Below are 72,089 nucleotides of genomic sequence, written 5' to 3'. Positions count from 1 at the left end.
AATTGTACTAGCTCTTCATTTGTGTACGTTGTCCCCGTTTGATAATTAATTATTATGATATATTATTTTATGATACTATTCTATTAAATACATTATACCTATATTATTATCATATTCGATTACATATATATATATAGGATTGTGGTTTTCTTGTTTTTCGTTCACTCAGTATTTTTGAGTAATAGTTTGTCTTTTTTGTATTGCGTGTTCATTTTTTAGTTGTCGTTGTGTTTAAATATATAAATTAATATGTATTTTAAAGTACAAATTATATTTTGGACTTTTATCGTTGGTAGTTTAACAATTAAATCGACAGATTCTAATTATTTTTCCATCGACTATTTACAAGATAATCCGGGGTTGCAGTACGAAGTGTTGGGCGACACAAAAATTATTCAAAGTTTCTGGCATTTTAACGCTTATATTAATTTAACAACGTTCGAGATTCAGGCCCATGAAATCGAATGCATGCTACGTGATTTCATCAAAATCAACAGCTCTTACGTTGATTACGACTCGCATAAACGTCTTAAAATCGCATTCGACACATTGTCTTCAGATATGTGGGATTTAAGACGTTTGGGTGGTCACAGAAGACTGAAAAAATCAGTCGATACGATTGGACGGGTTTGGAAGTAGACAATTGGAGTGGCCGATGCCGACGATGTTCGTAGGTCTGATAGTTTTATCGACCATTTCGAAAACAACGAAGAAGAAGATATTGCTAAAATAACGCAGAACCAAGTGTCCATCGTAAGAAGCTTAATATCAAATTTTAATAATTCTATTAACTCGTTTAACTCTAATAAGGATATTGTAAATAATAATATGTGAATATTTTGCAAAGTAATATAAATGACCTGCAAAATAAAATGTCGGGTCTTAAAAATGTGGACAAATTAGTTGAAATTATAGAGAGTAGCATATTTATACTACAAAATAGTATAAACAAGCTAACAAATGCTATTCTTTTGTCTCACAACAACCAGTTGCATCCAATAGTTATAAGACCCGATCAATTATTAATTGGAATTAACAACATTTTACAGTATATCCCTAAAGATTTGGAAATTCCTGTAAATATAAAGAATAAAAAAACTATTGTAGATAAGAGGAAATATGTAATATTATTATCTGCCGCCTAAAACCGGTTTTGGTCGTGGTCGGCGGCCGCCGCCTTCGTGTTCACGTGAATTGCAACCCGCTAGGAGCTGCCCCCACCACCACTGCCGCCGCTGCGTCACACCGCATGTGTTTTAAAGTCGCCGCTAGGATCGCCACAAACTGGCACTAAAAAACTACTAAAATTTGACTAAAACATGTCTCAGGATATGCAATTTTCTGAGAAACTGAGTGGTTTTAGCGCATACTTGCTTATTAAAAAAATTAAATATGAAGAAATTATCTACATATTAACAGAGGTTTTTTTCGATAAAATGTTTTAAAACGAAGATATACGCTATTGAAAAATGAAAACTTCAAAGATCTATAACTCGGTTCCTAGTAACATAATCGAAAAAAAACTATGTTAATATGTAGATAAACTTCTAATCTTTAATTTTGTTCATAAGCAAATATACGCTAAACCCACTCGGTTTCCCAGAAAATTGCATATCCTGAGACATGTTTTACGCGCCGAAAAAAAGTGGTGTGACGCCCTCTTAATAATATCAGCTTTGAACCAATTAAGTTTTTAAAAATATTATTTACGGGTTCAAACATAAGTGGTTGATAGTTAATAGTTGATAACTGCTTACTTTACTGAACCACAACACAAAAAGAAAATGTATCTATATATTTTGATTTATGGTACTCAAAAATTGTCGTTATAGAATAATTCAGATTCGTTCTATGACGAAGTAGCTGCTGGTTTTCATCGGATATGTCCCAAAAATTTAATAACGTCATATTAGTAATGCCGTATGCACTTTTATGGCATTGTTCTTCAACAGCTAAACCGATAGAGCACTTCATTATTAAAAAAAGACAATACTTGTTGCAGCTTTTAAAGAAATACGATTTTTAGAATAAAATATGTACCTACAACTACAATATATTTAACTAAAGGTACTAGTCTTACAATTGTATTGCTACACTTTGACGATGTGTTTCTATCTTCTAAGGGGTCACAATAATTTATTGCATTTTAAAGTTTCTTTTAGGTAGGTAATAGCTAATGAATGATGACCGAGTGTAATCAGTTAATGAGAGTAAAAATATATAACCAATTTTATCGCTGTCAATATGTATGCTTTCATATTTACCTTTAAAGTAAAAACTAATATTAAACCAAATACTGCTGTGAACGCAGTAAGATAGTGAATATCGTTAGCACAAAATATGATCACAATTAATTTAGATGCGCCTTATCTATAATATTGCATTTTGATACCGTTATACTAAGGAATAAATTGAATAGTTTTTAATTTACTAATTTTTATTTTTTTGTCATTAAGGGCCTATAAATAAAGTGTGATAAAAATTTCAAACATTTTTGAAGTACTGACGCCGCCACACCCATTTAGGTGGTTTCGCTTAGAATGACCCGTAGGTAAGTTTTGTCTAATGTCACACTTATGTATGTTGGTGTGTCACAGTGTTCGAGAAATTCTCCTTGCCATTTTACTTTTACCTTTCTATTCGCCTGCTTGTAGGTGGAATGCGCACACTTGTGTTTTGGATGGATTTAGTTTCAGATGATTCCTATGATAGTATTGTCCTAGTGTTTGTCCAACATTTTTCCTATCTTATTTTCAACCATCTCAAAGTTGTAATATATAAAGTTAGGAGTATATACACTATATCGCGCCTATGTATATACCGTATAATAAACGAAATACATAATTATTATCTATTGGTAGGTCCCTTGAAATGGCCGCATCCCAGTGTTAGGCGTATTCATAGAATTTTTAAGGTATGATTACGATTACAATTATAATCACTGGCCCGGAGATATGATTACGATTACGATTACACTTATGGTTATGATTACGATTACACTCATAATATCAGTTTCGGTTATGATTACATTCGTAATCACAACTTTTATCTATGATTACGGCGGATAACTAGAAGCTCTTGAGATGTAGTGCTGGAGGCGTATGGAATAGATAAGTTGGGTAGAGCGAAAATCAAACGAAGAAATACTTAGAACTGTGGGAGAAAACGTACACTGATAGATGCGATTAGAGTAAGGCGTTGGAAAATGGTTGGACATGCCCTGAGAGACCCAGAAGAGTTGCATAATATGATATTAGAAGGTATGATAGAAGGAAAGAAAACTGCAGGACGTCCTCGAAACTCTTATATCGGACAAATTAAATGTGACGCAGGAATTAAAACTTTTAAAGAACTTAAAAAAAAGGCGAGCAGACGGTCAGAATGGAGAATTGGAATTGTAAACCAACCTTCGGGTTCGAAAAAAAAAATTATTACTGTACTGTTTTTACAAGGTCTATGCGTTCGCCCTCAAGATTACTCTTTTTTCAAATTGTTCAACGCTTAGCCGGTTACTCTTGGGCGTAGTGGTCATAGTTGCATATGAAAATCTTTCGACCTGAGCACTCGATGGCATCGGAGTATTTTACTTTTTAAAAATGTGTAGGATGGCAGGATAGTCTTTTAACATATTTTTAATTCACATCTTTGGTCTTTGAAGAATTTATACATTATTGGCTGAGCCATCGTGGCAACATCATTTTGGGGTGGCTGGGGTTCATTTCTTTCGCCTGTGACCTCCCCGTCTTCACTATGCACAGGCCCTATAGGACTGGCCTAGAGAGGCAACATTTGGAGGGCGGCAAATTTTAACAATTTTTTTTTTTTTACAAAATTACAAAACGTATTTTTTATTTGATGAAATTAAATTTTACAAATTATATCGAAATCAAAAATCGATTTTGACCAGTTTTGAAATTCTGAAACTGTTATCATAAAATGACATGCTCAATCAATTTTTTTTTTATCTAAGAACGGGAATGGGCCGAGATTTATTTTTTTTTTCACTTCTACAATAGGCAAAAATCAAATTTTCCCATGACATGTTTTATTTTTTTAATTAAAAAAAACTAAAATTAAACATTTCATCAGATTTTGAAGAAAAAAATGCATTACTAAAATAAAATTAGAAAAAAATCTCGGCCCATTCCCGTTTTTAGACGAAAATATTTGATTTGAGTTTCTGATTTTATGATAAAAAAATATTTGAAATATTTAAAACTGATCAAATTCGAATTTTCGTGCAAAATAATTAAAAAAATCTCTATTTTTTGAGTGATAATAATTTTAAAAAATTAAGGTTTTTTACAATTTATTCAGCATCTAAAATAACAAAGTAGGTATTCACTTTTAATGATTCACGACCATAACAATTGACAACTTCTCCAAGACTATTGTCGTATTGTAACTTTCTTTTTTCGTTTACTAGTCGAATAAGTTAAGCCTGACTTTTCTATAGCTAAATTTTCATATACATCAAATATAAGTCTCAATTTCTAACATGGTGTAAGGCGCTATACAAACTAACTACAGATTCAATATCAATTTCTACTGTTAGAAGAATTTCATTTGTAGCCTGGACGGTTCCAAGATACCTGATGACGACTGTACTCAGTACTGTGTTCTACGTTGGTATACAGGCATACAGCTTTAACTACTATATTATTTTATACGCGTTTTAAGAACAAAAATATTCATTGGATATAAATTACTGTTTGGTAAAACAACTAATGTAATCAAATATAATATTGTATTTAATTTTTTTTTAAATCACCAATTTATTACTTAAAATTTTGCCGCCCAGAGCTACAGCCTTTGGGTAAATACGCTCCTTATTATATTTATTCATTATATTATTTGCAGAAAACCTACTACAGTTTTCTCTATGAATACTGTTTTTAAAAATGTACTAAGAATTAGTTTTATTAAGTATTTTTTAAGGTTTTCTTTAGAGTAATCTATGAATCCGGCTGTAAGTCTCACGATAAAACGCCACTGAGTTTTGTTGCAAATTAAGGAAGTAATTCGCAAATGAATACAAAGGTTTTAGAACACAATAGAAGAATAGCTTCTTGAAAATAAAATAGTAAAGTTTCTAGCTTTATATAAATATTTAATAATTACAATAGCAATCAAGGCAAAAAGGTAAACCTAGTATTTTTACGAATGAATATAACGCGCCTAAAATATGTCGACACTGTCTAGGTTTTGTTATCTATATAAAGATAATAACAAATCATGTTAATGACGTAATACTTTTAATGAAACAAATATAGTTTTTAAGTTTAAAAGAGTAACTAAACAATACATGTTTTAGCTGCTGATGTAAATGATTTTCACCATCGTCAGCAACGTAAAATATTTTTCATAGCTTCGTTTATATCACAAAAATAGAATTCACAGCCTATCTGTCTCGCCCTTTCCGGTAGAACTTGCCTGTCTTCCAAAAGACAAGTCGTTCTTTCGATTCCCAGAAGTAAACCCAACAGTCCTTGAGATACACGGAATTTGACATTTCGATTTAATGTGTTAGCCAAACTTTCGGACAACTGTCGGTTGGTTATTATCTGTGTAATAAGATAGTGATTATTTTTATAAAAATCAACATAAATTAACTTCTTTAAGCTCATACTCCAGGCGATACAGCATTCAATACACCACAGATAGAAGCACATTTCATGCTACGCATAATGATACCACACAAATCATCCATGTGTATCCAAGGATGATGTTGGCATCCATCACCGATTGTCGCTCCAAGGCCCAAATAAAATGGAATGTATGAATTCCCGACGTATCCGCCATTTTTGTCCAATACAGTGCCTGCATAAGGAAACCAAACGAAACGATTTTTATAAATCAATTAGACGAAGTTAAATAGGGTAACAGGCAGAGTACCCGACGGTGTTGCCACTATTGTAATTTCTGAGATAATACAAATATTATGCACGATATTGAAATGTTATTTAACCTGATCTGATTATGACATGTCGGACTTCCGTGGAAACTTGACTGCCTGCTTTTTCACAGTCATACCACAGGGCGGAAAAAAAATTATTGGGAACCTTCACACAAGGACAGAACTCCGAACTGATCACATCTTTCGGATAAATATCTACGGAAAAAAAACAATTTTTTTATATGTGCCCAGTATTGCAGCCTGCGATGATTTTGATGATTAGTTCCTGGATGAACTTCAACTTGACGTCTTGCACATTCTCCCAAAGTCTTAACTGACCAAGTAAAGCTCACCAGTGCTCGTAACGTTAATAAAAACGTTAGGTTTGTATTCCGATCTGTTTATAATATCCGTGAGAAACGCAGTTGTCCCCACTCGGCTAACCCATATTTCTTCTTTAAATTTCTGATTGAAAATTTTCAATGGATTCATGATCTTCTCGCCCGTCATATTTATAACGCATACCGTGTTTTCGGGAAGACCGTTCCTTGCTAAATCACACTGAATACCAACGAATTAAGTATTATCAACGCGTGCTAAGACAAATAACCTTACCCATGTTATTATGTGTTTTTCTCCTGTCCCTATTCTTGATATTACTTTGATGTCATAATCTTCAAATTTCAACAACGCTCTCAGACGACTGCCAATGAAGCCTGTACCACCGCCTGTGTAAAAATTAATCGGTCGAATACATGTACACCATTACTTGATAAAATAAAAACTTATTTTAGTATATATGATTGTCAGTTTTTGTTCATTGTCAGTAATAAATATCATTCGATATCAACATGATATGCTTACCTATTAAAACACATTCCTTGCAATCATTTTTTCTGCTGTGAAAAACGTTACTCGGTCGAATGAAGGATGGTCTGCGCTTTATTAAGTTTAAACCAACAATTTGAGTAAGCTTACCTAACATTTTATACACGAAACAAAAAATTACATTCAACTTCAACAACAATACGTAACACCGAACAAATGTATTATTTTCATTAACGACTTATGTTTTTCTATAAAATATCGTTTCCATAAGAACTAAAAAATCGATGACTATATATTTATTATATATATATAAGATTTCTTTTAATTAGGAATTGACCAAGTAATATATAATAAATAACAGTATTTCGTTGCTCTGAAAAATAAAGTTTATTTTCATTATTTCAATTACATTATATAAACAACTCTAACCTGAAAAACAACGAAACGACAATAAAAGTTAATTTATGTAATTTATTTCTTTGTGGTTCTTTTTGCTTTATAAATAAGTATTACAGTATTTTTTATTTAGCAGGTAAATAATAATATTGTAAATATTGCAACCAAACGAAATACATTTCATTTTCCTTATCACTCATGACCCGTGTAATCACACCCGTTTCAACTAACCTTAAACTCTCTACCAAGTTATTACTTTATCCGCGAAATTCAAATTATAGAAATACATTTTCTTTATATCTCAATAGTTTTTCATCCCCCTGGGGAAGAAAATGTTCAAAAAAATGTTCGTTGTATTCAGCTTTATCATCTAATTTAGGGACTGGAACAAGTTTCGTTATGTGGAATTCATTTGATTCTAATTTCTTGTGACCTGTATTAATCCTATAGATTGAGTTTGATACCTTCTCTATGATCATTTATGGTCCAATCTTCAGTTCATCCAATTTTTTCTGTTTAGTTTATTTCCATTTTCTACGTACACTACATCTCCTTCTTTAAACTCAACGTATTTACGATTTTTGACAAACAGTTTTTTATTATAATTATGAGTTTTTTCTTTATTTTCAAGTGCTATTTTTCCATTTCTTATGCAATCCATTTGTTTTTTTTCTTTTAGTTCACTTGGTAAAACTGTAACGTCTGTACCATCTAACAGATATCTTGGTGAAAAACCTGTAACACAATGCTCCGTATAAATGACAATCGATGAGAGGGTGGGAGGGTATGTTAGGTAGATTGTATGTTGATAAATTACATGAAACCTTTTACAGGATTACTCGTATGTATTCGTTATTAAATTATTATGTTCAAAATTAAAATATATATATTTTATAATAATCTAGGATTCTTTTTAAGCGTTTTCGTTTTTTTTTTTTGTAACATTATATTGTATTAATTAATTTATACTAAAAAGTTAATTGAAAAAATAGTTAAAATAATTTTGCACGTCTTTTACAGTCAGAAAACTATTATATTTAGTTTGTATTATTATGTATGGGAAATATTACGGTATGTATGGTTGTTATTAAAAAAAAGCTTTAAACCATAATATAATAACTAATATTGGAGGATTAGTTAATTTAAACAGTTTAACTAAAATTAAGATAGGTACCTCAAGTGGATGAGATACAGAAGATAATAGATACTTAGGTAAGGTACGAATTTTATCGGTAGACTAGCATTTAAAATTAAACCGCAAAATGTCAATAACGCAAGAGTTAGGTTTACGAATGGTTGTGAAACCATTAAACCAGATACACATAGTTTAAACTCCTATCCGGTGTAATGTATATAATATGAAATTACAGTGCAAAAACAGCTTTGGCAATAAAACAACTTGAAGAAAATACATTTTGTTTTTATTGTAGCTACAAAAATATTATGTTTAAACAGTCGTTTAGCAATCTGATGGAATAGGCTATTTTGTTAAAAGTACTATCATTTAAACAATAACAATATTCTACTTATAAAAATTAAAGAAGGCTTTTGAGTATTTCAAAAAAACCAAATAATATGGTAAAACTTTTCAAAAATTTGGTAATTCTACTGTTCTATCAAATGTAATTATTATTGTTCGCCAGTATTTTACTTAGGTAACGCAAATACATTCTGTAGTAGGTAACATGTTCCTGTGCAGAAGTTAGGGTGCAATGATCATGAAGGTCAGTTGTGGCAATATTTATAAATTTCTCTGTTCTATATGAAGGAAACCATGAATTTCTGTACAATCTAAGTAAATAAAAAACTTGAATAGGACTGAAAATTTCAGTCATCTAAAAAAAAAGGTAGTAATTTTGTTTTAGGTTACCATGAAGTATTCAGTCCTATTCAAATGTGTCATTTAATTCGATTGTTTAAAACTACATTGCTCGCAAAAAAAAATCACAGGTATTTATAAATTTTAGCACAGTTGACCCTCGTGGTCAATTGCACCCTATCTTTTGCACAATCACGATTTTAGACACATTTATAGGCTATTTTGATTCTTTTACGAGTTCAATATGATTTCAAGATTTTTCCCTTCATTGCTATTTTATATAATTTAAAAAACTAAATCTCCTTGTTTGTTTGGACTTTATTTTTGTTGTGTACGACTGAAAGGACTATACTATAACACAGGTTAGACAATTGTCTATGTGATCAACTTGCTTTAAAAATGGTTCCTCGCAATTCATCAAAAGATTTATATTTTACCGAAACACTAAAATCTAAACACCTATATTTTGCTGGGTTAGCAATTTACCATACGTGGTTTTATTGACAAACGGTTTTTTCAATAAGATTATATATTTACAGTACACTAAATCAGAGTTTGAACTGCGTGTATTGCTTTTTGGTTTTACAACTAATGTAAAACTAATGCTTGCATTATTCCAATTTTATTTACGATTAAATTTTATGTGCTATTTTAACGATAAAAAAGTTGAACTATTTTAAACGATAATAAATATATTATTATTAAACATAAGTTTTCCTTCTAAATATTATGGAATCGAATAAATTAAAGAGATAAAAGTACTTTCAGTTATACATTTTGGTGCTAATCTGAAAACGGTAAACATACAAATTTTGATAAAGCATAAAATATAAATAATGTGCTAAAACAATTATTTTTGGTACACTGAAATATATACGATTAAACTTGATCGACTGTTTTTAATATATTGTTTTCATTTTCACCCGTTACAAAAAATATTTAACTACATTATTTTCAGCAAATCGTATACATATAAAAAATAATGAAAACACGTCACAAAAAAAAAATACCTTCCCAGCCACGCATCGAATTTAAAAATCAAGACACAGAAGTTTTTTGGTTTAATCTTACTATCTTAGGATTAGACGCTGAAAATTAGACTTAAGATATGTCTAGCATATACCTATTAACGTGTATAAATAGCAAAATTGGGTATTTATGTTAAAAAATCTATGGCTTATTTTTTTTTTGTAATGAAAAAACCCAAAAAGTGGCTCAAACCGTATCTGTGTAGATTTTGAAGACCATTGTGAGCTTACAAACTTGATATTTTGCATATAACCCTTTAAATGAACACACGGCTATACTTAAAGTATAGTCATTAACTATACTTTAAGTATAGTTAATTCAAACCAATCGCAGTGTTAACCAGCACAACCGTAACCAGTACATTCCAAACTAGTGTAGTTAAAACTTGTAGAGTATACATCAAATACCGTCTTAACCAGTACAGTCAAACCATGCACAGTTTAAGCCAGTGCAGTCCGAACTAGTACAGTCTTCTTCTTATCGTGTCCATGAATTTACTTGGTTTGGTAAGATTAGTTCGCTGTTTCAATTATACACTAGTATTAACAGCTATGCATTGGTACCACTATAAATTAGCATAGTTGTTCAAGGAGGGTATTTAACTTGAAAGTTGTTTTATCACTTCCAAAAGCCTTGATGCGAATATATTGTGTATAGTATAATCTTATGCAATCCCTCTCTCTTTTGCCTATAGTAAATTTATAATCATTTTTTTTTATAATTTATAAAGACATCAGTTAAATACAAAACAATTATTCATTATGAATCAAATACAAATTGGCAAATCAAAATACCATGTCATTTAGAAGCGTACATAAATTTCTTTAATATGTTTAATGAGCATTATATTTAGTAATTAGTTAATATTCACTGTATTCAAACGTGTGTTTTTCTACAGATATTCCATGTATCATTGATATATATTCGGGAATACAAAGTCGATGGTTTTGTTTCCTATCATAAAAAACGATAGAATTTTTAAATTAATTGGGTAGTACATGTCTTTAGTTTCACGAAAGAACCGTTCAAAATTTATTCTATTACATTGAAGAAGTTCAAAATAGCTATTATAATTTCGTTCAACGTATTTATCATCAATTTTTGCCTCTTGATTTCGCCCAGGATAATTTTGGAAAATCCGGTTTACTTCCTTTGCTAATATTTTTGTAATATTATTTATCTTCTCGTCGTTTATTTCGTATGTTTCACTTAACAAATTAAGGACTTCGTTAAAGGTTTGGTCATCAATATAAACAAACAATAGCGCTTGAATTAAATTATTTATAAAATAATTATGTTCAAATCTACCGTCACTTCCTGTTTTTTGATATAAATGTAAATGAACCCAAATAAAACTGTACCATTTTGCCTTAAGGACATCCAAAACTAATTCGTAATATTTTGAGTATCTGAACGGCTGTGTCGTACATTCTCCCTTCCGGAGTTCACTTTTGATATTTGTCATTTCCTTTTCCAATATATCGTGTGTAATTTTCCAATTATAGGCAAGGCCAGAGATTTCGTCGAAAATTTGTGGAAACCAAAACATTTTAGTCGTCAACAAATGGTTGACAACAATAGGGAAATTATAACTTTCAGACTTCTCTGGAAATCGTTGATATTTTTCGTCATACATTTTTAAAAATGTATCAAACTGTAGAAGTCGACTAGATTTCTCGTTGTAATCATTTAAAGTGTAATCAAACCTTTTCATTAAGTATTTATTTTTACGACACAACCTTATCAATTTTTGTAGGGTAACGATAAGTTCCGGTAAGTGTTCTTCTAGAAACTTTTGGGTTGTTAACATCAAATTTTTCATGTCTAATAGTTGTCTATACAGTTCCCAAAGCCATGCGCTCACTACGAATTTCCCTCTGTACGACATTTCTATCATATTGTACACGTATTTGACAATAACGTCCAAAGAACTTCCGACTTTCGGTATGCTAAACTTCAAAAGTACATTATTCGTGCACTGTATTTCTTGTATTTTACGATAGAATTTAAGTTGAGTAAGAATTTTATTGGTTTTTGATCCATCATTATAATTTGAGGTCAGTGTTGTTATCTCGCCACTGCTGAAATGAATGGGCTCGTAACTCAATGTCTTGTACGTGTCCAATAGCCGAATGAAATCAATTGGATACTGTCCAGCATAGAAGAACTGTTGTAAGTGTTCAACCTAAAAATATACAGTACTAAAATGTAGACTTGAATAGTCTTTTATATGTTTATTTCAACCAAAAATTACCAAATTGGGTAATGTAACGATAATATAAGGGATATTTGGTGACTAATTAATGAACTACTCTTTCTCAGTTAGAGGAAGAGAGTTGCTGAGCCTATTCCTCTAAAAGATATAACTATTAACCAGTATTCAAATTCTACTCCTCATAGTTTGTGACGTTTGGACTGGTAGAAAATAATTTTCCTTATAACGAATTTTATACACATGTCTAAAAATAATTATGACAGTGTCTTCATACTTAAATTAGCATTATACTATACACCGTAAGTTTGGAGAAGTTACAAGTATCTTAAACAAACTAAGCAACAGCACTGCACTAGGTCCAAAAAATCTAAATATGCTACTCAAACAGTATAGGTAAAATGAATTTTACCAATTGTACAAAGCATTAATATAGTTGGTACAAGTAATGCCACGGTCTCCGATGCATTAAAATAAACAATGATTGTTCCTATTCATAAAAAGACGGACAACATGATTTTTGCTCAAATGAAGTACTTGAATACCAATAATGTAACTATAAATAAACTTAATTTAAAAAGAGCTATTTTTTAAGATAATTAATGATATAAAAAAATTGTTTACAGTAATAAAGTAGAAGTTAGAATACCTAAATGGTGTCTGTATAATGAAACAAATTAAAATATTAGTTTGTATGAATTATAAGATTGGTTTGTACTCAACTTTGCATAAGAAAAATATATAAACCTTTATTTTATATAATAGGCGCTCCGGTTACCAGATAACGAGCATTGATTAATTTAATTTTAATTGTACTTAATATGTCATGATATATATTGATGATACCAAATGTTAATGATACCTAACTAGACATTAATATTTTTTTAATAGTTCATTAACTAGTATTTAATATACACATAGTTATAATAATTTAAAAATATGTCCTTAACAAATATTACTAATCCCTAATATATTTGTGTTTACTTGAATTCCTCGAGCAACATTTGATTCCGATATCGCAATGGTTATTTCGGAGGCAGTTGGTCTGAGTAAAGTCTTTCTATGTAATGTTTCATAATGTCTTCTAGGACGTGATTCTTCGTAGTCATTGTCACATCTATTAACGCCCGTTGATAAATAACAAATGAACTTAAGTGTTAAACAAAAAACGCTTAATTGAAATCTCATAATTACGTTAATAAGCGCTCACAATACCTCAATACTCTCAAGTTATGAAAATGTAGGGTGAACAAAATGTACAACTATAGTATTTTAAAATAAATGCACACTGCTCATCGGCAAAAATATAAAAAAACTTACCTATTATGTTCTTGTTTTTTGTTTGATCTTTAAAATCGTGTTATTTTGTACAAAGATGCTTTGAGCTAACACACACAATGGTTTTGGTTACCTACTATGCAAATTTATAAACTAGTTGTATTGTAATAGCTGTTATATTAGACAAATTAAATAGTACAACAGTTATAGTGACAACTGCAACTTGTTATTATTTACCGCAAAAGTTGGATAAAAAAAAATATTTTAAAAATGTTAAGTACGGATTTTTTTTTTAGACAAGTTATTGATGTACATCTTATACATAAATGGTGTGGTTACATAACACCGTACTTATTTTGATGGGTATTAAACGTTAAGTACAAATTGGAAATTAGCATTAATTATATAAAAAAGTCATAAATAAATAGATGCCAATTAAACATATTTAAGGAGACTTTTCATCCAAATTAAAATTTCAGCTATAATTATTTACGACACAGCAAGCAATGAAATACAATATCGTTTATATCGACCATTGTTTTCTCATTATTATTTTTTAAAACACATGTTTCTGCAACCCAACGAAAACAAGATGAACAGTTCACCCAATTAGTATAAACACATTTCGATTCAAAGTGGTTGTCCGAATGCCGACCGCAGTATAGACACACGTTCGTCATGTCGTCAGAGTTTTCTAACAGAAAGCTCTTCAAGAAGTCTCTATACGCGGAATATTCAAATTTCAAATCGTATTGTTTTCCACTCATATAACTAAATGCATAATAAATAATAAACACGCCACAGTTATATACATCGTTTTGTGTTGGCACGTTTTCTAACGAATCGTTAAAAGGGAGGGGATCCATAATTAAACACGTCCCTTTTTCGACATTTACAATTACGACAATCCAATGTTTGCCAACTTGCCAAGGCATAATAATGACACTGTTGTTATTCACAGTAATTATTTCGTTACATTTTTCGCCATAGTCTCTTTTCTACATTAGTTTCGTTGCTTTATTACAAGGCAAGACAAGCGTATTTGTATTTGCTAGCCTTATCGCATAGGTCGCCAAACAGATATGAATAACGAAATTAGACACCCAAGCTTGTCCACTCAACGTATCGAATTCCCGGAACTCTAAGTCGCTTAACAAGCCAGTATTATTTTCATTTTTTTAAATAAAACTATATTTTCCGATATCGTAACTTTTATTACCAGCCAAAGTAATTTTCCGGTAATGCATCAAGTCTTTCGGTAAACCGTTGGGATATAGTTCTTTTCCGGGAATGTCGTCAGTAACTACCGATCGATTATAAGGAGTTCCTGTTATCATCGACGCTGACTTTTTATCAATTTTAAATGATCGACCATTTTCATCCAATAATGATGGAAAACTATTTTGTTCCTCGTTTTCAGCTTTGTTTACAACTACATTATTTTTATTCAACGTAGCAGTAGCGCTATCGAGCTTAAGCCTTTCTAACTGGAATGGGCGGAACAATTTGGATTGCAAATGTCTCTGTTGTTTTTCTTTTTTTCACCATTCTTCGACAGCGTTCATATGAGTTTCATCGACTGATTCTACTTTGAGTCTTTTAAAACTCTTATTAATCTGTCCGTTGTTAACATTATGCAGTTTATTACCCAATTTGTTAACTGGACGAGTCAACCTTTTTTTCCTTAATTTTAAATTTACTTGTTTACACACGGGTTCTACGTGCTCTCGCAAAGCGTGTACAAATCTTCCGCATTTCTCTCTAGAATGAGGCAACATATTATGCTTTATTGTTTTAAACCAAGATTCTACTGTCGCATTACTCATTCGTACTTCTACACCGTTGTTAAGTTTGTAATTAACAACAGGAGCCCATAGTGGTGTAAACGGTATACACTTTTCTAGAAAATCTTGTAAATAGGCCTTATCAAAATAATCGTTTTTTTCCAACCCGTCTTCGGATATTTCGGCCGAAATATCGGTTTCAACCATGTTTTTTAAGTTAAGAAACCTATTATACATCTTCGGCTTTTTCGTTTTAGACTGGTATAATTTTTGGCTTATATCATCTCTATAACCTTCATCCCCGTCTTTATTTTCCTCTTTAAATTCTAGGTATTTTGTTTTACAATCGTTTTGCAAACAACTTAGAGCGAAATTTAGCTCTTTAGTTTTAAAAGGCGACAACAATACGGTTGCAAATAATTTAAACCATAGTTCAATATCAATAATACTTGTGATGTTGAATACTAGACATATCCAATTAATTACTGCGTTAGCTCGTTTTTTCCTATTCACTCGAGTGTCATTACCGCTCGTTTGAAAATTACCGTGAACATGATCAACTATTATCTTTGTACAATGGTTGGCGCACACATTTATAATTGTAATTCTGGGACCACTAAGTCCTACGTTTTCATATAATATGTTGTAACACCAATTCAGGTAATCAAATATAGACGTAAAGCCGTTAAAGCCAATGCAAAGCGCGTGCATTTGGGCATAGCTAAAGTCTGTCACTGTATTGGTGAATATAGGCCAACTAGATTTGTTTTTCAACGCAAAAGTTTTAAAAGCACACAGCCACTGTGAAATAGCACAAACGTCATGCGCCGAACTCACCATTTCGAGAATGGGGCAATTCACCCTCGAATTACAAGGTAATTCGAAAGACGTGACCAAAGCGTAATATAACACTCTTTTATGGTCTACGTCAGCTTTCCGTACAACCGTGTGCCGGTAGCGTCCAAAAAGCCAGTTACAGGTTTACGCGTATCCAATGTTTTTAATAAATCTAACTGTTCTGTACTATAAACATGAACGTACGCCGGCAACCCGACATGATGCAAATAATTAATATTTTTATCAGAATACATTGACAAAAGGTCTTCCAAATCGTCTCGTGCATAGTCGTTTGCCATTAACGATTCTGACCTGGTTTTCCTTACAACGTCACCGGATTTAATGTCTTGTAAGTTCCCACATACTATTTGGGCCGTCGAAGCGTTCTTAATAGCTTCAGAAGTATGTACAAAAGCTTTGGTTTTAATTAAGCTCTCTCGAAATAAATCTCGTTGCACGCCTTTGACGTGACATGTTAGGCCAGACGCGGGATCATGGTTGAAATTAATATTAGAACTGTACACATGAACAACAGTTTCACGTAGTCCAGGCACACATTTCAGTTTAAACGTTTTACAACCGGAATGTTTACAATACATATAAGCAATGCAATGCGATTTACCGGGGTTCACCGATTTCGTAGCCAGAACACTTGTGTTATTAACTGTTCTTATGAGCTTCCTAATAATACTTGCATACCTGTTTTCCTATCACTTTGATATCGCCTTTGCTATTAAAGCCACTAATGAGCGACCACTGCTCTTTCAGAATTACAAATTGACCCTCGTACACATCGACTTTATTGAAAGTGAGAATAGGATCAACACAGTTTTTTGAGTTCATGGGTAGAACAACTTCAAGTTTAACAGGAGTTTTTTTTTCAATGGTGTCGGCACTTTATCATAATTTTTTTTAATTTGTTTTACCGGGGTGACATCATTATCACCAGCTGTTCTCTTATAATTTGTTACAGGAGTACTATGAATAATAGCTCCATCAGTAATATCAATAAACGGTTTTTGAGCGTTATCATAGATATTTCGTTTTTGGGTACTACCGTTTGATAGCTGCTGTTAACAGATTTCTCCGGCGTAACATCGTTTAGACCAGATTTATTTACCGAACTACTATCGGTGATATCGTTCTCGTCAAAAGATAATAAAGTAATGTCAGGTGTTGATATAGCCATATCTAAATTGTCTAACACTACAAATTCCATTTCGTTTCTGTTATTAGTAACAAAACTAGAAATGTCTTTTGAACTTGCCTCACCGGTACTTTTATCGTTAGACTTATTCATTTCCTCAGTATTAATATTATTAGAAATGTCAAACGATTTAAGACATTTTCTGGGTACAGACTTTTTATTACTGTAATCAAGTTTGACTTTTAACTGTCTACAAATATCGTCAACTACAGGACCATCGAATTTTTTTAAATCGGTCGATGAAAAATTGGACGTTTCCAATATATTCTTTAGTTTAAAGGTCACACTTTCATTAAACGAAGAGCAACAATCGTTGCTGATATCAGCATTATTATTTATATGTTTTCTAAGAGATGAATTTTCATTTCACAAATGCTTAACTACAAGTCTTTTTAAGTTCTTATCATTGTTTTTTTTAAAAACTATACTACAAATACCATTAACACAGCTATGCGACGCTGACACGTCGTTGAAATCTAACTTTGCATATTCAGTACGCACATACTGAGCGACTTCATTCATTTTACTATTAAAACTCATGTTTAAAAATGTTTTTAATTCGTTTGAGTTCAGACAACGTAAATGACAAACTAAAGAGTAGTGTAACGTATGTGTATGTGTATGTTTTTATTTTATGTTTATTTTATGTGAGGCGCCGTTTTCCGTTAGTTTTATTTCTACTCTAGGGGAGAGCCCATTTTTTGAGACTACGGACACGATCCCCAAACAACTACACTAAATATATACGTATTACCCTCAGGTTGTGTAGAGGTTTGTAATTTAGGGTACAAATTGCTTTGGAGAATTAAAAAAAATTATAAGGCGACATATTATACAGCAAATTAATTATTAAATTCATGTCATTGTATACATAATACAGTAAATATTTTATAATACAATTATTAGTCATATTGGACATTAAGTAACACACTTAAATACAATTTACGATTTTATTTTTAATATACATTTTTATTATTTTGATTAATATGTAACATATGACGCTGTATAATTATTATATTAAAAGGGTTGAAAATAATCAAACGATTCGTATAAATTCGCGATCGTGGGGAATATTAGGTTTTGATCGCAACGTTGATGTCCAAGACATATCGGCATCAGATTTAGTTGAGCATTTTAAACAGGCAAAACAAATTAATACTCTAGAAGCGTTACAAGTTTGTAGGAATATTAAAACTCCATTTGTTAGTGTGCCTATTCATAAATACGACAAGTTTGTTGTGTTAAAAGCCGTTAGTACTGCAAAGTACACTTTATCACAATTTCATAATAGGTCATTAGCTGAAAAAATTAGTTTACTGAAACAAGATAAGAAGGGTTATTTGTATCGGTACTGTACGAAAAACGATCTTATCAATATATTAGCGCAATTAGGAGAAGAAGCGCCAGTATCTTCTCTAATAGGGGTCTTAAAAAATAGGTTAAGGGAGACATTTAAGCAAAATCCTTTGGTAGACGCGCATAATTCGGACGAGGACAGTGATAGTGATAATCTAGATAAGGTTTTGGAAGCTAAACCCCATAGTTACATATCTGACACTTCTGATAGTACCACATCGTCTGACGACTTAGATAATACTGTAATCCCTTCTGATAATAAGACAGACACGCCCGCAACTGATAAGCCATCTACATCAGCGGAAGCGTCTAAATTTTCCGAAAGTAATAAAAAAAGTCCTGAGGCAGGACGATTCATAAGCGGCGCACCAAAAGTAAAAATGAGTATTACACCGCAAAGTTTCTCCGGTCGGATGACCGAAGATGTTAACGAGTATTTTAAGGATTTCGAAAGAATCTCGGCCGCAAATGTATGGGGTGACAGCCAAAAATTAATCATGTTCCCACTGTATCTTAGGGAAGAGGCGAAAATTTTATTTGAGAAGATAGAGAGTGAAACTGGGAGCTTAACTTGGTCAATTTTAAAAAAGGTGTTCGCGGATTACTATGATTCCGAGGAACAACGCGCGCTTTTGAGAGAGAATCTGAATAGGAGGAAAAAACGGCCAGAGGAATCATTACAGAGTTATATTTTGAGAGTGCTGGGAGAGTGTAAGCGAGTGGATGAAAATATGAGCCAGAAAGATATCAGTAAGATAATTATGAAAGGATTACCTCAGGAAGTGTATTGGAGAATATATGCCATGGATAACTCTACGGTCGACAAGATAACAGCGAATATTAGGACATATGAAGCGGACATGGTAGCAATAAATAATAATGAAAGCGAAATTGAAATTTTAAGGAAAGAGATTGAGAAACTCAGGGTCGGCAGAGAAAGCAATAGCAGTGATGAGGTAAGACAGTTGAAGGAAGAGCTTGAGAGGGTCAAAGCAAGCATAAATAACAGACCATTTAGAAATAATGGTAATTTTAGAGGCAACTCTAATAATACTGGTAACTTTAGGGGCAATCCTAATAATAATAGTAACAATACTAGGGACCGCAATTATAACAATTATAATAGGGCTAGCGATAACAATTCCAGAAATAGGAACTACAACAATAACAACAGATATAATGGTAATAATTTTAGGAACCGCAATTTTAACAATAACAATAATTCAGATAACAGTAACAGGCCTAGAGATGACGATAACGGTAATAATAACCGGAATCGTAATTACAATAACAATAATAATGGTAATAATAACAGATCTAGCGGTAATAGCGGCGGTAGAAATTACAATAATCGTAATAATAACAACGAAAATTATAGGGATACAAGACGCGATAATGGAGACGATAGGGGTAGAAACAGAAATTTTTCGGATAGTCATGAGGATGACTTTGATAGGCGCAATTCAAAAAACTATAACTCGCGTTTTAAGAACAATGACAGGAGAGACGATAGAGATAATAACTCGGGCGATCAGCAAAGCAACGCAAAAAACTAATGGGTCAAAACCCGGAAGCCAGGTCGAGTTTTGATACTAAACATTCTCAAAAACCTGACTTTAATGTAAATCAAGCAACTTTAGATAACCCCCCCCCAAATAGAGCGCATAAGTAGTTGTATATTTAATGATGTAAATTATATAGGGAAAGACCCAGTAATAATAGGCAGTCTAAATAATGTATTATATAAGTTTGTTTTGGACAGTGGAGCGAGCGTCAGTGTTGTTAGTGATAAGATACTTCCAAAAGAACAAGTAATTAAATCCTATGGCGCGACACAATTATATGCTGCTAATGGAGAAAAATTACAATTGATTGGTAGAACAGTCATAGAAGTATATTTCAACGGTATACTTGTAAAAATACAATGCGCGGTCGTCCAAAATTTGAATTGTAACAGTCTTTTAGGGGTGGACTTTTTAAATAAATTTAAGGGAATTATTAATTTCGCTGATTCTAAAATAGAACTTAATGTTAATAATGAAAAAATACAAATCAATTTTCTTAGCGGTAATGACAATACAGTTAACACCGTTGTAAATGAGATGAACAATTCAAATTTCGATGACAGGGAAAGAATACAAGAAATGGCAACATCGGCCTGTGTATTAGCGCAAATCCCTCGCGACGGTTATTGTGGAGTCAATGCACTCGTTAGCGTATTAAATGAGCAGTATGTAGAAGTTAGTTCTCACGATATTATGGAATTATTGGAAATACAGTTTGAAAAAACTGCCGTGTGGTTAGAAGCAGAAGATCTCGCTGCAGTAGCCGATTTTTTTAATTATAACTTAATTGTTATATCGAAATCCGATAGGGCATATGAAGAAGGTACCATTGCCTTTTCAAAACCAAATCGCAATTACGTTATGATATTGTTCTCACACCGTCATTGGACACCTCTTATGTTCAAACCCGACGCTAATAAAATTAATGAATTTCAAACAATAACTATAATAAATGATTACGATGATTTAACCGTCAGAAAGCAAATATTAAAACAACGAATTAAAAATCATGACTACACTTGTGAGAACAATATTGTAAATGGTAACGGTCCAGACGAAATTCGACACGACGATTGTACTCAGGACGCGCGCGTCACAGAGCAGGCGCTAACGGTCAGTAATAAATTCCGCGAACGGGCCCCACGCGATGAAAGTGTTCCCAACATAGAATTTGATATCAACCCGGCGCTATCCGATTTACAATATAAAAAAATGCATGTCCTTTTAACCAAATATAGCGCAATTTTTTCTAAATCTAAGTATGATTTAGGGGAAGTGAGAATCAAACCCGTTGAATTTAAATTATCAAGTGATAGGATAATTAACATCCCTAATTTTAAGTTAAGCCGCGTCGAAAGAGATGAAGTTGAAAGACAGACACAGGAATTACTAAAAGCCGGTATTATTGAAAAATCAAATAGTCCATATTCTAATCCTGTATTTTTAGTAGGTAAAAATATGCCCCAAGGTAATAAGCATGCGTCAATCCCGCGAGAATATCGAATGGTTTTAGACTATAGACAACTTAATTCTATTATTTATAAGGAAAGTTTTCCAGTGCCGCTGATTCAAAATATTTACGATACATTAGGCGGAAACCAATACTTTTCATGTATGGACGCAAACGCAGGTTATTATCAGATACCGTTGGCCGAAAACTCGCGAGCTTTTACCGCATATTCGACAGCAACGGGCCATTATGCTTTTCGCGTGTTACCAATGGGAATATGTAATGCAGTAGAAATCTATCAAGGCGCGGCGTGTAGAATACTAGCAGGTTTAATGTATAAGCATGTAGTGAATTATATCGACGACACCGTCGCCTACGGGAAAACTTTTGATGACCATTTGATTTCGTTAGAATTAACTTTTGAGCGCTTCTTAAAGTATAATTTAAAACTAAAGCCTTCCAAATGTAAGTTCGGCTATCAAGAAATAAAAATTTTAGGCAATATTATTGACACTAGGGGTATCAGACCGACTGATGAAGGATTAGAGTCTATAAGAAAGTTTCCCACCCCGCGCACAATTAAGCAGCTAAGATCATTTTTGGGCCTCGCCAACTTCTTTCGTAGATTCGTGGTTAGCTATAGTAAGATAGCTAAGCCATTAACTGACCTAACTAAAGGAACTTTTAAAAATAAAAAATCGCCTATAGCGTGGAAACACGAGCACGACTTAGCTTTTCAGGAACTTAAAGATAAATTGACAAGCAAACCGGTTCTCGCGCATTTCGATGAAAGCTGTCAAACCATTATTATTTCAGATGGTTCTAAGTTAGGGCTAGGGACTATCTTAAGCCAAAGGAATTCAAATAATGAAATACACCCTGTGGCATATGCTTCAAAAAAGTTAAGCGCGTCAGAACATAATTATAGCGCCATGGAAATTGAGGTTTTAGCGCTACACTTTGCTTTTACAACTTTTCGCCAGTACGTTCACGGGAGAAAAGTCGAGGTCTGGACTGACCATAAGAACTTAACGGGTTTACTTAAGATAAAAACAGAGTCGGATGTGGTAAAGCGATTAAAAACAAAATTAATGGGCTATGACATTAATATTATATATAAACAAGGCATTTTTAATAGGGCTGCAGATCATCTTTCACGTTATCCTTGCGACGATAAATTAGGTTTTGAAGATAATAATGAATTTGACGACATTTTAGATGTTAATTTAGTTCAACCTATAAATATAGAATCTGATCAGGCTAATGATGCATATTTACAGCATATTATAACAGCCGTTAGGTACCCTGATCTAAGCGATCAAAAATGGTTAAGTAAAGCTAAGAATTACTTATTTAAGAATAACAACGTTTTATACTATAAGTCGAATTATACAAATTCCAATAAATTAACATTGGCATTACCTAGTAAATATATTAATGATATTATTAGGGAGAATCATGATAGTCCCCTAAGCGCGCATTTAGGTTTTAGTAGGACTTATACTAAAATAAAAGAAAAATATTTTTGGCCTAAGATGCGCAAAGACATTAAAAATTATGTTTTATCTTGTTCCGCGTGCCAAAAACGAAAACCCCACAAACAGCCTAAACCACCTAAGATAGGGCATTATCCGTTGGATAAAGGGGAGGTTATGCAAGAAATTTATTTGGATTATGTAGGACCTCTACAAAGTTCAAGGGGTAATAAATACATTTTAGTCGCTACTGATCGCGTATCTAAATATTGTGTAGCCAAAGCTTATCAGCACGCAAACGCTAGGTCCACAGTTAAATTTCTATTAGAATTCATTTTAAAGTACGGCCCAATGAAAATCGTTCGAAGTGACAACGGTACACATTTTTCTGCAAAAGTAGTGGTTGAGCTTTTAGAAGCCCTACACATTGATAAGAAATTCGGAATACCTTTCAAACCGACTTCGCAAGGACAAGTAGAGAGACAGAACCAAACCTTAATTGACATGTTAGCACCGTACGTACAAGAAAATAATAAGTGGGTTGACTATCTACCTTATATAGTTTTCGCTTATAACACTTCCAAGCATGAAATAACGCAATATACACCGCACTATTTATTGCACGCGTATAACCCGAAAAGCATTTACGATATCGCGCTTATACCACCCACCGATGAAAACATTATATCAGAAATAGATAAGATAAAGCATGTTAGGAAAACATTACCAGAAATTATAAAAAATGCAGCGTTAAAGTCTGATTTGAAGAAAACTAATTTGGATAATAATATTTCATATAACATAGGTGAAAAAATTTTGGTAAAAGTCCCTGTACGTGACAATAAGTTCTCTAATCGCTACGAAGGCCCCTATGAAGTAATGAAGAAGTTAGGCCCTTACAGCTATTTAGTTAAGTTACCAAAACATGGCCAACTGGTGGATGCACCAGTCCATGTAGACCAAATCAAGCCATACAACTCTCGGGAAAATTAATAAATTAATAATTTTATATTATTCTATTTTCACTTTCAGCACTTCCCTAATTTTGTTCGGCACAAAGCCGTTAAATTTTTACCATTATCAAATAAAAATAATTCTCACGCTATATGTACGCTACAATATTTGTTTTTTTTTCAATCATAACGAATAAATTACCAAAGCGAAATTTGATAGGGACAATGAAATTTTCCCAGGCAGTAGCAACGCGTTTGATGGGAAAAGACAATGAAATGCTTGGTAAACACTTCTGTTTACCGGTAAGCCAGTAGCCGTGGCTCTCGCTAGATACAGGAGCGTCTCACGATCAGTCGTTCTCATCGCCCTGTTCACTACACTACTTTTATCAACAGAACTTCGCGTCGAGAATTATCGTACTTAACTTCAATTTATTCTCTTTTTATTTTATTTTTCTTTTGTGCGCTTAAATACATTTAATTTTATACGACCGGTGTTTACGGATCTAAACTTTAATAACTTTTATTTTATTGATTTTATTCGTTTACCGTATTGTAAATTTTAATTACATTACTTAGTGTCGTTAACAATTTTATTATTTTTTTTTTAAAATAATATTTTAGTCAGACCTTATTTCAAGACATTTACTCCTTTCGTTACCGTACTACATATCGGTGTTTTCGCGCAACTACATATACGGATTTTTTTTTTGGAAAATTTAACTTCACGGATAACTTAGTAAGTCAATTTTTGACATTTACGATTATTCAATATTTCGTGTTAATACTTTGCCCCTTTGTTGTCCAATTAGAATGGCGCGAGTAATATCTTTGATTTCCATTATCACGCACTTAGTAGTATTAGGGTTGGGGCAAAATAGCCACTATACAAATACGCAAATTAATAGTTCAGGAATCTATTTTGAAAATCTGCCCGGCGCCTCCACCAAATTGTAACGTCGCTACTTGACTAGCTTACCAAACTAGTCTGAGTGCTCGTCGATAAGGTTAAAGTAGACGGCCCCTGACGGGAAACGGTTGGCTAGTCCGCTTTACGCCTAAGTAACCCTAAAGTCTCCTTTATAAATTTACTATATCGCCCGAGGAGCTTAACGGGCGATCACACTAAAATAACGGTAGTCGACACTCAGGTTATGCAGGCTACAAAGTATTTATTAATAACTAAAAAGCAGTGGCAAATAAATATACAAAATATGCAATATATATATATATATACACAGTCTGACCTGAATACTGGCTGGTGATGATTGGGATCAGACCGGAGTCGAGCGGTGCGCACACAGAGATGACCGGTGATAACCGTAGGCGAATTAAGGTACACAAATAATAATCAAGAAGGCTGTATGGATGCGTAGGCGCGTGATGGTAAATCTCGACTGGTTAATTAGATGATACGCGAATGTCATCTCAGTGTGTCAGCGCTCCCTACCTAATTAGGTCATTAGTGATGTGTCCATAGGTTCGGGGCGCGAAGTAACGGTCGGGCGAAATGTGACCGTTACAGTAGGCAAAACTCCTCTTTTAAAATTATGTATTCAAGCAACGTAAATGCCAAACCACAGAGTAAACGTTAACTACTCTTTTAAAATATCTTATGCGTAAGCAACGTAAATGCAGCACAAGAGAGTAAACGTTAACTACTCAAACCTACAAAAAAATAAAAACAAAATAAATACAAATTAATAGAAGAAAAAAAATTTACCAACTGGTAAAAAAAAAAAATAATAAACACTGTTTGTTTAAAAAATCTCTCAAAAAAACAAAATCAGTTAAATAAAACACTTCAAATAATTAAAATAATAGTATTAATATAAGTATATAAAGTTAAAAGTATTGTAATTAAGTTGTATAATTCACAGTCAGTATAATTCACAGTATCACTTAATATGAAACTTTGATCTGCAACAAATTTACAAAAAACTGTATTAGCACATTAATAGTAATAAAATTAGGTACATGAAGTATTTATAAAATACATTAGTAGACTAAGGGGTTTTGAAGCTGTGTAAGAAAATGCATTATAATTATAGCGAATTTCCAAAACTGACAACAGCAAAACAATTCAGTTTTTCAGTAAAAATCAATATATAAAATTGTCATAGTGTACTAACCTAAACAATTAGTATTTTGAAAGGAGTGAAATTTTTAAAACCTTAAATAATGACCTTAAATTGAAAATATTGCCGTTAAAACCAATTACTTATTTTAATATCTAAATATTTTTTTCCCTAACCCATTTTAAACAATAGGTAGGTTCACCGTGGGACATCAGTTGAATTAAATATTGTTAAACTTACTTAAAAAAATATCCAGTGCGATGAAAAACAAAAACCTGGAAAAAATAAAGTGACAATTAATTAAAATTCCTATACTACCATAATATTGTACGTAATGGAATGGTTGGTTTTGATACTATATATTCGCAAACCGTTAATGACATAGTTCAATTACGAAATATGGGAAAAACGCGATTTTTGCGAAAAAAATCGGCTAATTTGTTATTGTAAAATAAAAAATATTAACAAATTTGAAAAAAAATCTCCAGCGTTACCTCGTAAGTTATGTACAGAAATAGTGTTCAAAACTTCAAAAGGATCGGTGTAGTAGTTTTGAAGTTACGAGAGTCACCGACTTTGAAAACTTGAGTTGTGGGAAAAACGCTTTAAAGTTAACGATAGTGCGCTCGGGCCGGCGGGCAGCTATAAAATTCCGACAACTCATAACGTCGTCAATTTTGTTCCGATCGACTTGAAATTTTGACACAATATTCTTGAAATATTATGCATTCAGTTAACAAAAAAAAAAAAAATTAATACCTTACCCCCCCCCTCCCTAATTGGACGGCTCCTCTTGGTCGGTGACGGTGGTTTCTTCCTCGGCGGCTAGGGGAGGTGTAGCCTCGGCTGTCTCTTTGGCGGCGGCGGCTGCAGCGGGATTTGCCCCTTCAGCAGGGGCAGTAGGGGTCTTTTTAGTACCCCCGTCCTGCCCCTTCTTCTTGGGGCATTCCGCTGCCCGGTGGCCTCGGACGGTGCACAGATTACAACCTGAAATATATCCAGGTATAATCAAATTGATGGGACCTCTTCCGGAACATTGTCAAAAATTGACATAACTGCCGCCGGTTTCGGTCGTCTGTCGGCCGCTCTTTTTTTTTGCTGGGTTGGGTTCGGCGAAGAGGTTTTCGGTTTGACGATTTACCGTTTGTTCGATATAATCAAATACGTGTAGTGTAGAATGTAGATTATTGTTCGTCGCAATATTGCATTGCCGCTGTTATAGTTATGATACATATTTTATGTCAACAGTTATAATATTGTGTTCCTTTATTATGACGTCGATTGCGACGGCGCCTTTCGATATGTCTTGTTTACTTGTGGCTAAATCGTTGACTGTCTTGGTTCACTTTGCTTATAATACTTTATGAGCATATACAGTGGGTAAAAAAGTATTGACACGTGTTTTTTTCGGATTTCCAGTTTAAGGAATCATTTTTATTTAATGACCGTTGTATATTATAATAATAATTGATATGTAAACTATTTCTATGCTGACAAAAAAAAAATCAAACTGAGAGATCTTAATAATAATATAAATTAGTAATCGATAAAATATTGACACAGTCAAAGAAAAAAATGCTATTACTTTTTAAAGTATGAAAATTAATGTTTTGTATCACTTTTAATATTTTGTATGCCCTCCCTTAGCTTTAATTACTGCTTCTAGTCTCCGAGGCATCGAATGTACTAGATTTTGAGTTGTTTCTCTGGTATTTCCTGTAATTTTTCTTGGATTACTCTCTTGAACTCAACTTTTGACGAGCCTTTAATTTTGAGGATTACTTTACCTAATATACTCCATAGATGTTCGATGGGATTAAAATCTGGTGACTGAGGAGAATGTTTCAGTTGCCGTTGTGCATTATACAGCAACCAATGTTTAGTTTTATTGGCTGAGTGCTTCGGATCATTATCCTGCTGAAAAATAAATGTATCTCTCAGCTTTAATTTGGTGGCACTATCCATCAAGTTGCATTGCAAAATATGTATATATACGTCGGCATTCATAATGCCTTCAATAAAATGGAGATTTCCAACTCCAGCGCTGGACATGCAACCCCAAACTAAAACACTGCCGCCACCATGTTTAACTGTAGATTCAATATTTTGACTTAAAAAGGCTGTGTTTGATTTTCTCCATACAATATGACGTCCATCTTCACCAAACACATTAAATTTACTTTCATCAGTAAATACAGGGTGGGGCAAAACATATGCATCAGTTTTGAAGGGCCGTAGAAAAAAAACTATTAAACTTAGAGAAATGAGGTTTATATTGTTCGATTCAATAGACAATCTAGTTTTTTACATTAAGTTTTAAAGATTACTTCACTAAAATGGCGACAGTCAGCAACGATGCACTGTTGAAGCCGAATTCTGAATTATTTTTTTAAGTAACAGGGCAAAATCAATTATTTGCACATCGTGCTCATTGCTCGTGTTGAACCTTTTTTTCCCCCCTCTAACATCACACACCAGGGAACATCACACTACTTCCTCCCAGGCGGCATCGTTTATTGATAAGTATAACAATTAATAAGACAAACAAAAACCCGTTTCCCTCTAAGCGAGGCGGGCTCACAAGTATACTCATAACTTTAATTGAAGGCTTCTTCTGGGCCGGTGGCACAGCACCCTTCGCCTATCAATGAACCCCATCTAGATTGCCAGAGCATCCGCCGCTCCTCTCTGACTCTGTCTTTCGTCTTCCTCTTTCTTGACAATATGACAGTCCTTCTGAGATTGATGTGCTCGTTCTGTAGGAAAAATTCTGGGCTGATTCTATCAGCGACCGGTTCGTGTTGAACCTGGAAACAATTTATTCACTAACGCTTAAATGCTTCGTAGCCTGTTTTTTTTTTTTTTTTTGTTTAAGTTAGAATAATTTTTTATAGATGTACGATTTGTGTAAGGTTGATTTTCGGAGGTTGTAAACTAGTAACGTTTGACTGAGAAAAAATATTAACAATCATTCTAATTATTTTATATTAATATAATCTTTGTCTTTAACTATAAATTATAATTAAAAACATAATATTAAGTTAAGTTATTATCTTATTGTATGTACATTTCAATACTGCTAATTGAAAATTGAATAGGTGATTACAATAATAAATGATTGGTATGGTATTTTAGACTGTGTTTATTATGTAGAAACGTTTTTCAAAAATGATAATTTGACGTTTTAAAAATATTTTATTGTTATAAAAATAATGGTGATAATAAGTTTTCAAAATCTTTTATTAACATACATGTAATGATAATTTGACGTTTTAAAAACCTTTTTTTATAATTATAATATTCTATAATTTATATTTTTCTTAAAAAAGAATGTCAATAAAATGATGACATGATCATTCTAGAGAAGCGAATGAGGACTATAGTAGAACGTAGAATTATAATCAAATCTAATTCAAATTTGTAATCAATCTAATTTGTGTGTATGTATCAACTTGAATATCCTGTAGAGCACCTATAAATTTATACAGTGATGGATGATGATGATAAAAGTTTGCATTACATTTTGAATGGAAAGATTCACATACATTATTTGTTATAACTTCTGATAATGATGCCCACAAAGATGGAGGGAATATTCCTTCCATATAAGTTTCTGTTAAATAATCGCAAAATTGTACTATTTTATTATTAGATGACATATCTGCCATCAAATCTAAAACAAACGAGTCTTAATTGGGTATCATCTCCTAAACTACAAAGCTCTTTTCTAATTATTTTAGAAGGCTTTTTATTAATATTGTTTTCAGCAATTTTTCTTTTAATGAAATGTCAACGACTGGGAATGTTAGAATGAAACAAAAAATAATCGTGTATCCAGATCAAACACCTGTGAGCTTATGCGATTATATAATAGTACATTACCTATAAATAAAGGAAATTATAATAACCTATAAGCATTAAAGGCTATCATAGAAAATGATCATCATCCCTTTTATGACAATTTACCCTATTCAAATGTCTAAAAGAAAAGGAAGACAGTTTAGTTGACTATGTATAAATTTAACTAAACTAACATTTTATCAATTAAAATAAAATTTGTATTTCGTATTTTTATTGTTGTGTGAGTTCTACTTATTTACTACTATACAAACATATTAAATTAAGACAATCCAAAGACTGTATATTGATACTTTTAAGGTATAATATATTTATATATATTTTTTTTTTTATTATTTCGTAAGGATTTTTATTAATAATTTTATGTTCTTAAATTAAATTTTAATATGTTTAAACTATAAATGTTGTTTGCGCCGGGGGCAGATAAAAATAAGCCGCTTTACCCGATAGCTTGACTGACCGACCTAAATGGTCAGCTGCGTGCGTGTAGTGTTGTGAATAGCTCTACTGGGACTGGGAGGTATCGCCTACGCAGAAACCAGAGAGCTATGAGGTGAGATTTTGTGTGAGTGTGAGGGTGTGTAGGGAAAACTTAAAACTAAGACAAAAAGGAAAAATGCCGGCTTAAATAATAATTAATAATAATATTTTCAATAACTCACTAAATGTATAATTGCCTCCTTGGCACAAATAATATTTCAACAATGAAAATAATTAGTTGATAAAAAATATAAAATTTGGTAATAAAAAACTAATTATTAACTGCCCTTTTGGCACAAGATAATATAATAAAATATATTTCAACCACAATGATAAAAAATAATTCAACAAAATAAAGATAATAAATAATTCAATAATAAACAAAATGGCAAAAAAAAAATATTGTAAAATAGGAACTTTTAACGTGAGCAAACTACAATTAACGCCTTTGGTGGTACTCAGCTACTAAATGAATGCGTTTAAGGTAACTAATAAATATAATTGACTAGACTAATAGGAACGACAAAAGAACATACAACACTGATAACTAAATAATTAAAACTAGTAAGTAGCCCCTGTGGCTGACTAGAATAACGTTAGTAAAGTAGACCCTGTGTCTGCTAACTAAATTTTAGTACTCAATGTGTATAATAAGTTCGATAATTACAATTATTGACTAAATAAATTAGTTTAACCTTTAGCCCCTGTGGCTGACAAGCATAACAATAATAAGTGCAAATAATGAAACGTATCAGTCTAGACAATCACAAAAAAAAGCGCTTAAACTTAACTAGTAATAACAATTTGAGAAATGGTTTACTCACATGAACAATACTGCAGACCGCTGGCCAGGGCTGCTACCTAAACCTAAATAAATCCTAAATATACAAAAATTAATAATAGAATAATATAAATAAATCAAATGTCCTTATGACAATAATTTCACAAATTGCCCCTGTGGCTTGAATAATACAAATAGAATAAAACAATATAAAAAAAAATGCAATGTCCTTATGACAATAACAAATTAAAACTCAAAAAAATACAACAATAAACACTGTTCGACGACATTGTCTCTGTAAAATCGAAATCTGGCAGTCTTGTCTAGCCGCGGCAACTGGGACCGTCTTCCGTTTAAATTATTTTTCCGCCATATTTTGTAGGGTCTGTGGAATGTTATCAATATTTTGTAAAACTGATAACTTATGTAATTAAAACCCACAGATAAATACCAGAATTATTTTAATTACTATATTAAGTATTAGTTATTTTTTTATTGTGCATAAGTATAATACCAAGTTAAACTGAAAATTCGCTTTGTCAAGGTAAGTTCAATTTTAATCAAATTGTGCATGAAATACCGACAATATTAAATCTTAAGCAAATAATATTACACGTCATTGGAAACTTGAAATGAAGCATAAAAGATATTTAATTTAATCAAATTGTGCATGAAATACCGGCAATATTAAATCTTAAGCAAATATTACTATAGGTCATTAGAAACTGGAAATGAAGCATAAAAGATATTTGCTTAAAAATAAAATACGTGTAAAAATAAGTATTATTATCGATACATAAATATAAACACAAACACATTAACTTGTCTGGGAAACCTAATGAATCCATATTATATCTTATAATTTATTTATAGACACAGATATGGCCATATCAGAAGAACAATTAATTCTGCTGGTACAGGAGTACAAGCGTCTATATGACCTCACTGATTCAAATTACCACAACAATCTTGTAAAGGATAATAGTAGGGAGGAAATTTGGCAAACACTGAAAACCACAGGTATTATTATTATTTTAACTTTATTATTACTACATTCTCATTCTGTTTTGTTCTGTGATACTTTAATTGTATCGCCTTCCCTCACGAACAACGTGAACTTGCTATTCTACTGACCCATTTGGTGACACAAAGTACTTCATGAATTTGTCCTTTGTGGCGTAACCAATTCCAGCAAATGTATCTCCAACGTTTATTACATTTCGTAGAGCTCCATTTTCAGGGATCGTATTATCTCTTTCATCATCTATTATTTTGGCCAATAACGAAGGGCTATCTTTCTTCAAAAAGTTGTGTAGACAACACGTGGCTCTGACAACTTTGTTTATATGTATGGGTTTCATCTTAAGTCTTCTTTGGTATATGCAAAATCGTTTACTTAGTATACCGAAAGCATCTTCACTTGTATTTCTTGCTCGACGTAGCCTATAATTTGAATATCTTTTTTCCCTCGTCGTTTAAAATCGATTTACCGGGATAAGGCCTCACGAGGTTTCTATGAAGAGGAAATGCCTCATCTCCTACAATGACACGAGGCATAGGTTTTTCGGTACCCAGTAAAGACTTATCATTAGGAAAATCTAATTGTTCGTCATTAAGCCTTTTATCGAACACAGAATTGGCAAAAATACTCCCATCGCTGTTTTTTCCATTTACTCCATCATCAACCATAATAAATTTGCATTCCGCGTCAACAACCGCCATGAGCAAACTATACGTCCATCAACATCAAAGCAAATATTGAAACAAAAATTATGAGCAATTAATAATCTTAATCGAATAGTTTACACCGTTGAAACCAAATTGATATTAATTGATCGATATTAGTTACGAATGTTGACAATGACATATCGCATCCAGAAAAAAACACGTGGAGGTTTCGATCATTCTTTCCACACCGTCCGACCGTTGTTTTGATAAAGCCACTACTGTTTAATCGACCGCCCGGATATCTATAAGACGGGTTGGGTCGGATTATTAGCGTGGTTCAATTTCAATATGTTAAAGGATTCTTGAGATAAAAAGGGATAAAATTAACTGTATGGTATGCAGATAAAGAGACGGTACTGAACAATAAATAGATACGTAGAAATGAAATGCAATAAATAATTATATGTATTAACACATGATAATACCAATGTAAAACTATCAAATAATGGGGACAGGAGGGAGAATACTTATAATCTAATGCCACACGGCCCAACAATATAAAACAACAAATATATTATATGCTACGGTACTTATCGACTATTGATCACTTGCACGAGTATCGACGTTGACTTGATGATGACCACACATATGGAATCTTCCGACACACACCACCGGTCGGCTGGGCGACTTAATTATGCACCAGGGTGCATGCGTATCGCAGGGCGATTTTATTATAGCGTAATGTGCACAGGGATGCAGGCGAATCGCATGGGCGATTTTATTATATTGCGTACAAAGTTACGAGCGAATCGCTAGGGCAATTATCAACACAACACGACTATGTGTAGTCCGGGCGATTAACTATAGTGCGTACACGGGTAAGCGCGAATCGCTAGGACGATTAACAACACAAAATAATCTTTTGCTAATTAGCGACATAAAACCATATAGCGAAGGCTAAGATGGCGGTGATGGACATCGGCGCTCTCGTCGTGAACCAAAACCGTTCGATGCGCACACCGGACAGAAAAACGAGCGAGTGTGGGACGAGATGCGTTATATTAACGCTATCCCGTAAACCGGTGGTGGCGGCACAGGCAGTGTGGCCAACACACTACATGCGTGTGTGTGTGTGTAAGCGGATCCAACAACTACAACTATCGAACCTGCCGACCGGTTTCCCGTATGGACACCTATCGCAGGTGGGTTTTCAAGAAAACACCACCTCACCGAGTACTTACATAGATTGCAAATACTCGGACCGCCTTGTAGAACAGGCGTAAAAAGGGAAATTACTATTATAGTACTTCTCTATAAACAACGTTTTTTGTAGTGTAGGTTCCAGCTCTAAGCCGAACTTTTACCGAATCTGAGTGGCGAACCCTTGAAAAGGCAACATATAGTTGACTGTGTGTAAAAACTGGAGACGCTAGTAAAAGACCAACTCGGTCAAAAGTTTGTCCTTGTGATTTGTTTATAGTCATCGCAAATGATAATCGTACAGGGAACTGAACTCGTCGCAGTCTAAACGGTAGGTCGCCGTCCTCACTGGTCATAAGTGGTATGACAGGAATAATTACTTCCTCTTGTCGACCCGACAACAGTCTAGCCTTAAATTCGTACCTGTGCAATTGCATAATAACCATTCTTGTGCCATTGCACAATCGTCTCTTTGAATCCAAGTTGCGAAGTAACATATGACAATGGCGCCGACTTTTAACGTAAGTCTGTACGATAGCATTCAATCAGGTTCAAGCGTGTTTAAGAACTCGACAGGATAATTCGCCACCTCGTCGGGATAATCGGCTACCGCCGTATCCACAGCATTGTACACTCTAGCTTGTCCCACGACACGTTGCGCGACTATAGTTTGATTGATACGTCGTTCCTCGGGCACAGTATGATTCTCCGAACGCATGCATTCTTCAATGTTCTCCAAAGAAATTCGCGGTGGATAGACGAAGTCAATCACAGGTGTGGCACATACCACCCAAGGAGGAATTTCAACACAGTAAGGTATTTCGCCAACGGAAGGGAGATCTCCGTTGCCTAACTGTACTAGCCAGTCGGCAAACGCAGCGTCTCCCCCCGCACACATGTTACGCGTCAAGCGAAACTGTTGCATCAACGGCCACAACGCATTAGGCTTGATTGTAGACCTCACGACATCACTCCGCGTGCCTCTGCGGACGACAGGTAATATTTGTCTGAAGTCGCCGACAAATAAAAATGGTTTCCCGCCGAATGGCAACTGCGAGTCCATGACGATTTAAGCCCGCGTTATATTTTTTAAATAAATTTAGCAGATGAATTTAATTAATATAATTACATTAAAATAACTGATAAGTTTTAAATTGAGTTTTATATAGTTATTATATAAACCTGAAATATTAATTAACGTACCGTTATTCCACCTTCCATTAGCGAGGCAGCAATACCAATGTAAGCTACCGATAGTACGGTTCTGCCTTGTCCGCGAAGAGTGGATATAAGACAACCATATAAAGTGGTTTTGCCTGTGCCTCCAGGACCTTCGATGTAAAAGAGTTTTGCGACAGGCCGAGCATCGTTCAACGCATCTATGCATCCATTCGAATATACTGATCGCACGCATATTGCTTCAACATAAAACGTCCTGCATGAATCAAACTAAACTTATGGTGTCGTTATTCGTCGTTTCCGTTGTATCGAACGGCCAAACGGTAACACGCAAAATCTGTGACGGTTATTCTCGTGCGGATGGCGTTCTGCCGTTGGCCTATTTGTCTTGTATTAAAATTCCAGCCTCTTTCCCTGTATGGGAAACACAATGGGTAAACCACTGGATCGGCGTGCATCGAGCCTATGTGCACAGTCCGCGACTGGTACCTTCGAGGATTGTCATTTCTATCGTAGACTGCAAAATTAACTCTGGCTGGCGGTAGGCCATCTCAACAAAGACGACTGCCACCTCATTTGCTGCCGGCGCATTGTTTCGTCGCAAATCCATAGTAGAATCGGTGACAAATTGCATAGTCACGGCTCTCGGTTGTCGCAATGGGTCAGCTGCGGCTTCTCTACGCTCATTTTGCCACACTTCTCTCATGTTACGGTGACATTAATGGATTATATATATATATATATATTATAATGAAGTTCATAATTACATAAAATGATTCACCCATATCTCAGAAATAGTTACTGTTGTTCTTTTTTTTTGTAAATAATGTTGTGTTGTTTGCAATTTTTTTACAATAAAGATCAATATTTATTTATTTTTTTATTTATTTATTGAATAAACGCCCGTAGGCTCAAGTACAGTAAAATGTAAAATAAAATAACAGAGAACGAATTGATAAAATTAAAAATGACAAATAGAAAGAAAAACTATTATAAATTAGTACAATATAAAATATTAATACAACATAAAACAAAAGTTTAATGAAAAGGTAACACTTGCCTTAAATAGTGATTAAAGAGTCGGGTTAACAGTGCATATAAATATCATTATACAAACAAATCAAAATTATTAAGCCGGTTACATGCATGAGATATACGATCAATGGGGTTGTTGAAACCATACGAAGTGTGGTGAAACGGGATTGACAAATCCAAATTATCAAAATTATTATTATATTTTATTACCAAAAAATGTATAATATGTATCTTACCTGAGCGTATGGATTTATGTTCCGTAACAACATATCTAAATCACGAATGATACTCGGCCAAAGTTGCTTTTGCTGATGTGGCGGTTGACTGCGCGCTCGGTTCGCCGTTTCCGAGTCGACAAAATACATCTGACAATAGCGAGGTGTACTATCATCGGCTGGAATGACGTGATTGTACTGATGATACATTTAACCAAACACTGTAAAAACTCATGGCTCTCGACCAACCAACTGTTGACGATGATTGGGGTTTGTATTGTGGGCTTGGGCGCTGACGGTAAACGAAGCGAATGCCAACACGTTGTTATGTTGACGGATTTCTTGTCTGAAGTAACGACCCCTAACACTGTCATTTATTAGTAATGTCTCCAACTGCTCCAACCGGCAAAGCGTCGATGATAAGGTCCGCTAAGTCGACATCCACTATTTCAACTTGCTCCTCGACGATTGGCTGTACCACTTAAACCTATATTAAGGACATCATTTTTATACATATTAGGTACATGGATGGAAAAGATAAATAATGTGAAATTTTGACATTACTACCAATTTACTTATCCACGGAAAAAAAAGGCAATAAATCCATATTTAAACAACGCCCAAATAGACCAACTCTTATGAAAACTAAATTTTCAACCAATGCTGTAAATTCTTAAACTATTGAAATTTTACATTTAATTTACCCATGTATTTGTATTTAATAATATTTGCACGATGATTAGATACTTTGTTAATGAATGAAACATTATTAATTTGTTTTATAATTTAAATAACGCCTGGGGCTACTTTTGTATGCTTAAAATTTACATATATTAATTGACATAAAATATTGCCTTCAGACGTATTATTTTAACGTTCAACATTCTGTGTTGTTAGATCGTTTTTATAAGTAGTTTATTATATAAGTTTTTTTTCGAATTGCTGTTGGTGCAGATATAACTAAATAATACACTTAATAATAATAATATTGTCAAATCATTTTTATTGGAACTAATTTTTCATTTAATACGTCATTAATATTATAATATCCGCAGCACTGAATAACAATAGCCAAAATTAGAATAATGCATTTTCAAATTTCTATTGAAACTCAACGTCAACATTTCATTTACTATTTTATTGTTTATAGAAGTATAATATAAGTATTCGCTCCACCCTAAAAAAATTGCTATTGCTATTTTTTTTTTCAATTAATCATACGTAATGAAAAATAAAATTATTTTAAAATTTCAATTATCATCATTTAGTAAGATTAATTGTTGGTTAGCCATCTAAAAATATGTCTCTGGATGATTATCAAATAATATAGGTGTTTGATGCACTGAATATTATTATTATTATGTAACTGTACAGATCTAAACACTTAAAAGTTAATATACGGGTGTGTCTTAAAACTTGTGTCTTTGAAGCCTAAATGACAGTGAAGTAAATGAACCCTAGATCATCAATTTTATCTACTCGTTCTAAAATAATATTAACGACATGATTTTACTTTGTGAATTTTTTAACTCATTAATCATAGCAATAAGTTTGCTAAATTTATCATCATTCGAAGCAATCGGTGAAGTAGGCGCCATAATGACCCTTAGAGGTTATTAATACTATACACTGCAAACTAAAATCAATGCCGACTGCTAACTTCACGAACTAAAATTCCTGTTGTGGCCCATGTGTTGAATTCATATGTAGCAATTAGTCTTAAATAAATTGTGTACAGTTTCTCTAGACAGTAACCTAGACTTAAACAATGTAACCATAACGAAGTACGCACACTTTGTGAGCTTTAAGCGTAGCTTAATTTCCTCGTGCATGCTATTTGTATTATTTACATTAATGCCTAGATATTTAAAAGAGCTAACTTGTTGAAAGGTAAGACCGTCAACTTCCAAGTCTTTCATGTCCTCTTCGTTTTTCGTCTTCCTCGACAAGAACATGTATTTGGTTTTTTCTTGGTTAATTCAAAATCTCATTCGCTTACCCGTATTCATTAGACCAATTAGTGTCTGAATTACATTTTGTCTGATATCTCTAAGAAGGAACCAGGTTATCTGCATAAGCTAGGCAGGTATACCCCTCATTCACTTCCATTATTTGTCCTCTAGGTAAACTCCTTATGATTTCTTATGATGCAAGATTGGATAATACCGATGAGAAAGCGTCTCCTTGTCTAAGGCCATTTTAAGTATTAAAGGTTCCAAAACAAGTTGAAGATAGTATAATCATTGATTAAGTATACATAGATAGCTCATGTCAATAGAAGATATAAAATTTGCTGTTATGCCGTATTTTCAACACCGCCGGTCGGCCACGACCACCCGTCACGCGCAAAGTAAAACCGGTTATGCTATCGGTATAAGATTATATTTTACTATATGAATTTCACACAATCATTATTCTTTTACAAAATATAAAAGATTTTTTAAATAACTCGTATCCATTAGATTATTTTAGATATATTTCTTTCTAGAATTGAATTGTACTGTTTGTCAAAAGCTTCATCAGTTTTAGCTCATTAATTTTTTTATTGCAAACAAAATTTAGAATCTTAGTTCTAAATATTAATTAGTTAAATAAAACGGTTATAAATATAGACTAATTTACAGTATTATAGGTATTAACACTGCGAATATCACTATTTTAAAAAAATTACCAGTTTAATGGATTGAGACGATGAGTAGGAAATCTTAAAAAAAAAATAGGCACGGAAACAAAATACGAATAGGTACAATAAAATAAAACAAAAGCTATGACATTTAGTTTCATTTTTCCCTTTTATTATGACGTAGTTAAGTTAAAAAAAAATGCTTATTATAAATAAACTGACAAAATATATAAAAATTATACATTGCTCAAAATGTTTAGTTTTGATTTTTCCGATCTTATTAGCTTCATTGCGAAGCTGAGAAGGTATTGTTTTTACAATAATATGTTTTTATTTTTGTGAATGGACCCAAGATATCTCGTAAAACCGCTAAACCATTTCTTCGTGTAGCAACTCTATTGATCAGAAATCATACCTGGAAGGTACTTTATAGGGCCAAAAATTTTAAAAAGTCACCCCTTCCCCATCAAAAACGAGAAAAACACCCAAAAAGTTTACAACATTTTCGACTTAAAATTACGATGCTCTATAACTTTTTTAAAAATAGTCGAAAAAGTTCCAAATTTATATGAATTGTTCTTCAAACATAGTACTATCGATAAACATTAACAAACCAAAAAATATTATAAACCCTTTCCCCTAGAAAGGATAGAATTTTTTTCTTTATTTCACTTTTTCAAGCAGTTTTAGAGATTTAGATCTGAAAACTAGGCAGAAGGTTGATCTAAAATGAAACTTTAACATATACAATTTTCTCAAAATTCTACAGTCAAATTCTTTTTTTTTATTTAGGAAAATTCACCAAAAAAGAGTAAATTTACACTTTGGCCGTAGTCAGTTTCTAGGTTGCTTCTGTGAAAGTCAAAAGGTAATAAAAATATTTTCTACTATGTAACTATGAGAGTACATTTTTATAGACAGACGATCAACCCTTATCGTATCCACCCTGCACAAGACTAAATATTAAATTTTAAGTACATTATTGCTGGTCCCACGATATCTTCTAAACCTCTATAACTGGTTTGAACATACTATCCACAGATTCGCATCAAAGCGTTTATTTAAAAGTGATTTTATCACTTTCAGTTATCATAAAATCTGTAGACTTGTGACCTCTCCGTCACCACTATGCCCCGATTCCACTGTACTGGCTTTTTTTTAAATGTTTTTAAAATGCAAAATACATAATGGTTTTTTCTTAAAATCGTCAGAAGTTAGATGTATTAAACCTATGTTCCGTAAAAAAATTTAGAAAACTTTTAAAATGTATTAAAGAATTAATAGAAATATAATTAAGCCCTTTTATTACATAAGTGTTAACAGGATATAAATGATTATTTAATTTGATATGTATATCTATCATTCCTAAGTATTCCAGAATTGTATTATCTGCCCCCGTTATAGTAACCTTGTCTTTTGGTTTAATTTTTGCAGTATTATCTATTAACGAAAAATCAATACATGAAATATTTGAACCTGTATCAATAATAGCTGGTTTCTTAATTCCATCGAACTTAATATCCACAGATAATACCCTTTGTTTTCTCGCATCCTCTGTTTCACTTTTACTTTGTGATTCCTTATAAGTACTTTTAATTACATTATTCCTATACCATTTTTTTACAAAATTAACTAGCTCTACCTTTCTTATATTTACACTATCAATAAAATCTCTATTTTCATAATACATTATGTCTTCCCGAGCTAGACATCCGATTTCTTGTTCCAACTCGGTCCTTCCAAGTTTTTTTGATTGGTACATTTATCTGCATAATGACCCCTTGAATCACATCGATAACAGATTACCCTGTCTAAATCACAAATTAACAATTTTTCCCTTTATTTTTCTGGTGTTCTAGATCTTGTAAACCTATCACTGCTGTTTTCTCTACTATACATTTGGCTTTTATAACCTCTATCGTAACTGTTTTCCCTTCTATCACTAAATCTCTGTCTTTTGAATACGATCTATCTCTTTTGTTATCTCTGTCTCTCGAAAAAGACCTATTTCTTCTATCATGTCTATCTCTTGAATCTAAATCAAACTTCCTAGGGTAAGGACTTTTATTTCTATAATCATTACTTCTATTCTGGTAGTCTCGACATCTGTCATAACTGCGTTCTCTATGTTCTTTATAATAGTTCAAATTTTCATTATCTTTTTCGTTAAAGTTGACTGTTTTATTAGAATTTTTTCCCAAAACATGAATGTTTTTAATTTCTTCACTTAATTTTTCTATTTCTCTCCGGTAATCTCTATCTCTCGATTCTAGCTTTCTTTTTAAATCCTCTATTTCTCTTTCTCTCTGTCTATCTAATTGTGTCACCTGTTTATTTATTATATCTGTATATTAATTTAAACCTGGCCCACGGTTATTTATTCTAAATTGCATTAATTCGAAATTCTTTAAATTATCTTTTAATTTTTTTAAGCTACTGTTGTCATGTAAAGAAATTGCATGTAATACTGATTCTTTTAAGCCCCTTAAAATATAAGTACTAATGTCTTCTTCCTTGATAGATTTATCTAATTGCCTACAAAGATTTTCTACTTCAGTTACAAATCCCATTACTGATTCTAAATCGTTTTGCTTTCTAGTTTCAAGTTTATTTTTAATTAGTGTAAGGTACCCTATTGGTTGAAATTCGTCTAAAAATTCCTTTTTTAAATCTGCCCAACTCTAATCGTTCTTTTTGTCTTCTAAATTTTCTAAGAAGGTGTCTCAAAATTTCCTAACATTCCTAACATCTTCTTTATCCGAAAAATTATCTGGCCTAATCATCCATGTTTTATTGTTATTATCCATCCTTATATGATTTTTGCCTTTATTATCTATCGATTTATGATTATCACTAAATTTAAAATTTTCTTGCTCGGTCCTAATATTATTACTAAACGAGTCTACTTTATTGTCTAGTTCAATATCTTCATAGATATTTTCTGACAGTTTAAAATTACTAGTTTCCCCGAAAATATTAATTTCTGAATTCTCAGGTTCCTTTATAGTTTTGAATTCCAAGTTATTAAAATTACTAGATTTTCCATGAATATTACTTTCTAAATTATAAGAATTACTAGGCGTTTCAAAATTATTAAGATTGTTATATGTACTGTCTAAGTTAATTTGATTATCATAAACACTTAAAATATCTTCAATATTATTTGCTGTTTTGTAGGGAAAACAGCATTTTATTTAAATTTTCATATATTAGATTTTCTCTAATTAAAGTATCAGTTAGTTTTTCTTGCCTAGCGCTAGAATCCAGTATTTCAGAATCGGAACTGGAATCGTGTAACCCTATTGATTTTTCTAACTTCTTAATATCTATTTTATTATCAATTGAAATGTTTACTACTTGTTTAGCTTCTTCGCTACTTAAATTAGAATCAATATCATTAAAGAGTATTTCCCCCTTGTAAAATCTAACTAATCTAGACCTTAATACGTCTACTTTTCCGTTATTATCTAATTGTTTTAATTTACAGAGCTCTATTAGTTCGTCTTTTTTGAGTACATAAGTGTCTGTTAATCTATTTATTGAAAGATTCGCTTTAGCCAGTTTATTAGTATAAGTAAAGTCGGACATGTGGGTAGTTAGAAATGCTTAACATGTTTACTTACAATTTTTTCTATATTTTTGAAGATGGTTGGTTGAATTTAATTTAAGATCTTTTAAAATGTCACTAATTTCATAAATTTCTTCGTCTGAAATTTGTAAAAGTTCCTCATTTGATTTAATAATAACAAAATTAAATATATCTTTTTTACTATTTACGTTGTTGCCAAATATTTGTAATAATTTTAATTCTATTTTTCGAATAATCTTCCTATCCATTTAATTTAATTTAGTTAAATTTTAAAATCTGTACTTAAATTTCCATAAAAATAAATAATAAAAATGTTGTTTACCAAAAAAAATTTTATTAGAGAGAAAAAAAAATTATTTAATCAAAAATTCGCTCTACACTATTCCAAAAAAAAAAAAAAATTATATATATAACAAATAATTGTGCCTAGAGAGAAAGAAACAAAAATTTTCCTTTTTCTTCAAAACATACAAATACTTGGGGAAAAGAAAAAAAAATTTTTCTTCTAAAACTTAAAATAACTCCAAATTAACGTAGCAGAGTGAAGAGAAAAAAAATATATATATTTTGCTAATTAAATTGGAACATACTCGGAAATTTTTCTGAGATATAATTTAATAAAAGAAAAGTATGCATAACAAAAAAACCGTAGAATAATTTATCCTACAGAAACAGAAAGATATGGGCAAACAATCTCCCATAAAAATCACGTAAGATAAACTCTTGGAGAAAAAATATCTCCTAACTTTGAAATATACCCGCAATTCTAGGGGTATACTTAAAAAAACACACACAAAAACACTTGAAGGGAAAAAACCTAATTCTTTTCCCTAGAAAAAAACACACATAAAAACACTTGAAGGGAAAAAACCTAGTTCTTTTCCCTAGAAAAAACTGGCACTAACCTTATGTAGCGACAGGAAATCTTGGTGGTCGTGGATGTTCGAGTCACAAGTTGGGCGCCACTTTGTCGTATGCGGTATTGACTCGATACGCACAACGTGATACTCTTTTAAAGATGTTATCTCGACTAGGATCCTTTAAAGTTGATCAAAGCCAATGCCCTGCCGCTTAAACCTTCCGGAACTATACTTCAGCCAGACGACTAACCCACACTAAGTAGTAATCAACCAGACGCCTAATACGGGTGAAATCGTAATTAGGGACTATTTTCATTTATACCTAGTGCAAGATTAATAAGTATTTAGAATAAAGATATAAAACTGGAGCGTTAATGTACTCGAACGACTATTGATATTTAAAGATAATAAAAATGTCGGCATTGAAATTCAGCAGAAGTTATTTCTATGACAAATAGATCATTAAACTTGTATCATAAGACTTCAAAGTGGTTGGCTCTAAACTTGTGACTAACATTTTTTTTTTGTAATCTGTTGAGTTTTTATTTATTTATAGTCTTTGCAGTAAACAGTTAAGAACAACTAATTTTCTGGTATATTTTCGTAAGAAATTTTGTAAAAGACTAAAAATTTAACTTTTATGACTACAAAATACAGTAAAAATCTACTATATTTTGAACATAATATAATAGTGTTTTTAAATTTAATATTCATACTATTAAAGTATAATAATTTAATAAATATACTTCAAGAGTATTAAGTTAACTCGCATTAGCATCGAATTTACACTTTTCTTGTGCAATTTTTAACCCCTAATTCCAGGGTTAGATTTAATTTAATTGAAGATATCGAATTAAATAATTCCCATTAAAATGGGTTTATATTATGTACTAAACTCTCAGATATTTGGAAATCGCTTAGATAGTAAGTTGTGAATTAAAATTAAAAAAACGTTAAAAGAACCTGTAAATTTGTTAATGGCGAATTTCAGTTAAACTTAACCGGATTATGGTAAAAAACATTGCTGTAGTATTTTCTACTTGGTTTTTAGCTTTTTCAGAGGATACCACAACGATACTAATGAAAGTTACAATCTATGACCTAAACATAGTAAATTAAATCACTTTGATTTGTAGAACTGTTGAAAAGAAAACAGGATTTTTATTTTTTATTGCTATAAATCTTCGTCCATGTCTTCTTCCAAAAACGCCTCGTTAAAAACGCTATTGGATTCGATAATAACTGATCGTTGATAATGAAGAGCCATTTTGTCTTTCAACGTCGCTGCTGTAATATTGGGAATGTTTATGAAGCTCTTCTTGGACGATCCTATTTCGAATGCCCTCCGCACGTTAGACGGTATTCTATCACTGCCTTTCTTTAACCATGGATTTTGTAGAGCCTTTTTTATTTGTATTCGAAAAGCTATGTTGGGTTCGAGAAACGTTGATACAAATTCTTTGAGCTGTTCGCTGCGGTCCACCACGTCTCGAAATTTATATTGTTTTAACATCTACGAATAATCATTATATATAGTTACGGCTAGGTTATTAAGTCTTAGTACTCCAAAATGCGCCAAATGTGACGGCTATATCGGTAATGGATACCGTATTATATGTCCTCGTGTCGGCCATTAATATTAATTACTATGTTCATTCCTAGTAAAATTAAAAGGATGTTACTCGTACTTAAAATTCGTCTTGCTTATTATGAGTTAATTGGCTTTTTAAGAAGGTTAAAACTCCTTTTAGACGTTGACATGTATTTTTATAGATGAAAATACTCATACCCCGTATAAGGTAATTAGTCTGAGTTTGAGCTAAAAACAATTAATGTTACTTTAATTCTCGTTAAAGATAAATCTATGATTAAAATCCGCAGTCTCATTGAACGATTTCCCGCTAAGAAAATGTGGGTTTTACTGCAGTAGAATGCATGTATAGAACGTAAGTAGTTTATTCAATATTCTCTCAACTCACTCTTGCCTGTGTAAGAGTAATTTTAGAAGGTAGGCAATTTCTATTGCTTAACTACTCAACAGCCAATTATTAAAGGTTCTTTTGAATCGACATCATTATCTACATTTGTTACCTATCTGAACAACTACGTTGCACCACTAACAACAATACCCACGAGTATTAGATAGATTTGATATCTTGTTAAATGATTTTAGCTTCGACACGAAGCTGGCATTATTATTTATACTCAATTTTGTTCAACCTGTTTCTTGTACATCTCATCCCTGTTCTTGTCCCGGAAAGGCATAGCGTTATTGGCCATTACGTACAGCACGATTCCCAAGGCCCATATATCTGCGGCAACAGGATTATAAGGACGTGTGGCCGTCACCAGCTCAGGCGATGAGTATGCCAACGTGCCACATATGGTGTCAGCGCCGGGATGACGTCCGCGGCCCACGAACCTCGTGAACCCGAAGTCGGCCACTCGCACGTTCAACTTGGCCGTCAGCAGTATGTTTTCACACTTGACGTCTCTGTGGACGATGCCCACCCCGTGCATGTACTTGAAAGCCCACAGGATCTGTCGGAACCACGAACGAATCTGGTCCTCTGTCAGCGTTATCTTCTTCAAGTACGTGTACATGTCCCCGTTTTCCGCGTACTCCATGTTGATGAACACCTTGTGAAGACTTTGGAATATGCTGTGCACCTGTGAACAAAACATACAAAACACGATTCGACTATCAGCAAATTCTCCCTAGGCATTTTTGAGGAGAGCCTCGTGCTGTTGAGGTATTTTGAAGGTACACGGAAATCAATGTGCCATAATTAGTCAACACCCGAACGGTACGCACAAGCTGCAAATTGCATTCATTGCTTTTGAACGAAAGACGATATCACCAATAACTAAATATATAATTTAGATAAGACAAAATAACATTTATATTTATTAATTTCACTCGAGATCTCACCTTTGAATACCAGTATTAAATAAATAATCTGTAAAATATGCACAGGTCTCGAAGATTTCCATTTTTAAACTATAGTATTAAAATTAGGTATTAATAATTAAAAGATTCCGTAATAATTAATTCTAGACAACGACAACGGCATGTTTGAGGGACAAATGGTTATTTTTCCAAATATTAAAATTATACCTTTTATATATAACACAAATTTTAAAAAAATCTTCCCTCCCCTTCAAAAATAAAGTTTTGATCCATGACTTAGGAAATCAGTATTATAATTTATACTATGATACAAACACAAGCGTGTATTTATCGTAATACCTACTTATTTTTTTATTACTTTTTCAGTGTTTAAAAATGATTTATCAGTTACTATGAGCTATTAAGTTTGTGGACTTGACAGTGGTGATAATAATAATCATTATATAGTTTCCCTAAAGGCAAATAACAGTGTGGTGTATATTTGTCATTTATGAGTTGTTTTTCCGGCATTGCTGCGTTACGCCCACATATGGTTTTCATATCTACCTCTCGTGAATAGCAAAAAAAAAAAAAATACCTAATAACCTAGTTGTTGTTAACAGCTAAACCGGGCTGTTTACATACATGTGAAGTTAGATGGAAGTAAACATATTAGAAAATCTGAAAAGATAATCATCAATGAAAACATAAGATTCCTTTCCCTGTAAACTGATTGGGTTTCCTTGCACCATTGGGCCACTTTTCAGTTTCGCTCAGTGCGGTACTTGTAAATATACCCTAGTTTGAATAAAACTGACTCGCCTGTACTATGTACGGATGTCTGAGCTTGATGAGCACGTCGAGCTCGCGAGGCAAGAATTTCTCTGCGAACTTAGCCGAAACCCTGTTGACGTTTATCACTTTGGTGGCTAATAGTGTGACCTTGTCGTTGATTATGTTGCCGTACTTGGTTAGGTACACCTTGGAGAACGATCCTTCGCCGATTTTTTTCCACACTTGCAGCTGATTTCTTACCAAAACCGAAGTGTCTGACGTGGCGGTCATCCTTACATGTCACTGCGGCGTCCCCGACAAGCACACGCGGATTCGTTTTGTGTCCAACAAGTCGAAAACAGATAATTCCTTACGAAATCCACGAGCCAGATAAACGATACAACGTTTGCCATTGAAAAATGCCGAAAACAGGTTTCTTTATATTTTATCTATACATGTCCGAGTCACGACAGCTGTGGTACACAATGTTACTATGGTAAACAGTAGTCACCTGTATACAATAACTGTATACATTACTATAATTATTATTAAAAAAAAGAGAAAATAGAGTTAACTGTTTCAATTTCGCATAAAATACCTCAGCTTTTCTTAAATGTAGTTCTTTTTCCATTTTAAGAGATGCTATTTCTTCAATATTTTGTTCTGATTCAGTAACATTTTTTGATCTATCACATGTTTGACATGTGACGGTTCTAGGTTGACAAAAAAATATATTGAATTATGATGCAAAATATTTTGCAAAGAAACTATATTTTAACTTTGGTTTGATACTTAGTGTTGTTGTATCGTTACTATCAAATACAGGCCAAAAATCAGGTTCATACTTTTGTAAGTACATTTTATATAATTTAGAAATTGGGAGATCTGGTGACATGTATTTTGTATTAGCATGATCATGTCTACTATAATGTGACTGTCTATTAGGAAAACTATTAATAAATTTGTTAATTTGGTAACCAATAGTATCTGGTAATTTGTTTGGACGGTTGTGGTGTTTTCCACATTTATCAAGAGGACTTGTATATTTGTTAGTCAATTTTTAACAATTCTCTTAACCACAGCTTTTCCTACACCATATAGAGAACAAAATGCTTTTTTGCATACTGGAAACAGTTTGTATCAATTCTTACCTCATATTTTGCTATGTCGTTTCTATTTCCCCTACTTCCATTTTTAATTTTTCGGCAATTTACTGGGATAACTTGAATTAATCCACCTAAGAATGTATCTTGAACACAATTTTTACCAATTTGATTAAAAGTGGACATTAGTAAGACTTTATCTGAATCTGTCAAAAATAACAGATTCAGAAAACAATTCCTGGTACAATGACAATCTGAACCTGTCGATCTGGAGACAATTTATTTTTTACGGAGACTTATATGTTGTTTCCCTTCAGCTTTGTTTCTTTTTGCCAAATTTCGTTTCCATAATGTTTTGTTAATTTTTCATTTTTTGCCAATGCCAGGGAACATAATATTATCTTCATTGCTTGATTCATCTTTAATATCAGGTCCAGGGAGTACGACATCATTAGAGTTACTAGAATCATAAGAATCAAAAGCTAGAATTCCACCCAAATCATTAAAGTGGGCTTGTCTGGTTGTTGCAGAGAGCTCTTCAATTATAAATGATTCTCGTTTCTAAATTTTTTACATTTAGGTTTTTTAAATTTGAAGTTAAAACTAATAAATTACTTTTAGCTTCCTGTATAATTTTGAATGCGCTTTCTGATCCAGTGATCAATCCACCATTATTTTTTAGTTCTGTGAATCTAGTATATGAATGCATATTACAATTAGTCATGGTCAGACAGGTCTCTAAAAATACTTTTTACAAGATTCACACTTAGTTATTTGTATTATTTGTTGTATAATATAACCTAAAATATAATAAATAATATTATCCTTTGCTTCTTTCATATTAGAATTTATATTATTTAATAATGCTATTCTATTTACACTATTTACATGACTTGAGGTTACTCCCACTTGGATGGCTTGACTAGTTCGCCAACGTTTCGGAACACTTGCACGTTCCATCTTCAGGGCTGTGGTTCGATGTTGCTCGTACCGTGTTCTCCTGCAGAATGACCGATTCGCTTCCGTGGACGTAGGTTATATACCATACCCCCCACCGCATTCTCCGCTTCCTCTTGTCGTTGCCAGCTGTTTTCTACGGCTACGCCCTTTCGCCTTGGCTGGCTGCATTTTATAAAAAAATTTAAAAGTATTTGTTTTATGGCAGTTTTGAATTGAACTACATTTGGGTTGTTATTTGATCCTAACCTCTGTCGGATTTTACCAAAAAGCAACTCCAGATGGTCTTGAGAAAATGTGTAAGATAATATACAAGAAAAGTTTATTGATGTATTTTGTAAATTATAAAATATTGTTTCAGAAAGGGAGAATAATAACTTAATTGTGAATGCAAAGCCAATGATAAAAGTTTTTTTATTTGATTGATACAGAAAATCATTATTAACCCTGCGTTACTACTCTGTACAAGTGTTACACCGCTGCTACTCTAGGTCTGCTGGACCCAATTTCTTAAATTTACCCCAAATTAGACTATTTTTCTACTCAAATTCCCAAATATACTTCTAGAACATGTATTTCACATAGTATAAACAAATTTCTTCTTTATTTATAATATAGTATGATAAAGTTTAAAAAAATGGACATAAATAATACTGTCTTACAAAAAGGAAATCAAATTTATACTTTTTGACTTTTATTGAAAAACATACAATCTGTAAATTATATTTTACAATGAGTATTTTTATAAACTATTTACAATAAACTATACACATGATTAACATGAGGAGGATACCCCACATTAGGGGCATCTCAATAGGAAATCAAATTTAAAACAAAAAGTAACAATGTACCATAAAATAAATAAAATTTACTGTTTTATTTATAATGTACGTAACATAAATTCTACTTCGTTTTACAAAAAAAAAAATTAAAATGCTATAACGCTATAAGAAACCCTAACTAGTTTGGACAGGATTATCTTCGTGTCTGTATATCCGGTTAATAATCAAACTCATTGTTGCTTGAATGATACAAACTATAATGGCCACAATACTCATCAATCTAAAAGTAATGATGGACCCTAGACTCTTTATTAAATAACCGCCAACGAAATTCCCCAACGGGGTACCTACAAAGTGAAAATAGTTATTAATTATCTATAAATATTTTTTAAAACCCATACTTATAATAATATTCATTAAGGATATAAAACACATTTTTTCTGAAAAAAAATTCAGTTTTATAGTTTTTCTATTTGAAGACACTTTAGTTTATATTATTTAACAATATATTAAGATAATGTACTAGAGACTACTAGAGTTATACAAACCTACACAGTAGGGCCAATTTGGCTCTTTCTGAAAGAAATAATTTAAACGCATTGTTATAAAATCGTTTTAAATTATTAGTGACTTTTATGTTTTAACAGTCAATACTTGCAAATCTCAAAAGTAAAAAAACTCTTAGCTTAGGTTTAAAGACGTCTAAAAATAGTTTTTTTAGTACCCTATGAATCGTATTTAATTTTATTTCTATTAACTAAAAAACTTGTATTTTTATTAGTTATGTGGTACTCAATAATGTCAAAATCATAAATATACATTAATTTATAACATAAAAAAATGTTCTTGTTTGATATAAAATATGCTAACGGAATAAATCCGCATTCCGTCTTAAATGTGAAACTCTAACTTGAAAAGTAATTATCCAAACTCGTTAGCGACCAGTAAACTTTCCCAGTACATTATTCTTAATTTAAAAAGTAGATGTATTATATACGTTACCTACCTTTTTACTTTCAAAAGTTGACAAAGTAGCTCTAGGATTATAATAAAACAAATAAATATTTATTTATAATAATTACTATTATAGTAGTAATAACTTTTTTATCTTGTTAACAACTTAATAATAATTAAGAAAAAACGTAAGCATTACTTGTGGTTATATACAGGGTGATCCAACTAACGTAAGACACTCATTTTCCCTGAAAATATAAATATTTTGAAAACAATTTTTTTCCTAAACTCAGGTACATATTTTACTACATTTTTTAATATTTTAAAACATTTTACCGCCAATCCTTATAAGCCAAAAAAGGGGATTTTTGGTTTTTTTAAATGGCAACATATGTTTTTAATTACATAAATTTGTAGACAAAAAATTTAAAAATATGTTAGCGTTAAAAATTTTTATTTTTATTAATCTATTCATTAGTTATGACTTTGTTAAGATACTACATTTCCTCTTAATAATAATCATATTTCTTCAGTTTGTCCAAAACCGGTAGCACATCAAATTCATATTCATGTTCGCATTGTCCAATTGGCGATAACATTCTAACAACTAGGAATTCACTATAAAAGATTTTGAAATAGACAAAGGTTCTTATCTACAGATTACTTAGATTATAGGTTATTTATTATATCTGATTATGATACAGAGTACGGTAACATGTCAAATTGTTTGTATGCAATGTAATAAAAGTAAAAGTAACGATTGAAAATATTAAGAAATACAGTCAAAAAATCAAATCTTTATAAAGTCATAACAAATGAACAAATAAATGAAAATTCAAAACTCAAACGCTAACATAATTTTTAATTTTTTGTCTACAAACTTATGTAATTAAAAACATATGTTGCCATTAAAAAAAAATAAAAATCCCCCATTTTGGCTTATAAGGACTGGTGATAAAAATTTTCAAAATACTGAAAATGTAGTAAAATATGTACCTAAAAGTTTAGGAAAAAAATTGTTTTCAAAATATTTATATTTTCAGAGAAAATGAGTGTCTCACGTTAGTTGGATCACCCTGTATAGTAAAGAAATAAATATACGTATAGTACTGTAAAATAACTTAACAAAATAGTTTTCAAAAATTAATAACTAAAAAATTGCAATTATTTTCCGAGAAAATTAGTGTCTTATTTTTACTATGTATCATTTACAAAAATATAAATCCCAAACCTATTCCCAGTAGTGCCATTCCAATTAATCCCTGCATCGTTCCTTCGGCGCCAACAGGAGATAATTTCGCGGCATAGGCAACCGCAGCGGATTCAGTGAGTGCGTTAGTAAATCCATGAAGTATTTCAACGCTCAGAGCAATTATTGGATTTTTAATTAGTGAATAAAGCATAAATCGTATTGAAAGAGCTAAAAATGCTAGCGAAAACACATTCATATGGCCAATCCTTTTTATAATGAAACCTATTTCATACCACCAAAAAAATGTTTATTAACACGTCGGCATCGGTTTGATTAATTATACAATTTATAGAAATTCAAACCAAAACTCACTCACTAGATAAAAAATACAATGGTACTTCGCTTAAAAAATATTGTGTAATCAAGAAAAGCCCTTGAACGGTTTTTATCCACGGTTTTATTTCAGGATGATACAAATTCGTTATGTCTTCGAGGTACCTAGATACGGGAACAAAATTAATAAATGTTATATTATATAAAAAATAAAAAGAAGATTTCATAGGCGTTTATTATATTTTAAACGAGAAATGTGTACTTACCAAAACAGAAAGTTTTGTATAAAAGCCATTAAAAAACCAAAACAAATGATTGATATAAAAAATATAATTACTCTAAAGTCAGTTGCAACGTTTTTTAAATCACCACCAATAGTTTTATTTTTTTTTACTTGAACAACCTGAAAAATAAATTGTTGTATCGGTAAAACAAGAAAAGGAAAAACTGTTTAAAGTATGTCTACACTTAAATGTTACTATGTAGGAATATATATTTTAAAATCGTTAATTATTGAGGTGGTATTAATAATTTACTATACTACTTAACCTAATGGTAACAACAACAACGAATTATTAGAAAAGACGAACCTTCCTTATACTAAAAATACACTTTTTGCCTTACGAAGATTTTTTATTAATTTTTAAATATAAGTCATATTGTTTAAAATAAAAAATTAAGTGATTCCAACTAGTAGTTCCTAATTGGGTCAAAATACGTTAAACTTTGACTCCTGACTAATTTAAAGCAAGGCAGGACTGGGTTGACCATTACAAAATGTTTGCTTAGTGTTTACCTACTTTCCAAATGGTGTGATATACGCATATTATACTATTTGGATGTCATCAGCCGACTACTAAAAGTGTTAAAATTATTTTATAGACTAAAACCTAATAAAGCTATTAAGCTGATATTAAAGTTGTAACTAAAAATGTGAATAACAACCGAGTAAGTACAACGAACATAATTTTCAGTTGACCTGCGATAAATATTTTACAAATATAATAGATACAATCATAACATAACAACACCATACCCCAACCACCTTGTATCAAAGCGCTAATTAAATTATACATTTTGTTTTTATACAACTCATTTCAACTACCTTAATCCCAGTTGAAACGTAAATATCCATAATTGAAAAGAAAAATGATATCACGTATCCAGGTCTATAGTCTTTATAATCTTTGCCTTTGCTGAACCAATCAACAGATGCTCCGGAAATAATGGAAACGACACCATAACCGATTGATCCCCAAACTTTTTGTCTACCGTAATTATTTACATTGTCCCCTTAAAAAAGAAAGAAAAATATTTAATAAATATATAATATTTTGTATAATTATTAATAAAAATGAAGCATAATATATATATATATATATATATATCTTTCTGATTGGCGTTAATGGTCTATATGACTTGTACCGTATGTTCATATTACATACCAAGAAGACTGACACATATTGTATCCTCCATGATCGATCGTATTACAGCTCCGAGGCATAACAGAAAGATTATACAGAAAAATGCCCAAAATAACATAGTTTCGAACACAATCTTATCGTCGATCATTTCCGACGCCGTTGCACCAGGTATAAAAACCAATCCGATAACCACAAGAGCGAATAGCACCTCTCCCGCGAGAAACATAAACCTTCGGCATTTGTACACGTCCGTGATGCTTCCTAGTGTTGGTCGTACGATAAGACTTGGAATCTGCAAAGCAGTTAAAGCGATTCCCATAACGAATGCAGAATAACCCCGTTGTTTTCCAATAGTGGATATAAACGGAACGATTGGTGCGTAAGCTAAAATATAGAAACACACAGAATTGCCGTTCAGTTTATATAATTATAAATCTCGGTACTTTATTATAATTTATTTGTATTTTATTTTATAACCAGTTACCAAGTATGAGATTAACAAACAATTCTTTCTAATTTTTTTTCGGCTATCCTAATTAAGAATCTTCTTTCTAATCACTTCAAGTAAGGGTTTATTAATTAAGTGTTTATTTATTTCCTTATTAAAATTGTAAATAAGTAATTTAAAAAAAATGAGTTGTTCAAATAGTTATTACCATAATAATAGATAAAATTAATTTTTCCTGTTCTATGAATCTGTCTTCGATCGATAAAATACTATTTTGATTGGGTATTTTTAAATCGGGTCCATAAAAAGTTTATACATGTTAACATTCGTGATGGTGCTTAAAATGAAATGTCTGTTTTAATGTATAAAATAATTTATTTTTCTTACCGCCATATGCGAAAAAATAGTTCATTTTCATAAAAAGTAAATTCTTGTTGATATTTCTTTGCCACATCATTTTCATTTTTTCTTCTATTTTCACTTAAATGCAAGTTAAAGAAAATTATGTTTTTAATAAATTGGTTAAAAATGTTTAAATTTTTATTAGTTAACAATAATGTTATAATTATTGACAAATGAAATAAATGAGCTTGTAAATCAAAATAAACTGTATGTCTTATGATAGTACTAAAGCACTTCAGACGCCGTTTTATCGATTAATGATAAAATGGTAATCTTTACTGAAAACACTTGTGATTTTTTCATATAAAAACGGCTTTACTATTTTATGTTAGTATAAGAATATATTTTATAACCATTTTAAATTAATAAATAAGAGATTCTATCATTTATATGGTACTTTTGATGGACTACAAAAAATAATTGTAATTTGCTTTAATATTAAAATAATATTATGAATTAATAATAATGAGAACCGTTTGTTTATGGTACATTTCTAAATAGTTTTTAATAATATTGCCTACTACTAATTTCGATTGACCTCTAAAATAATTTTCATTTGTAGAATTATGTTTGCTTTGTATAAATTACCTAAGGTATATTTATTATCATTGAAATAACTTTTTAATCTTATTTCAATTTTTTTAATAACTAATTATTTCGACATAAAATTTGAAAATATATCTAAATAATGTGTGATTTATTATTTTAATTGGTTAAAATAAATAGTTTATATAACTACAAATGTATGACGTATGAACAAATTAAAGTTTAAACAATAAAATAAAATACTTTGTCATTAAAAAATATTTAAAATAACAGATTATTTAAAATATTTTAAATAATTATTTCTTATTTATAATAAAAAATGGCAAAATTTGTTTTAATAGTGTTGAAAAAATGTGTTTTGTTTTTTAATATTTGTAATTTTTTTATTATTAATTAATGACTAAATTTTAAAATTCACTTCTTTAGCACCATGTGTGTTCAATGTGTGACTATTTATTACAAACTTAAAAAAACTGCTGACAGTTTGTTAAATAAATGAGTACTTATCAAATGTGGGACACTTGGAAGGAATTAATAAAAGTTTAGTTAATGGGATTCTGGTGGAAAATTTTACCCAGTAAAATTGTTTTTTGTTTATATTTTACTCTGAATATATTATATTTTCCAGAATAATTGAAATGGATTGTAACTATTTATGTGTATTTCTGTATGTGTTCTCTCCTAATTTATTTAATATATAATGAACAATCATTGCAGAAAGAAGAAACATTGCCTTTAGCAATTCTAACAGAGACTAGCAAATTTCAAAAAAATGACTGTGAACAACTGGTCGTGAATTCCGAAGACATAAATGAAAACAACTCAAAATTTTTATTGAAGAAAATTCTGGAGCAAGTGGGACTTACAATACAATAAAAAAAAAAAAATTTAGATGTTTGAAAAATGTAGAATGTAAATTGCAAAATGTTGTTGTGGTCGTGAGTGACGGGTTAAATAAAATTAACACAGGAGTATTGGTTATCACGGTTGACTGTATTGATTTAGAAAATAACTAAAATACAATAATCGGTTATTATACAAATATGTGTATCCGTGTTAATCCAGAATGGAAGTCGTGTCAGCTGGCGGCGGCGGCGACCGGTTCGCGCTGCCGACCCGCGACCTGACGGACTAAAGTAGGGGATGCGGTCGCCACCCAGCCGTGACGAATGTAGTTAGCATCCGCCATCGGTTGGGGTCGCGGTGCGACCGCGTCAAACTCCCCCCTAGTCCGGCCGGTCGGGCATCTAAGGCAGCTGGATTGGTGGGGCGTTCAGGATGGCATCGACATCAGGTTCCACCTCCATCAGCTCCAGGCGGTCGACAATTAGGTCAGGTTGGAGGAACCTAATCCCGGCCTCGTCCTGAGCGCCTGCCTCCTTCCCTGCTGGTGGTTGAACCCCTGGGCCTTCCTCCGCTCCGAGTACCACTCCGTCCCGGGCTGGTGATTGGATAAGTGCCCTTATATTCCGCCCTGTGTCGGCTGGCGCCTCTCCCTCCGGTGGGGCTGGCCCGGAGACCGTCGTCGCCGGACGTTCAGAGGAGGGCCCCCCCGCTCTGGCCGCTACATACCCGTCGGTGAAGCCGCGGTCGTAGGCGGTACCCAGTTGCTCCTGGGCCCGTAACTCCCGCAGTTCCGCTCTCCGGATCCGGTCCACCGTCCATCCGGTCGACAGGCCTGCGAATTGCTCGCCGGTTAGGCGGGCCACGGCTCGAAGAGCGTCCTCCGCTGTCCTGCGGAGCCACGCCACGTGGTCTGAAACCGTTCGGCGAGACGGTCGTGGACGGCAGTTGTCATTGGGGCGTCGGAGTTCCATCGTGTGCTCCTGAGACAACAAAATTTTTAAGAAAAGTGTCATTGGCCAGTTTCAGCGCTGACGAATGGAGTTTAGTCGGGCGTTTTCCCCCGGTCATAAAAACCCCGGGACCCAACTTTTTTACTAACTTAACCGGACCTAGCCACTTCGGGGCGAACCCCGCGTGAAATTTCTTTCCGGCGTTAGATAGGTGGTGTGCTTTGTGATATACCCAGTCCCCCACGGATGTAGTTTTTACTCGGGTAGTTGTAGTCACCGCCGGAGTTTCTCCGGGTAATTTACTTGGTTTCTCCGAAATCCCCCGGTCGTTGCCGGTGTCTTGCCGGAAGGTAACAACTTCTCCGGTGGGAGGTTGATCACACCCATCCTTGATCGGATTTTCCGGTTTCCTTTCGGTCATTATTAACCAGTCTCCGGGCGATTTGGCTTGCCTCCCGATAGCCAAAGTCGCTGGTGTCACTTCCGTGAATCTGTTGACTCTATTAAGAAGGGAGAATAAGATTGGAGGCAGGCAGCTGTCCTATTGATGATGAGGCTTATCCAACAACGCTGTGCGTAACCCTTTCTTTAACTTTTGGTTACGCCTCTCAACCGGGTTCGCTCGGGGGTGGTAAATCGAGGTTGTCCACCCTTCGGATCCCCATCCCTTAAGCGCCTGCTCCATCTGTTTTGACACGAACTGAGTGCCGTTATCTGACAGTACTGCCCTTGGGTAACCGAAGCGTGAGAAGTACTCACGTTCGAGGGTGTCGATGATTGCTTTCGACGTGGCCTTACCCAATGGATACGCTTCGACCCAGCGGCTATAGCAGTCCGTTGCGTGATACTCCGGTAGGTTTTCTTCCAACCCGGATGACCCGCGGACACGTGGTCGTGGTATCTCCACAGTAGTCGTTCGGTCTGGTTTGATGGAATTACGAGACTGCCGATAGTATTTTCGGTAGCCTTTTTATAAAGTAATCCGTCCCGTATAAAATATACAGATCCGAGACGACTTCGGCCCGTTTCGTTCGTACGTAGTTTATTCAGTGTGTCCTGGATATAAGTATCATTCTGCTGCCATTTCCCCACTTGGTCAGTGGTTATATGGTCGGAAGTACCTTTTATGGTCCCGATTTGTTCCGTGACGTCGGTAAACACTTTCTTCGTCGGAGGGTCATGCACATTTGCCTCCAGTTTTTCCTCGTCTACGGGAGGACCTTCGGTGGGAAACCGGGATAACGCGTCTGCGGCATCATTTTCGCTCCCGGGAATATGTTTAATTTCGAAATCAAACACACCGAGTTGCAGAGCCCACCGGGTTAATTTGCTGTTGCTATCCCGGGTGTGATGTAACCACTTAAGGGCTGCGCTGTCGGTTAGCAGTGTAAAACGCCTGGTTTCCAAATAAGGACGGAAACGGTCGGTGGCCCATTCCCGTTCGACGGCTGAATATCTCTTCTGTGCGGCGTTAAGCTTACGGCTAGCGTAGGAGATCACTATCACTACAATAATATTTTTTAAACTTATCATGGTCATACTTAAAAACGCACCTGCGCTAAAGAAAATAATAACAAAATCATGCCTGTAAAATACATTTTTATACAATTAGGAATTTCAAAAATTATATTTTAGATATATTTATTATTTTTACCTGTCTCCACTTTAATAATCTCTTATGTATTTTGCGTTGTCTGTCGCGAACACGGCGGTTTTAACAAATCGCAATTTTCCGCCATATGGTTATCGACTAGATAGTCGGAATATTTTTCTAGTTTTTCGTCAACAGGACGATCAGTCATGACGTTTTCAATAAAACAATCTAAAACCTCATTTGGATCTAAAAACAGTAGTCCAAATGTAACCATTTTCCAACATCCGACGATTTGTCTTGGTAGGCTGTACCCAGACCTAATTTTTGTATACACCGATACCAAGATTGCGTTAAATGAAACCTACGTCCAACTAATTGTGTTTCAGGCCAAATTATCTTAATAGAAAGTAATATCGATTTTTCAAAGTCGGTAGTAACACATTTTGGTAATTATTTAAACCCTAATATTTCACATTTATTTACAATTAGTTGGAACACATTCTTATATATTATCTCTGTCGATTTATTTGGTAGAAGGCAAAATATTAATGGAATGTAATGTCCATTTTTATGTCCGTGAATTTTACAACAATTGTGTGAATAATCGGGCAGAAAACAACTTGAATGTCCCATCCATATTTATAACGTGTCAACTTTTTTTTAAAGATAACAAATTTGTAATACGCGAAAAAATTATTACAGTTTTAACTTGGTCATTAACCAACAAAAAATAGCTCACCTTGTTTGGTTTGTAAATTCATATTTTCCAATGAAACGAATACTGGGTATGTGTTCATCACATTACCTACTCTAAATAGATACAAGGATTTTCTAACAAAATACATAGCCAAATTGTTATAGAACTTTTCAGTTGTAGTTTAAACATGTGAATTAAAGCCTTACAGTTTAAAGGTCTTACATATTACAAGGCAACACAATAAAAATGTCATATAAACTTGTGTAATAGATAACTTGTATATACCAGTATAAAATAAGGAAATCTGTGTTTATAAATATGTTTAAACTTTTGTGTTGTTTAGGCATAAAAATATGATAACCTCTGGATTTTTAATACTAAAAAAATTGCAAATTAAATTTATTAACTTACAAGAAACTAAAACGGTTAAATGAAAATCGGCTTTCTACAGTTCATATTAAAGTATCCAAAGAGCTGGAATCTCTTTACATAATTAAAATTGGACCATCCTAAGTAAAAAAAGGACGTCCGGCAAAGTGAAATTGTACTAATAATTGTTTTATTAAAATAGGCAATTGCATAATAAAAAAATGTAAACACAATTTTGTTATTAGTTTTAAGCGGATCTCATCAATATTTTACAAAAAACTTAAATAACTTAAACAAGTAAACAATTACAAGTCGGTATTTTATCTTGTACGAGTCTTGAGATTTAAAAATATAATAATTGGGACGGAAATATTCATGGAAGAAAAAATACATGGTTAAATGACATGACGGTGTTTTCGGGCCGCGTCGGTTGAACACAACAGCTCATGAGCGATAACGGAATAACAGATAACAGAATCATAATTTAACGTGTAGGAAATCATTTTTTTTTTGTTTGTAGTCATTTTACACAGACCAATTACCAAAGACGAATGCCTTGTTCACTGTAATTGTATTGTGCAGTCGCCTTGCTTTTCCTGCATACCGATTTTGACAAATCCAAGCAGTCGTCTTATAATAATTATTACGACTTATAACATTACAACCGTTAATTTGTACTTATGTTTAAATATCGGTTCGGTTTTTTACATTATTGAAAATCATTATAATCGACGACCAACAAATACATCCGTTTAATATACTTTCATAACGTGCTTACCATGTCGACCGTTTTTTTTTTCATAATAAAGTGAATTTGTGGTTACTAGTACTATGTGTACATTAGGCACATAGTTTGATGAGAAAAATCATTTGGTCGTTTACCAAAAATGTGTATGTACGTACATCTAACTGTTCTTGAGAGTAATATTGTGTACTCCTTTTTTTTTTGTTATAAAGACATTTACAATTTGTATACAAAATAATATTACAAAAACTAAACATGCCTACATGAAGGAAGGGAGTGTCCATGAACACTACTTGCAAATATGAAATTAGAAAGGCTTAGTTTAATTATATAAATATTAGATAAACATTTGTATGTATTTAACATGTTAAGTAGATCATTCGGCCAATTCTGTTCTAATTGCCGAGGACGAATGTCGGGTACTGCCTATAATACAAACTGTATCCGTTTGCGGTACGGTCTGGTCATTGCATGGCGATTTGCCAAATTTAAAAATGTTGATTCAATCTCCTGATCAAGAATTATTTGTAAAATAGACCAGAATAAAATGATTTATTTCTGTTCATTTGAGTTTTTGATAATTACAAGTTTTACTTGTTTTGTGTTTGATGAGTAGATTTTGAATGTGTTAAAACAGTTACTTTATTCAAAACCAACCAGTTTTAAATGATAATAATCACTAAAAATACAAATAGTTGTACATAATATTATGTAACGCAATAAAAAATATATTTTGGGTGTTCATATGATATGTATTAAATTCATAAAAACCATAAACGGTCGAGTCTCATCTGGCAGTCTGGTCAGTACCAAAATTTGGCTGTTATCTGTTGGTAATATTTTATTTAAGAACTCGATCTTGGTAGTATGTTGTTTATTCAGCTTTAAAAGATGTGAAGCAAAAGAGACCGTTTGCTCATTAACCACCGTGATAAATGTTGTAATTGGTATGATATAATGTTGCAAATATTTGACATTAATAATATTAAAAAAAAATCTAACAGTTCTTGTGTGAGTAAACAAAAACTAGTCATTTCACATACATCAACTAATATAGTGATAGGTAGCAACATTAAATAACAGTAATACAAAGTTTTAGCACACCTTGGTGTGATCGGTCAATCTCATAAGGCACTCCGTCGAGCCCGTATGGTGTAGTCTATATCGGAGGCTTCGGGCACTTACGATCAAGTTTTTTTAAAAACTGTGTAATGTAATATAAACATAATATATTTGTAAAACAATCCTGTCCGGGTTCCTTAAAACAATTTTATTCCTGGCCGGTTGATCCGGGTTTTAATAATATAATTTTGACCGGGCTTGGTTGGTTGCAAAATAATATTTGACAGGCTGGTCCGGATAAGTAGTATTTTTCAATTTCATGGTCCGGTCAGATCCCATTTTATTAGGACTGGACAGACCTCTAACCTCTTGTCTCTCAGACCACCAGAGTAAAGGATTATCAAGTCTGTCAATCAGCGGCTCCCTCAAAAATTTATCCATTTCAACTACAGGGGCTGCAGTTGAATTATGACCTCCCATAACATAGACCACATTTTTTTTACATCAAATTCTCCCCAAATATCTGAGCTTGAAGCTGGTAACGAAATTGATGAATGTGGCTGTGGTGGTCGTTTTATGAAATCGTTATCTGTTCTAATTGATAGAAGTTTGTAGAATCCAAATATACAAATAACTAAAAGTACCCACTTTTTGAGTTATTACGGTTTTGATCTAGGTGTGCGATATATACAATTTTTAAAGTGTCTTTTGAAATGATTTTATTTAATCTATATAATTTAAAAATAATTGTCCTTAGTCGCATTGTAATGTTTAATATATGTATATTCAATCTCATAGTCTAACATCAAACCCAAATGTTTTATTTTAGTCACTCTATTTATTATAGAGAAGCTTGGATTATCTATTTTATCATAATTACAAACTTTTAAGTCTTGAAATGGAAAATTTGAACAATTATAAATCGAGAACGCTATAAAAATGTTTATTATAATTTATTGTTATTTTTTTTTAATCGAGTTTGTATTAAACGATTTAGTTCAGAGATTGCTTTCGTATGCACTAAGTTTCATGTGTTATCCGAAAACAGTTAACACGTATCATTAGCATAGGTAACTATTGCCTCATCAATTTGCTTATTACATATGCTATTTATGTACATTATATTTTTATTTGTATTTATGGGAATAAAGGTGATGTTTTTTTTTCAACAAATGTGCAATTGAAATACTTGTTCACTCACTTCTTCTTGTAAACTCATGGCTTCCGGTATATTTTTACCAGAAATTTGTTTTACCCAAATTCGTTAACACCTGTAAAACTAAATTATTTTCACGTGTTTCGCGATTAACGAAACGTAGGTTGACAATAGTAGGAAAGTATTCCCAGGTCGTGTTGGGTTTCTTTAAGAAGAAAGTCATATTTGCTACACGATTATTTGCGTTTCCGATAAGTGTTATTTGACATGTACATATCGTTCACAATAGATTGTAAATGTGCGGATTTTTCTTTCTCTTTCTTGAGCTTCAAAAGCACAACATTGATTTGAGAATTGAACTGGTTGTTGTGTATGATTTCCAACAGATCTCGCTTTTCCTTGTCGGCCAGCTTGAGCCGATCGTTGACCAGCATCAACTCTCTCTGCATTGCTTTCAGCTGCGCAGTTTTACTTTTCCTTTTTAGAAAAAAATTGTCGCTGTCCTGGATTCCGTCGCCTTCCACGTACAATAGCTGATTGTTGGTGTACGGGCTGTCCAATTCCCCGGCTTTGGACTCGGCCTTGGACAGTAGACCGTTCAAGTTCGACATGATTTCAATGAGTTTGATTTTTTGCTCTGCCCTGACCGCTTTCAAGTCTATCGGTTGACCAGAGGCCAACAGAGTGGTTATTTCTTCGTCGATTCTCTGGTCGTAACCCGAAACCGTCGTCATCCAATTGCGCAACCGGTCGTATTCCTGCAAAAGTGTGGTCATCCTTTTCCATAAGCCCGCGTGAACGTCGACCAGCTTGACCGCAATCACACTGAGCACGTCATCTATCGGCGAACTGGGACTCCAAACGACAAGATCTTCGGGCACAATGTTACTGACGGCTCGACTAGGCGTTTTCACTAGTTCCTCCGTGTCATTGAAGTTGGGTTTTTTCGTTAATTTTTTGCTGTGCATTACTCGCATTTCGAACGTCTTGTCCACCGTTCGAGCTACCTAACAAAACGTCAATTATGATCATCGTACAAAATGATTAAAATGCACTACTAGTGAAAGTTTTATTTCACAGTTTGTATCAGCGAATTACTTGACTTATGGTAAAGTTGAGTTGGTATTAAATACGAAATAGTAACACAGCTGAACGCGATTATAATAACATTTTCTTGTGGTACAAAAAGCCGCCACATTGGATCAGTGATCATTTTTTTTTTTTGTACGACAGTGTTACCACTTACTTAAAAATAATTGTGATTTATTGATTTTCTAAGTAAACTGATCTTCCGGTTATTAGCATTTAGCAATAATTAACGCGGTAATATTGTTTACCTATAGTGTTTTAGTCGCTTATCTAACATGGCGACCTAAATAGCATAGTAAAAAAAACATTATGATGTTTTGAGTTCAGTGGTTGACACAAAATACTTGTTTGGAGACAGCATATATTTTTTTTAAACCATAATTAAACTTGGTTAAATTTTACTCTTTTTTTTTAAATGTGTCAAAATTGTAATACTATAAACGAAAATGTAATAGCATAAGTAGCTATGGCTTTTTGAGCATTTTTTCGTGTATTTTGCAAACTTTAATTTTTATTGTTAATGATATAAATATATTTATACCTATTGTGAATTAACAAACTAAACATTTTATACTAAGGTTCATGCAAATTATACAATAGGTACGTTACTTTATTAAAAATAATAAATGAGACACCGTTTTGATAAAGTTTGTTAGGAAAAAAATTTTTTTTTCATAATCTACATTCTGTCGAGACCATAATTATTGGTAGCGCCTCCTTGTTTCGATTTTTTGAACACACGGATTATGTATACTTTGTAGCTTAGTATACTTGTATACTAAGTAGTTATAGGTTTATTTTTTCGTACCTCACCACAATATAGCTATGGATGGTTTTAAGTAATTAATTATATAATCTTCCGAAAAATGTTTGACCGCACTTAAAATGAGTTTTCAGTCCTATGTCTGCGTGAAGTAGGAAGGTAGTACCTTTTCTTTTAGGGGAAGTAATAGATATGAAGGGCACAGGGGAAAAACGGTAGTAGTCACATTATGAACATTTTTTTTTTCAAATAGTTTTTTCAATTTATGTCATTCATTTGTTTTGTTTATGTCAATAGATTTTTTAAATAAATACATTTTTTATTAGAATAGCATTCAATATGAAGGGCACTCGTGGAATTCACGAGTGCCCTTCATATTTATTTAATTGAAATACATTTACCACGTCATGAACGTCTTCGAAATTTGCCATAAGTGGCGCAGATACGTTTTTTGTAATTTCTCTACATTTTTCGTATGCTCGGCTTAACTCAACCGACGAGGACAAGTACGCTTTTTTCTTCGTTTCGTATGTGTGTAGTCTCGCTTTGAACAGCCTGTCCTGCATATTGTGTCCAAGTTTCCGTTGGCTAATGACCGACCTAATTGCGAAAATCGTAATCTTACTTTTGGATTTACTTCTTGTAAAATTTTCTGTGACATTTCTGGACGTGTTCATTTAGTCAGGGTGTCAAGTGTAATCAAAAATGTATTAACATGAATATTTTACTTAGACTTATTTCTAAAATTAATTTTGATAAACCATATTTATTTATTGATGTATTCTATGTTTGGTAGTCGGTGGTAACCATGAAGAAAAAAAAACACTATGGCTGTTGCACGCTTGCAGAAAATTGTGTGTATACCTATACATACAAAGAGTGTCCCACAAAGATAAGACAAATGAAATAACTTTTGTTCTAGTGAAATTTTCAAGAAAAAAAATGTTTAAATCATGTATGCTAGTGCTTAACATTACACGGGCATTTCAATCACCCGGGTTGTAAACATATCCGATTACTTGGTATTAAAACCCCAGGTGGTACCCGGATATCAACTAAAATTTGTTCTAATAGTTGTACCTACTAATGTTTATAAAAAATATTTTAGAGCATGCGGAGGTACAGCTGTAATCATAAGAGAGTTTCTCTTATGATTACAGCATTTCGAGCTTGAAGAATAAATACTCAGAACTGCATATACAAGCCACAAGTGGAATAATAACCTCACGGTTACGGTTATTTATTGCCCACCGCAAGGAGGTGCAGATGAAATAAAATTTACTGCATTTTTCCGAACGCTAGGAGACAGGTTCATTGCTGGTGGTGACTACAACGCCAAGCACTCTCACTTGGGGATCAAGACTGATCACCCCGAGAGGACGTGCTCTACTAATTCTATAAACGATGAAATAATTAATGACTAATGACATTGTTGAAGCGACAAAAACGGCAACACTTGAAGCTCAAAAAGGCAACGACTGCGAGTTCCACTACCCGAACGAAATCAGAGAACTTGTTCAACAAAAGGGGCGAGCAAGACGAATTTGACACAGAACTGGCGGCACGCATCCGAAATAACCGAATGGAACCGAGTCAGCAAATTGCTACATGATAAAATCAAAGAAGTAAAATATGAAACATTGAAATCATATTTGCGTGGGTTATCAGCAACAGCCCATTCTGTTTACTCGTTATAGTCTAAGAATAAAACTTAAAAATTTACTACGTGCTAGAAAAAATTCTGGCTAAGATAAGCCTTAATTGTGTCAAGTCTAGTGTACGATTTTCTACAATTTGCATGTACTTAAATAGAATTTAGACCCTCTAGAGAACTCGATTTACCATCCGATCTTTCTAAACTAGATTTTATTAAATTCAATATTCCTTTTTTTTTACAATTATACATACCACAGAATAGAAGCAAAAAGGTCTCTTCCAACGTAAACAAAAACTATGCGCAACTAATAGTAATAATGTACAGGTAGGTATAACATTTATATGGCGCTAATATGAGAAGGCTGACGTGTTTTTGTGTGAAAACTGTATTTACAGTGTACATTTATATTTTTAACCGGTTTCCGAGGCATGCGTATACAAATATTCTGAATAAAAACAAACTACGAGTAATTTTAATTTAATATGCCTATGAACAGTACAATACAGAACAGTAATAGTTAGTTCATAGCCAAAAATGTAAACTACCCTTTGCATTTTGCTAATTATTTAAGAAAGTATTGGTTTTGGGGGAAATGGTCAAAATATCTTTTTTATAGTAAATTAAACATTTAACATGGATGAATTTTTTTTTAAGAAAATAGCGAAAAACCAATTTTTCTCATATTGAGCACAGTGAGCGTACGCTTGAGTGGTCAGGAGTTTTAGTATGTTAATAAGTACTTTTAGATGAACAGTTTTTTCTTATTTTAACTTTTCTTTTGGATTTTACTGTCATTATAAATTTGTAATATCTTGATATTTTGATTTTGCTATGGTTTAAAGTATATGCGGTTCCTTAGAACTAATTTATAAATGTTCTTTTGGTCATGTTGAATGAAGGCTTCTTCAGTCATAGCTTGTGGTACTAACCAACATAGCTCTTGCTGCTATGTCATATTCCATTGCGAAATTTATACTTTACACTGTGCAAGATTTATATTGCGTAATTTTTAAATAATTTTAATTCGAAAAATCATGTTTTATTTTTTTACTATACAACTCAACAATTTTATAAAACTCAAGATACAAAAACAAAATAATTACTACTTAAAAAAACAAGAATAGTCATTATATAATCGCTATGAATATAAATCATATAAATAAATACGTATTAACAACATTTATATAAATTATAATAATAGGTACTTAAAAAAATGTGAACAATGTTGTTGGTATTAATTCATGTTAATTTTTAATTGATCAACTGTCTATTTTGATAAAGGAACACTTAAGTGTTTACGTTTTTAGGTAAAAGACAGCCTTCTTTTCAAATTAACAATATTTCCAGCTGTTGAGAAGCAACGTTCAGAGCTCGTTGATGTAGCTGGTATAGCAAGAAATTGCATTTCTAACTTAGAAATTCCTTTATACTTAGTTTGTCTCGTTTTCCACTATTCAAAATGGTCAAGATCATATTTTAATTGCGGTTCGGTCGGCCAAGGAAGGCTGTAGTTGTACAGAAGCGCCATTGATATCTTTCGATCATCTCCAAACAGGTATTCTAGGGCACTTTTTTGAGGCTCATCATTTCCTTCATGTACACAGAAGTTATTTATTTCTAGCATATTTTCTACTGCTAATCTAATTTTAGGCCTGACTTCTTCTGGTTCGTGTGATAAATCTTTTTATCTCTGGTCAAAAAATTGAGCTATTTTCCTAATATTCAATATTTTGCCAAATATTATTACTGCTTACTAAGCAGTGCTAAGTACTATTTAACTAAGATAAGTGTTCAAAACTATAAAACATTTTGTAATATTACCATTTTTCTAAATTTTATTTAAAAAAACTACAAAAACATTATTTTAAAGAATAGTGTAAATGTTGTTGTCACTATTGCTTGGAGAGGTAGTTTGAGATTTTGTCATGTTTGTTTCTTGTGCATCGAGGGAATTGTTATGATATGGCGAGGTATTTTGCTCACTAGACAAATACGCCCTCATCTCCAAATCAGAAAGCAATGAAGCTATTTTGGCTTTTGCTTCAATTTGAAGGATGGGTGGTAGTATCCTAGTCGTTGTCTCCATAGCAACAAATATATATGGTGGGGATTGTCCACCATACGCGAGTGCTACACCGGCACAACCTGTCATTCGTGTAATTTGGGTTTCATAATAGATGTGACCGAATATTACTACTTATATTAATCTAATTGTGTTCTACTTGCATACTAAAGTATAACAAATTGGCGACGAGGAAAATAATTCTCTAAAATATAATTTGTGTGTTAATTCAATTTGCAAATATAATCTATTATTTGTCAAGTGCAGTGTATTCACAATAATACAAAATGACCACAACTGACTCCAAAATGAACTATAAAATAATTGGTTCTCCTGGAACTTTTAAATCATGTATGGATATCACCATTTTCGAATCAAAACTGATCAATTTTTTCTTAGCAAATGCTATTGAAAATAACGTCCAAAAGAGAGCAGGTCAGCGAAAAAATACATAAAGTGCTTTCAGTCTATGCGTTCCTCACAACTGACTAGTTCTCTATGGAACAATTTAGCCGGTCTTTCACAAATCACCATTTCTGACATACTCGTAGCTTTGCTTTTTAGCGTATTACTCATGATTTGTCTATTTAATATAATATTATCTGGTAAAGCTTCATGGCCATGATTTGACTTACATTCTACGATTTTCCCATCGGTGCTTACCTTCAAATAAACTTTGCAAGTTTTTACAGCACAAGTCTATCGTTTTATGTTATTTATCAGTTTTTTGTGGAAACTAAATTTAATAAAACCATTTAAATTTTTTTAGGATTTTACCTTTTTTGCTTGTCATTTCTTTAGTTACTTCCATTTACACAAATTTAATTAAAATTAAACACCACGCAATTACCGTTTTTTAGACACCACAGACTACTTTATTTATAACATTATTGATATTGGGATACCCGCAGCTATATCGATAGCTGTCAAACGTTAATGAGTTAAAAATGATAACAGCATAAAATACTATTATTGTATAAAATAAAATTATCGATCGGATATCTTTGGGAGGCAACTCGGATAAAAAATATTAAGTACCTAGCAAGGGAGGCAATAATAATAATAATACAATACTATAGGTTCCTTGTAGTTGAAAAACATCGATGTCGATTGGGAGGCCGCACAGTGGGCCAAATTACAAATTTAGGCAGACAAAATTGTTTTTTTTTTTGCTTATTTTAAATATATTGTCTAAGAGGTAAACAATTTTTTAAAAAAATATTTACATGTATAAGTGCCCACGGGTTAAAACAAGACCACAAATAGGTATGGCAAAAACAAAATATTTCTGTTAATACAACATACAGTAAAACACTAAAAGAACAAAATTAAAATTAAACAAATCTTCTTTACTGGTTTTTAGTATAAATTTCTAATGTTGATAAAAAAATGTATGTAAAAAATTATAAATTACAATCTTTTGCTGTCATCGCTTCTAGAGCAATCACTTGAATCAAATTTAGATTCTTCAAAACTACTAGAATCTAATTCAGAATTTCCAAAGGCTTGGATTATATTGTTATCGTTTAACAGTTTTATAGCTTCAAACACAATTTATTTTCTTTATTTTTAATACTTGGAATACTTTTAGAAGTAATGAGAGGGTCAGTAGAAATCATTTAAACTTTTTTAAGGGTTATTTATATTAGCTTTAGAAAAAGCTAATATAACATTTTTTTTAATTAGTTATTAAATTGATTTGTAATGTTTTGATTTATTTTTTGAAAAAACTTAAAATCTATTTGTATTTATGTTACATATAGTGTAAAAAGTAATATAAAATGTAATATTTTTTATTATTATTGTTTAAATAGTTATTTTTTTCAGTTCAAGCACTGTTCTAATAATGGAAAATAATAATTGTACACAAACAAGTTATGTTTCAATTAAACTGCTTAACTTCTATACCGGGCCGATTAATGTGCGCATAAAACTTACTTTGTATGCTTTCATAATGGCTAACAACCAAATGACAATCATTATATTACTGGAAAGGAACATAATGATCCATGGAACTATGTACAAAGTAAAATAAAATTAAAAAACCAATATACTAAATAATGCAAAATTTGTGCGTGCTCATATTTTTTTAATTTACAAAAAAAAAACAGAAACGTTCAAGAAGTAATTTATTTAATCCAGTAATTTCCGAAATTTGTGCGTTTTCAAAAAAGCAGCTTGCGACATTACCAGTATTAGAAGTACCTTTGCCTTTCACTGCTATATCTACCTTTATTTTGTGTGTACTGGACGCCTGTGTCGTTATGGATTTGACAATTGCGCATGAACCATAGCGCTTTTAGGCAAATTCTATTGTCAAGGCCTAAATAATATATAATATATATATAAAATATACTATTATAATAATATAATTAATAGTAGAATATTTAATTTAAAAATAAACTATATTTTAAGTACATTTGAATTTTTTATTTTATTTTCCTCTATTTGATCGTTCGTAGTAGAGAAATCTACCTAATTATTTACCCATTATTGCACATATTTGTTTTTGCTCTCGTCCATAATGATGGAATTAGTTTTAGATTTTGACACAGTTTTATAAGCCATTTCCTGTTTCACATGATTTTTATTATATTTTATATAATTTTGTTATTAGCAAAACTTCAAAATATAAACAGTTCAACGCTAATTCATTACACTGCATTAACCATACTTATGACATTTATATTTGTATTAAAAAAAGGATTTACAATATTAGGTAACGCCAAATGTGCAATGAGTTTTGTTCTTTTTGAACGTAACATTTCTAAGAATAACCCGTTTTACTTAATTCAAACCTACGAAAATATAATGAAATAAGACGAGTAACAACATCACAATTCACAAAAAAGAAGCAAATTTAATTATTATTAAAATAATACAAAATTATAATAATTTAATTCTTATCATAGTTATTTTTTTTAAGTAACCCCGTGATATGTTACCATATGGCGGCAAAAACTCTAATAGAGTTGTAAATGCCAGTGAAGAAGAAGAACCCCGTGATAACTGTACATTTAGTACAGTTATTACGGATTTTTCTCAACTATCCCTTTATTTGTTTATAAGAAAATGTATTTGACTATTGTAATAAAAACTCGGAAATAACTCGTCGTTATAATAATATATTCTATACAATGAGAGAAAAACATTAATTAAGTCTTTCAAGCACTACTCCTTACACTTGACTAGACCCTACACTTGACCAAGATTATTGGTTTGAAATAAAGCATTTATTTATATCGGTTGTTGTTTAATCTAGTTAATTTACTACTGATTCCATGTTAATGTTGAATTCAAACTTTCAGCGTATCCGTTATTGTGTCTGTGGAGGTAAATTCAGTGTAACGCGTCTAGTATAATACAAATATTCGAGAACGTCTGTTAACAAATCCATGTTCTTTTTAATTGTGAAATGATTTTGGCCATAATGCCTGCATAACGCCTTATGTAGAGCACCGATTCTGACTCCTTCGTGATCAACAACAGCAAGGTCGTGGACAAACTTTAAAAGAGAATCAAAACACCTTCCTGTAGACATTTTTCTTCCGCGAATACCGGCAATAGGTTTGAAAATTCGAAATTAGTCAAAATATAAAAGTAACAATTTGTTTACTACGATGATGTCTTGGTGATATAGTTA

At 32.5% G+C, this 72,089-nt stretch overlaps 3 protein-coding genes and 1 pseudogene across 4 annotated transcripts; all 4 read right to left on the bottom strand.

Annotated features, from left to right (window-relative positions):
* Positions 1 to 5,342: 5,342 nt before the first annotated feature.
* LOC126839737 (epimerase family protein SDR39U1-like) lies at positions 5,343 to 6,881 on the bottom strand. The gene is made up of 6 exons (XM_050575151.1): positions 6,875 to 6,881; positions 6,512 to 6,624; positions 6,250 to 6,457; positions 5,969 to 6,112; positions 5,630 to 5,820; positions 5,343 to 5,564 (listed from the first exon to the last, which is right to left on the bottom strand). Exons 1-6 carry the CDS (start codon positions 6,879 to 6,881, stop codon positions 5,343 to 5,345), a joined length of 885 nt encoding a protein of 294 aa, XP_050431108.1.
* A 20,057-nt stretch (positions 6,882 to 26,938) lies between these two features.
* Positions 26,939 to 35,213, bottom strand: LOC126839736 (uncharacterized; annotated as a pseudogene).
* Positions 35,214 to 44,825: 9,612 nt separating this feature from the next.
* On the bottom strand, positions 44,826 to 46,279 carry LOC126839735 (testis-specific serine/threonine-protein kinase 2-like). The gene is made up of 2 exons (XM_050575150.1): positions 45,872 to 46,279; positions 44,826 to 45,164 (listed from the first exon to the last, which is right to left on the bottom strand). The coding sequence occupies exons 1-2, from the start codon at positions 46,277 to 46,279 to the stop codon at positions 44,826 to 44,828; spliced, it is 747 nt and encodes a 248-aa protein (XP_050431107.1).
* A 3,849-nt stretch (positions 46,280 to 50,128) lies between these two features.
* On the bottom strand, positions 50,129 to 55,080 carry LOC126839675 (major facilitator superfamily domain-containing protein 6-A-like). Of its 2 annotated transcripts, none has more exons than XM_050575082.1 (7): positions 54,896 to 55,080; positions 54,082 to 54,444; positions 53,742 to 53,929; positions 52,903 to 53,039; positions 52,680 to 52,801; positions 52,343 to 52,585; positions 50,129 to 50,504 (listed from the first exon to the last, which is right to left on the bottom strand). In XM_050575082.1, the coding sequence occupies exons 1-7, from the start codon at positions 54,969 to 54,971 to the stop codon at positions 50,332 to 50,334; spliced, it is 1,302 nt and encodes a 433-aa protein (XP_050431039.1). In that variant the 5' UTR covers positions 54,972 to 55,080; the 3' UTR covers positions 50,129 to 50,331. The 2 variants fall into 2 exon arrangements, with proteins under 2 accessions (XP_050431039.1, XP_050431040.1); XM_050575083.1 differs by having other exon boundaries at positions 50,319 to 50,463.
* Between the last annotated feature and the right edge of the window lie 17,009 nt (positions 55,081 to 72,089).

Source organism: Adelges cooleyi, unplaced genomic scaffold (genome assembly GCF_023614345.1).
Source record: "Adelges cooleyi isolate 19-005CV unplaced genomic scaffold, UGA_ACOO_1.1 ACOO_flye_CR_arks_rails_tigmint_CR_PRNA_307, whole genome shotgun sequence".
Taxonomy (NCBI): Eukaryota; Metazoa; Arthropoda; class Insecta; order Hemiptera; family Adelgidae; genus Adelges; species Adelges cooleyi.
This window is presented reverse-complemented; position numbering and strand designations above follow the sequence as displayed.

Excerpts from the sequence above, each read along its gene's own strand:
- LOC126839735 (XM_050575150.1), bottom strand. The coding sequence starts at position 46,279 with ATGGAGTACGCGGAAAACGGGGACATGTACACGTACTTGAAGAAGATA. Across the intron at positions 45,165-45,871 it reads ATGAGATGTACAAGAAACAG|ATGTTAAAACAATATAAATT; the intron begins GTTGAACAAAAT and ends GATTATTCGTAG.
- LOC126839675 (XM_050575082.1), bottom strand. The coding sequence starts at position 54,971 with ATGAAAATGATGTGGCAAAGAAATATCAACAAGAATTTACTTTTTATG. Across the intron at positions 53,930-54,081 it reads AATATGTGTCAGTCTTCTTG|GGGACAATGTAAATAATTAC; the intron begins GTATGTAATATG and ends TTCTTTTTTAAG. Across the intron at positions 52,802-52,902 it reads ATACAAAACTTTCTGTTTTG|GTACCTCGAAGACATAACGA; the intron begins GTAAGTACACAT and ends TCCCGTATCTAG.
- LOC126839737 (XM_050575151.1), bottom strand. Across the intron at positions 6,458-6,511 it reads AAAAACACATAATAACATGG|TGTGATTTAGCAAGGAACGG; the intron begins GTAAGGTTATTT and ends GTTGGTATTCAG. Across the intron at positions 6,113-6,249 it reads TATTAACGTTACGAGCACTG|ATATTTATCCGAAAGATGTG; the intron begins GTGAGCTTTACT and ends TTTTTTCCGTAG.